Raw genomic sequence first — 71,787 nt, forward strand, 5'->3', positions numbered from 1 at the left:
GAACAACATTCTATTTCATGGTGGGAAAAAAAAAATCAGAGTCCTTTCTTCCAGCCAGAAGTATAAGGACTCTTGATGAGATACAGTGAAGCTTTAAAAGCTGGAAAAAATAGAAAAATATATGAAATTGGCTTCCTTCAACCTCTCTTAGGATAGTTAATTAGCCCTGGAAATAACTTTACCAAAATGAGAAGGAGGTTTCTTTTGGGTGGGTGAGATGTTTAAAGAAAAAGGTTTTGAGTATTACCGAATGGAATTTCTCCTTTGATCCAACCTAGAAGCAAGACATGTTGACTTTCTAGCTCCAAAATACGAGTCAAATCAGACCATCTGTCTCTCTGCTTCTGATCCTACCTTCTTAGTGCAGGCCTTTCCTCATGGGGCTTCCCTGCCCTGACCCCTGCCCGGCCCATCCAGCCTCACACAACAGCCAGTGTCCCCGTCTTACAGCGTAAGATCACCTCCTTCCCACATTGTCCCCCTGCTTACCGTCCTACAGTAAGAGACGTTTGGATTTAAGTCTCACTGTGTCCCCCAACTGCTCCACCCTCCCCGACCCCCTGTTGCTTCTTCTCCAGTACTCTGCTGTGTCTTTCATAAGACCTTACCACAACTCATAAATATTTTGTTTGCTTTTTTTTTCTTGTGCACCAGATTGTATGATTCATGAATTTGGGGATGTTACTGTTTCTGTCTCATATTTATCTTTGTTTCCTAGTGGCAATCTCAACGACTAGCACATGGTAGATTTTTCCTACAGCATTTTTTTTTTGTATAAAAACTTTCAAACACGCAGTAAAGTTAAGAGGATTTTACAACAGATAGGTGAATACCTACCACCTAGTTTCTACTATGCTCTCTTCATTGGATGTCTATCCACCTCTCCATTCCTCTATCAGTACCCAGTTGGCTTTTAATACTTTTGTTGAATAAGTGAATATACAGATGAATGAACATTCCTCTTTTGGTTGATAGATGGAAGCTTCATTCCGAGGTTGGCCCAATACAAATACTGAGCTTCCTTGTTTCTGTGTGGATACAGGGTATGGGGAACCATGTAATGTGTTCTAGAATGTGTATCTGCTAAACTCTGTCTTGTGTACCGGGCTTAATACTGGGGATTCAGAAATAAGAACAGATTTTCTGCCTTCCAGGGGGACATGTTCTCCTAGTGAGAGAATCTAAATATGGTAATGATGGAAGAAGAAAGAAGTAGAAAATGTGAACTAGTGATTTTTTTTTTTTTTTTGGTACACACACTTATTAACAACAACTGACCAGTGTTATCATGATGTTAAAACTGCCCAATTTCCCTGCATTTTGTATTTTTTGTTGTAAAAGCAGCTGTTGACTTGGCCAATATCAGTGACTTGGCCACATATTTTATGATTCCAAGTTTAGTGAGTGACAAACGCAAGCCCATTTTAACCATGAAACTTTTGGCTATTCTATTTTTAAAAGATCCGTGACCATCATTGAAATATACAAATAATAGAAGAAAAGAAAAAGCATATAAAACGTGTTTGTAATCTAGGCTAACTATGGTCATGGTAGAGAGCATTTCTGCGTCTAGAAAATTGACAGAGCAAGCACAGCAGGTAGGGCTTTCTTCCCTTCTGCATGCAGATGGGTTTTTTTTTCCCTGAACTATGTTTGATTATTTGTTGGGCCCTGTATTTATCACTTCGATTGCTCGGAGGAAATGCTTACCTTCAAAGTGACATCCTGGGGCGGTGCTTTGCAATATCTTTTATTAAGCTTTACTGTGTCTATTCACATTTATTTTAACTCTCAGTTTTGGAAGGAGGATTTTTAAGAAGGTCAATGCAGTACCTTTGTAATTGAATTCCAAGACTACTTAGCAGGGGTCCATGTCTATAGGGGTGTTGAATCATTGCGAGCTGGGAATGCGTCCAAGTTCATGCTTAGCTGAGAATCCTCTGTTAAATATTTAAAAGTGAAAGCAATCTTTCAAAATAGGCATATGGGCCTGGACAGCATAGAAATGGGTGAACACAGCACCTGGGTAAGCAGCAAAGGTGAAAGCTGGCAGCTGGGCTTCTCGGTCCTCTGACCTCAGATGTCTCCTCACGCCCTTGACCCTTTTAGTCAATGTGGTTCTGCTTTGAAACATGTCACTGACCCCATCCCATCATCTTTCATTTGCTCACGTTGTCCTCCCATGGGCTTGCATGTGGCCAATATTTCAGGGGCCAGTGAGGTCCTGCCCTGGATTTGCTTCCTGGCTTTGCCACTAGTGGCTAAAGGACTTTAAACAAGAAATGCCTCTGTTCCAGGTTCCACATTCCATACATATAACCGGGAGACCTTAATATCTACTCCAACATGTAAAATGTGTTCACCATGGAGAAGACCCTTGATAAGTGTTTGTTTTATCCTGCTGTTTTAAGATCAGCTGCCACATTGGATTAGTAAGAAAAAGATAAGTTTGGAGACAGATGTGGATGTAAGCACCTAGATATTTAGTGCAGTATGAAAAACCAAATCTAGAGGTGAATATTTTATTTACAAAATTAAACCTAATTTTATTTTGCAAAAATCAACAAGTACATGTTCAGATCTGGTTTGTCTTCAAAACACGTTTGTTGTGTTAAGAAACATGCATGTTAATTTGGCATGCCAAACATCTTTCTCTCTAGCTTTCCTTGGAAATTTTTTCCCCATAACACAAACATGGGTGCAAATATTATCCAAAAACTATTTACATTTTACCTTCTAGAATTATGAACCTTAATATTTATTGAAAGGGAAGACAAACTGTAAGGTTTGGTCTTTGGCATTCACATTTGATTCAGCAGTACAATTAAAAACTTGTATTTGTTTTAAGATAAACACTTTGAAGGAAATTTAATAAATCTTGTTTTTGCTCTGCAAAGGAGCCACTATATCAAAGCGTTTAACTGGAGCTGTCGAGTTCCTGCTGGTAGAGTATTACTTCCAGCCTATTTATTAGCTTTTCTTCCTGTAGCCTAATACGTGCTCCCCCACCCCCACCCCAGCTCCACTGAGTGAAACCACAGAAAGAAAGCAATTTCTTTTCTCTTCCCTCCACCCCCCAGCATCATGCAAGGCAAGGCAGCATTGCAAGTCACAATATCTGAATTTACTTTGATTATATTTTTTGTTCCTTACACTTAATATTTTTTGTATTATAATACTTACTGGGTTATCTAAAATCAACATTGTTGATTTTAAACTGTTATAAAGCCAGACTTTTAGAGGCATTTGAAATAATTCATGAACCATGTCTGAAAAGAGATAATTGCCTCCAGCCTATTCTTTTGCACTTGAAGTAAAAGAATTTTAGGTATCAGCAGTTTACTAGAAAATAAGACTTTAGGGGGCCCATATAATTTATTCACATCTTTTTATATGTTGTAAACAAGGATAGGATACTTTTGACAGGAGCTTATGAACAATTTCTTTTAAAAAATATACCCTTTAGTACAGAATAGGTATCAAGGGAACATTTTAAATATGATTCTGGTAGGTCTCTTATAAGCCTACCTTTCAGAAAAATTTTATATGAAGTTTCTTGATTAAAAACAAAATCTAAAGTCTAAGTTGAGAGAATATGGTTGGTATGTGAGGTAAAGTGTTTGTATGTATGGACTGATGCACAATGTAGCATGTATAAAAGAACCTAAAGAGACCTCTATCCCACGTTTCAGGCAAGATATAAGAGTGCATAGAGAAGAGAGCTTTTCAGATCAGTATTCACGTAAATTGTAAGTCATAAGCAACATATACATAGGCAATGCCGAGTCACAGAATGCAAACAAGATCAATTAGAAATTGTACTGTGATAGCCACATATTTTGGAGAAAAATTCCCAAGCCAGACGAATGTGGATTGGGATAAAAACATAGGCGGTGTATACCACCATAGCGAAAATAGTTAGTAAGATGGTATTGAACATGGATTGTTCCCAGGGCTCCAACACGGCACAGCAGCTGATGATTTGGTATTGATAGTAGAGCCAGGAGAAATAGTCCTTCACACGCTTGAAATCCATGGTTGGCTCCTTCAAGCTGCAATAAGTCTGTCCTGTTAACAGATTAGAAGAAAAATAAGGAGCCGAACACAGAATCTCCTTAGATTTTCATGATCTCAGAATGTTAATGATCATTGGATGGATCACTTTTAGGATTCCTACGTAGAAATAATTCACAGTATATTAATCATAGGAATTCATAACATTGTCACTATGAATAAGAATTACTACTAGGATTAAGGGCAACCATATTATTAATAACAGTAATATTTGGGGCACCTGGGTGGCTCAGCGCTTGAGCATCTGCCTTTGGCTCAGGTCATGACCCTGGGGTCCTGGGATCAGGTCCTGCATTGTGCCTCTTCTGCTTACTCCTGAGAAGCAGGAGCCTGCTTCTCCCTCTGCCTGTGTCTCTGCCTCTCTCTCTGCCTCTCATGAATAAATAAATAAAATCTTAAAAAGAAATAATAGTAACATTTATCTAAAAATGATAATTGCTAGTCTAGTGAAAATATCTAAAAATGAAGGATAACCACATTTTCCTTAGCCATGTATACAAAGAGTGAGGAGTGTGAATATTCTATTTCCTACAACATGTATTCTGAAAGATTTAAAGAACAATGTACAGAGAAGAGTTGATATAGCAAGCCTGAGGCTGCTATTTTTAGAAAGGTCTGCTTGCAAGTTTTTGGCCCTTGGCTGGCATCTGGGAACTTGGCTTTTGGAATGTTCTCTCTATTCCCTGATGGTTAAGGATGATTCACGATGCCTAAACTGTGCAAACACCGTAATTTATGGTGAACACCTACTTTATTCTGGAAGTCTGAAATTTTGGCAATTGTCAGGCAAAGAGTGTCCACAGAACCAGCCCCGATAAAAACCCTGGTGCTGAGTCTCTAATGAGCTTCTCTGGGCAGCAATATTGTGTATGTATCACTGCACTTTTTGCTAGTGGAGAAAGAAGCACACTTGGTCTGTCCAATCATGGGAGTGCCCAGATTCCTAAGCCACAGAAACCATGAGATGGTCAATGGTCACTGTTTTCAACTGTAAAAAGCAATCAATCAAACAGACAATAGATCTGAAGCACACCAACATGCGTTATACCAGCCAGTGGATGCTTGGTAAGACTTCGGTTGGATACTGCTAACAATTTAAAGAATCAAGATTTTTAAAAGTTTTTCTTTCCTTGCCAGTTTTCCCGGCCCCTGGTGTCACTTCCCAGCACTCTCAGTAGCCAGCTCGGACTCGTAAAAGTGCTGGTACTGTCACATCTCACATCAGTCTCCTGAAGTCCAACAGTCAATAAAAGCCATTGATTTCTCCCCTCACTTTGATTCTTTTTTCCCTTATTGATGACAAGCGCTTTTAAATATGGTTTATTAACTGTTTCTTAGGTAGCAAGGTAACTATATAAATTAGTCACAGGGATGAAAAGTACAGTATAAGAAATATAGTCAATAATAACTAATAACTTTGTATGGTGACTACACTTCTGAGCGCCGGTGAGTGTGTTGAATTACTGCATTGTACACCTGAAACTAATATAACATTATATGTCAACCATAGTTTAAAAAAATTACTGATGCAGTTGAAAAAAAAAAAGAAAATAGAATTATAGTATGTTCTAGAATCTACGTGCATTTTTGCAGAATAAAGTGGGATAAAATTTTATAAAACATTAAAAAAAAGAAAAGGTGAGAAGAGAGAGTTGGTTATTATTGGTAAACCATCTGCTGCAGTCTATTGTTAGAATAATACTATATTTAGGTTCTAGATTTGCTTAGGTAATATATTTCTACTTCCTTTTGAGCCCATTTTAAAATTTCCTTTGGGACTACATCCAAAATTAAAAAAAAGAAAAAAACACAAAAAACACTCTTTAAGATGAGTAATGTGGGTAGAAGAATTCACTCATTCATTAACAAATGCATTTTGAGTACTACTGTGTGATTTCTTCTGAACAGCAATGGCTTCAGAAGGAATCTGTCCCCAAAACTGCCGGCATTGTCTTGTTGGCATTGTCGACAGGAGGTGCTCTTATAGGCAGCACACTGGGCCAAGTAACAAACACACAGTGGATGAGGGGTCAGGAATGAGCAATACCTGGGGAAAGGATGCAGGAAGGTCCTAAGGAGGAAAGTAGGAGAAAAGGCTGAATTTGAGGAGATAGGATGGCAGAAATGCCATGAAATGAATTACCCACAGGTAACTTAGACCTGGATGACAGCAAACATCTTAAAGTCTTCATTTCTCACAATGAAATGTGCAATTAGGCTGCCCACTTCCTTAAAGACCTAATGCCCTATCCTGGCAAAGCTAAACAAAGGACTTGAAATGGTAACTTTACTCAAGCACACAACAAATCTCCTTGTTCTCAGTTACTTGCTTTTGTAAGATGATTTCCATATTTGGTAATGAGGGAGGCAGTAGTCTGTTGCCTTTAAAAAAAAATTCCCTCTAAGCTTGATGATTTTTAAAACTTTCCTACATCTTTAAGGAGGCTGTGCTTTCAGGGGTGGGATTGCTTCAGCAGATAGGATGACCGCTGAAGCTGAGTGATGGGTACACCACTGGGTGAATGGGAGGGCCAGGAGCCCCCATGGAACATGAAGCAATTGAAACTCCAGTAAGAAGTAGGGGGTGAAGCAAAGGGTCGAAGTGTTACCTGGAGGAATGGACTGTGAAGCCCAAGGAAAGGCTTTCTCTGGGCCATTATTTTAAAAACATGAGGACCAGTGTGGGACCATACGCTAAGGTGCCTAATGGATTTGATTTAAGAGAGTTTCTTTAATACTAATAGCAAAACAATTTATATTTTCAGAGAATCACTTATAGTTTGGAAAGTGCTTTGCATAATGCAGAGTATGGGTTTGGGAATAAAGATAAATGTTGGTTCAAGTCCTGACTACTCAACAGACTGGCTGTAAGATGTTGGCCCAGTTACTTAATTGTTCTGGGCCTCAATTTCCTCACCTGTAAAATGGAGATAATAATCCCTACTGTTTTAAGGTTGCTGGAAGGATTAGCAGAAATGCAAGTAAAGGATCAGTTCAAAAGATTTGCATAGGGAGGAAGCACATAGATAGGAAGACAGAATCTAACTGGAGAAAGCCTAGTCTCCTTCCCTCCCTCCTTCCCTTTTATTTACTGAAAATAATGATTGTCATGCTGGTATTTGCACTAGGAACTGGAGATGCCATGGTGACAGAAACAGTCATCATTGCCCCTGAGGATTATAATTCAGCTGAGTACATTCCACTGATATACATTAGAGGTAATATTTACCACATGTATTAGGTGGCTAAGGTGAAATTTAGAATGTTAATGACTGGATGGACTGTAGAGATCCCCTGGACCAAATCACTCATTTTAAAGCAAAGGACCAAGTCTATGCGGCTGACGTAAATTGATATTAAATTGGTTGACATTGAAATTGGTCTGTCCAACTGAATCCAAGTGACTAGACCAAGCAGGGAACATCCTGTATCTTGAGAACTGACATTAGATGGATGAAAATTCCAGTGAAGGTCTCTGTGATCTTAGAAGACTTAAAGTTGAGCAAGGACAGTGGAATCAGGTGTGTAGGATATCTGAAAGAGCTCAGCCCTACCCTCTGTTTCCCCAGAATCTACTCTTCCCTTACTCAAGACTCTTTCCTGAATTCCCACAGCTCAGATGCTCCTCTGACCAAGTGAGAATCTGAATACCTATTTATTATAAATGTTTCTGGGAACCGGCAAAAATTAAGGTTCTTAGCGACGTACTAATGGGTAAAACCATGCTAAGATGTCAAAATAATAAACTCTTCTATTATTAAAGAAATTCTGAAAAATATCTTCACCCAACTTGGTAAAGCAGAGTTTTACCCAGTTTAGGGGTGGAAGAGGAAAAAGGAACATTAGAGTCCTGGGAACCACAGGAAGAGACTGAATCCTAAAGGAACCAGTAAATGAATGGGTGGTGGAAAACAGTAAGGACCTGGGAGTCCCCTAAAAAGTTATCTTTAATTGATGAAGGAGTAAGTGACTAATTTTTATTTCTTTTTAAAAAATATTTTATTTATGGATTCATGAGAGACATACAGAGAGAGGCAGAGACATAGGCAGAGGGAGAAGCAGGCTCCCTGCAGGGACCCTGATGCAGGACTCAATCCCAGGACCCCAGGATCACGACTTGGGCCAAAGGCCGATGCCCAACCACTGAACCACCCAGCCCTCTATTTCTAAATGTCATTGCCCTTTTATCAACAGGTGATGATTTTTTCCTCTCACTAGATTTGTGTACAGTGAGGAAGGAGATGAAGTTACACCTCTTCTCCCAGAATGAATGGAGAGGACCTGGGACTTATGACCCACATTACTCAGGGGCAGGGCTTTGTTCTGGCCTGTATGGACAAGAAAGAATAAATAGAGCAATAAGAAAACCCCACGTGTTCCCATGAACCCACGTGTATGAGTCATGAAATGAGAGCATTGTACGGGAAACGTGCAGGGAAGGAACGAAAGGAGAGGCTGGGCTTGCTCAGGAAGTTCTGTGTTGTTGTTTTCTGTCCACGGGAACCGGAGTGGCGGGGATTAGGCAACTGCAAGGAGGGGAAAGCATCAGGTGGTTTTGGCAGGCTGGAATTGACCTTGCAGATAATGCAGAGGCCTGATCCTGCAGCCCTCTTCCACCTAAAGAAGGTACTCCAAATTACCAGATTTTCTCAGTGTGGGATCTCCCTTTCTAAACATTAGCTAAAAATGAATCTTCTCTCATGGGGGAATAAAAATCCTAACACATTTTAGGTTAAATTTATTTCTAAAACGTCAGAATCTGGGGCTGAGAAGAAAAGTCAGAAGGATCTGAAATTGATTTTGGGTTAATTCCTTTCCTACTTATTTTGGAACTTTGCGTCAATCACTCAGCTTTTGTGTGTGTGTGTGTGTGTGTGTGTGTGTGTGAGAGAGAGAGAGAGAGAGAGAGAGAGAGAGAGTGCTTCATATTTGGAACCTGAAAAATCTGAGATGTGAAGAAAGTGTCCTGCCTGCTGCAGAGATAGATGCTGTATCTAAAAAGAGACTGCGTCTGTACTCGGAAGCAGCTTTCTTTGGAAAGAACTCAATATGATTTACTCAGGTTTAAGCTTCCCTTTAATTAAGTAATTCATTTTTAAAAGGAGCAGAGTGATTTCCTCTCAAAGGGTACTATTTGACAAGGGGGTTACAAAAGTAAATTGACTGTGGAGAAGACTGATTAGCACTACCTCAGCCAGTGGACCAAGGCCAAGATCAATAGTGATAAATGATGTTGATGGTATCTATCCATGGTATCATGGCATGAAGATGGCACTTTACCTCTGTGGTCTTCCCCCAAATAACCCCCAGCCTCAGGGTAATCATGAGAAAAAAAACATCAGACAAAATTCCAACAGAGTAGCATCCTGCAAAATACCTGATCAGTACTCCTTGAAACTCTCAAGGTCATCAGAAGCAAGCAAAGTGTGAAAAACCGTCACAGCTCAAAGGAGCCTATGGAAACATGACAACTAGATGTAATGTGTTATCCTGGATGGAGTCCTGGAACAGAAAAGAAGGCTATTAGGTGAAAGCTAAGGAAATATGAGTCAAGTATTGCCTTTACTCAATAGCATATCAGCATTGGTTCATTAATTGTGACACGTGTCATACTAAAGTAAGATCTTCATAGGGGAAACTGGGTGCAGGGCATGTGGAAACTCTGTACTATCCTCTCAAGTTTTCTGTAAGCCTAAAGCTGTTCCAAACAATAAAGGCTATTAATTTTTTGAAGGCAAAATAGTAATTAGGAAAGTCTTGAAAATCCAGAGTTAGTCCTATTCTAAACTCCAGTGAACAAAACTCTGCTCTTCTGGGGATGTCTTGCTAATAACGCTGAACACAGTTAAATAATACCCTTTCATAAAGGAATGGCTTTCAAACATTTTTAAACAGACTAGAGAGGAAAAGCACATTTTACATTGTGATCCACAGTACACACACACACACACACACACACACACTCTCTCTCTCTCTCTCTCACACACACACAGCTCTATAACTGCAAGAAATATCCCTCACAGCATTACTCTAAGGTGCATGCTACTCAAATAGAACAAAAAAAGTTCTATTTGATTTGATTTAATTCTACTCCATTCTATGCTATTCTCTTAGGTCATTAAAAAATATCCCAATCGTGAGCTACAGCAATTTAAACCTGCAGTTGGAAACACCCTCCTTTAGGGCTTAACTCAAGTGCCAGCTTCTCTAAGATGCCTCTGCACTATCCACTACGGCAGCCACTAGTCACATGGGGCAGCTTAAATATTTAGTGCTCAGTAGCCACATGTAGCTCACGGTTACCATATTGGACAGCATGGATATAGAAGATTTCACTGCAGCAAATTTTATTGGGCAATGCTGTGGATTCTCTCCATGTCTTATTGGACTAATGAAATATCCTACCAATGTATCCCTATTCATCTTACAACCTTCTATTCTGATGCTGGAATTAACTTTCTAAAATCACAGATTAATTTCTCTGCTTGAAACCCTTCAGTGGCTCTCCATTTCCTATGATATGGAATATTCCTGTAAGGCCCTTCACGGTATGATTTTTCTACTTCTCTAGAAGCATCTCTGAACTCTCCTGCTGAATTCCATTCACTCTTAAGCTCCCATGCTTTTGTTCATCTTTTTTTTTTTTTTTTTTTTTTTCTTTTCTTAGAAATGTTCGTGTGCCCTTTCTCTTCTGGATAAAATCCTGTTTACTTTTGAGACCTAGCTTCTATATCCTCTCTTCTATGAAATATTCTCAGGAAACTACCCTTCCTGAGGAAAATATATTGCTTTCTTTTGTGTGTCATAATTGGAGCAACGTTTCAGCACTTATATTATAATTTCTCATGTACAGTCTGTTTCTGTAGTAGACTATGAGGTCTTTGGGGACTGGGGATACGCCCAGTCATCTCTTTCCCCCAGTGCCTGGAATGTGGGATACTTGTATGCTGGCTGGTGAGCTGGTTGGCTGGCTGGCCAGCTGACTGAATTGTAAATGGTATGAGGACAGGGACCACAATGACACTTGTACTTATATAATATTTCCACAGCACAATGTGGGGTACATAAAAGGTACTTATGAATTCTCATTGTCTGCTTTCAGGCAATGAGTTTTAGGCAGATTGTTTTTGCAAATTCAGTACAATCTGTCTTTTTATAGGAAGGAAAGAGGTTGGTACTAAATTTTTTTCAATCCAACCAATGCTTTTTCTTCTTCTTCTCATACTGTTAAAAGTTCATGGACTCTGTGGGGAATAATAAAAAAAAAAAAAAAAAAACACTTGTGAAGTGATTTTAAAGCCCATTAAAATGGCTTTTACAAGTGCTTACTCTAGGTGAGTAATAATATAAGATTAGCAGGTAGAAAAAATTGTTCTAATAGAGAAAAATCTCAGGATGGGAACATCTGGAGACCTGAATTCTATTATAGCTTTACTCTTTTCTATTCACACATTCATTCATTCATTTTTACTTCATGTCCTTAAACAAGTTCCAAAATTTTCTGGGTCACAGCCTGTCTATATAAAATGAAAATAATTCTTAATTGCCTCTAAGCCTGTCTCGGCGATGTGGTGGGGAATGTAGGGATAGGTTTGAGCTCTTTAGAAGTCATAGTCATGGTCATAGTAATGTTGTATCTTGTGGATTGGTACAACTTTAAACTATCTGCAAGATTTTCCTAAGTTATAGAGCCAAAGAGCCTTTGTGAAGCAATGGTTACCTATAACGGAGTGCTATGTATATTTTATAGAAAAAGAAACCAAAAAACCTCAACCCTTATTTGGGTTTGCTAGTTGAATCGCCTGGTAATATTTTTGAAAAAATAAAACAACACATGTACATAGCGATTACCACAAACCACTACCTGAAAGGCACTGCAGTCTCTGAGCACATTTTCAAATGAGTCTTAGGCAGGGCTACCACATACCATTGTGTGGGCTGTGCCCTGCACAACTTTATGTAATAGTTCTTGTCTTGGGGACCTAATTGCAAGCTGCTGCTTTATGTGAACACAATTTGATTCACAAAAGATACAAAGTTCCTATGATCAGTGGCAAAATCTCATATTGTGTCTATGTAAGAATCAGGCATAGTAGCAGTTTATTGGCCTCCCACTTTCCAGATATCTTCCAGATATCCAGCTCTAAGTTTTCCGTGGATGATGCCAATGTTTTCTGTGCCTCACAGAAAGTTTCATGCTTGCTTAACATTTTCCTATGAATTTCCTTTCCATCTTAGAATCCTCTCCAGCCATCCTTTGGCAACCAATTCCTCATGCTGATACCAGGGTTGATATTAGAAATCAGACCACAAGTGACAGATCTCAACAATTCTAGGTTCCTTGGAGAGGAAGAAACAAACCATTGTTAAATCAAAGCATATTACTGCTTTGGGCAATTAGGTTACACTAAGTTTTCTAATCTTTTACTTGAGGTGAGTTCCTGAAATAAATAATACTAAAAGGAAAAAGTCTCACCAAGAATTTAACCAGGTTGTTGTGGGTACAGTATTGGTTTGAATTAGAGGCAAGAGCAGTGTTTTTGTGACTGTCTGAACCAACCTTAAATTGTCTCCAATTTTCATTGACACTAACAAAAGCTGAACAATAGAAACCATGTATTTCTAGTCCCATCATCAACTAAGACCACTGGGCAACATGGCATGTGTTCAATAAGTGTAATTTCAAAGGAACTGTTGTTGTTTGGGATTTTCTGACAGATTCCAGAGGGGTTTATGAATTAAGGACTTCTGTCTGGGAAAGAAAATTTGGAACTTGACTTTAAAAGAAAATTTCATAATAGTTTAAGAAATACTAAGTTCACATTGGATCAGTCTCTATGTTGTGTCATCAAAAAGAAGATAAATATTTTGAAACCAAAAAAAAAGCAGTAAGTACATTAATGTTGAATAGGTTTATGAATAGGAAGAGACATTTGCAACAAGTGGGATGATATATCTTGTGTCGTTCCTGGTGTCTTTCATTTACTCCTACAGAAAAAGAACAAGTACCCCTGTTTATTTCTGCCAAAACTGGAGTAGAGAGTAGGGCTTCTGAGCCAAGCTTTAACTAGAATGTCATTTCTTAGGATGAACCTCTTCATTACTATTTTTATTAAAGAAAAAAACCCTATTATCCTATAATGAAGGAAAGAGTATAGCTCCTAGGTAGTCTTTTCCTTCTGAAGATACTATTCCCAGGGTCTGCCAGCTATGTTTAGAGGTAAAAATGTAAACAGAGTTGCAGCACTAACCATGGCTTTAAAGTCATTACAAATAATTTTTAAAAAAATCAGTGAATGTACACACATGTTAACCCAGCATCATTCACAGGAGCCAAAAGGTGGAAGGAACTCAGATGTCCACTGGCAGGTGAATGAATGGTGGAATAAAGTGTAGTTTATACCCATAAAGGAATGTTATTCATCCCTGAAAAGGAAGGAAGTTCTGACACCTGCTACAATGTGGATGAAACCTGAGGACATTATGACAAATGAAATAGGCCAGTCACAAAAAGACAAATGCTGTTGACTTCACTTACAGGAGATATCTAGAGTCGTTAAACTCCTAGAGAAAAAAGTAGAAAGGTGGTCTTACCAGGAGCTAGAAGAAGGGGCAAGTTGGGAGTTGTTGTTCAATGGGTATGGAGTTTTAGTTTTGCATGATGAAAACATTCCAGAAACTGGTTGCACAGCAATGTGAATATACCTGACACTTCTGAACTGTACATTTAAAAATGGTTAAGATAGTAAATTTTTATGTTACATCCAGTTTATCTTACCACAATTAAAATTTTTAAATGTCAATGAGTGCCTCTAAACATTATAAATAATCTGAACAGGGGCACCTGGGTGGCTCAGTCAGTTCAACATCTGCCTTTGGCTCAGGTCATGATCCCGGGGTCCTGGGATCCAGCCCTGTGTCAGGCTCCCTGCTCAGTGGAGAGTCTGCTTCTCCCTCTCCCTTGGCCCTCCCCCACATTTATGCTTGCGCTCTCTCTCTCAAATCAATAAGTAATATCTTAAAAAAAAAGTCTGAACAATACATATTTTTGGCATTAAAAGTTATTAAGATTCTCCATGACTAGCTGAGCAAAATCACATAGATGTACCATCCAAAGCTGAGTAAATGAATAACCCTAAAAGTCTTCAAATAATAATTCTGAGATCCCAGTGGAGTTCCCTTCTTCTCGACTTTTAGGATATAGTAGGAAAATCGGAGACTGCCAAACTATAAAGAGCCTTCTGAGAGGAGGGATGACATGTTACTGTGTATTCTTGGCTTCAGTGAAATTCAGTATATAGAATACAGTACTTGTGGGAATTGTAAATTCCATGATATGCTTATTCAAGGATGTGAAATATGGGGCTTCTAAAACCCCAGTATCCAGAGCACTTAACAAGAAGTAAGAGTGGAAAGGCAGTTAAATTGGCCAAAAGTTTTCTACTGTCATTACAAAGCCCTTTCTAGGCAACTGTGTTCCGTGCACATCCTAACAGTCCTACCTTTGTCTTTTCTTCCCCAGTTCGTGGCCCTCAAACCCACGATTTGGTAAAGGAACTATGTGCTTACTGTTTCTTTCTAAGGACTCAGTTCTCTTAGGAGCTGCAAGTCTGACCATGAAAAATTAAGCCTTTATCTCATCTCTATCATCAGTATATTTGATGTGTCTTTAGAAACAGGAAACTTCTTTCCAAGAACAATTTGATGCCAAAAAAGGTGAGTTACTGCAACACCGACTTGTCACAATCATACCTGCTGAGCACCTGCTCCTAGAATTCTGTCGATGGAAATCTGTTTGATAGGCAGCTGGTCAACTGACATATCCAACAGTATGTACTAACAGTGGTTTTATTTGCAAATTTATTTTTTTGATAACATTGAATATTTGCTTATAAAACTTTTTTTTTGTTTTTGTTTATTTTTCTATCCTTCCTCCTCTTTCTCATTCTTCTGGTTTATTGTTTACTTCTTATTACACTGTTTGGAATGCTTCTGGTGATGAGTTCAGTGTTTTTCTTATTTTGGTGACCAGCAACACTGAACTCCTATAGGCATGATTTTTGTGACAGTAGCAATATAGTCTTTGCTTTTTCACTGCCTTCAACTGAACTGCTCTGTATCTCAGTTATTACTGCTTTTAGGCAAATGAGTAGAAATGTAGGCTGACTCCGAGGGTCATGGAGATAAAGCATTGTTGAGGTGTTTTCTCTGCTAACCCACAGGTCAGGGGGCATTTCCCTACTGGGTTGGTTGGCATTCTAGGTCAGCTAGTTTCTGGGGAAGGGAATAGATGGGGCAAAGGAAGAAGGGGAAAAAGAAAGGCAGGTGTTAACAGAGATATGTCAAAACATGCTGCTGCTTTTGGGCAATTAAATTACTCTAAATCTTATGATCTTGTACTTAAAATTGGGTTACTTAAATGATAGACTAAAAGAAAAAAGTCTCATTGACAATTTAGCCAAGTGGATTTCTCGTTTTCCTGGCAAGAACAGTGTAGATATAGTATTGCCGGCTTCATTCTCTTTCACCTGCTCCCAAGTTCATGGCTACCTTGCATGATTCGAGTGAAAAGTGGACAAGTGCTGAGCTCCAGGCAAATTGAACTCCAATAAAAAAATTAAAAATAAATAAATTAATTAATTAATTAAATCTGCTGGCTGAAAATATTTTTCTTAATATACCCAGTTGCCACTAGCCTTCTCACATTTACCTGGAACTCAAACTTCTTTTAAGTGGGTAGCACTTGTTTGTTTCCTAAGAACTTTGTTGAGTTCCAGGTAAATGTGAGAAGGCTAGTGGCAACTGGGTATATTAAGAAAAATATTTTCAGCCAGCAGATTTAATTAATTATTTTTAATTTTTTTATTGGAGTTCAATTTGCCAACATATAGCATAACACCCAGTGCTCATCCCGCCAAGTGCCCCCCTCAGTGCCCATCACCCAGTCACCCCCACTCCCCACCCATCTCCCTTTCTACCACCCCTTGTTCATTTCCCAGTTAGGTGTCTCTCATGTTTTGTCACCCTCACTGATATTTTCACTCATTTTCTCTTCTTTCCCTTTATTCCCTTTCACTAATTTTTATATTCCCCAAATGAATGAGACCATATAATGTTTGTCCTTTTCCAATAGACTTATTTCACTCAGCATAATACCCTCCAGTTCCATCCATGTTGAAGCAAATGGTGGGTATTTGTCATTTCTTAATCAGCCAGCAGATTTTATAACCAATTTAACTATAGGCCTAAATTGGGTGAGATAAAATGTTCTTTTCCGTCTTTGAATAAATGTGGGTTTGTTGGTCAAGAATACCAGAGGGAGGGGCACCTGGGTGGCTCAGTGGTTGAGCATCTGTCTTAGGCTCAGGGTGTGATCCCAGGATTCAGTCCCGCATCAGGCTCCTTGCAGGGCACCTGCTTCTCCCTCTGCCTATGTCTCTGCCTAGCTCTCTGTGTCCCTCATAAATAAATAAATAAATAAAATTAAAAAAAAAAAAAAGAATACCAGAGGGAATCTCCCAAGACATAGTGTTTTTCAATTAAGATATCGTAATAGGGGGCAGCCTGGGTGGCTCTGCGGTTTAGCACCGCCTTCAGCCCAGGGTATGATCCTGGGGACCTGGGATGGAGTCCCATGTCAGGCGCCCTGCATGGAGCCTGCTTCTCCCTCTGCCTGTGTCTCTGCCTCTCTCTCACTCTATCTCTCATGAATAAATAAATAAAATCTTTAAAAAAGAAAAGATATCATAATAGGGTGAACGGTGGATCCCAAAGAGATATGTCCACATCTTGGAACTTGTGAATTTGACCTTATGTGGGAAAAGTCTTTGTAGCTATAATTAAGTTATGAATCCTGGCAAGGGAGGTGCAGAAGAAAAGTTTCTCCTAAAACTTTGGAGGGAGCGTGGTCCTGCTAACGTCAATTTCAGACTTCCAGCCTCCAGAGCTATCAGAGCATACATTTCTCTTGTTCTAAGCCACCAATGTTGTAGCGCTTTGTTATACCAGCCCTAGGAAACAAATTCAGATCTCTAAAAACACTAGAATTTTATAATGTGGAAGTCTCTTTAGGCAACAGAAATAACATTAAGCACATGGGGAGCTGGGTGAGAATCTTCCCAAGAGGTGGTGTGTGTGCTGAGTAGTGATGAGCTCTGGCCCTGGATCAGGTCTGGGTTTGGCCCTGGCTAAGTTACTCAACCACCTGACTCAGTTTCCTCAAATGGGAATTAGGCATAACAGAACTTCATTCATAAGATTTCTGGAAAGATTAAAATGTGTAAGGTATTTGCAATAATACATAGGAAGAGCTAAATGATATTAACTGTTATGGTTACTATACATTGTTTTACACACTACGTGACTACACGCTGCACACTCTATCAATACTACTAATCGTAGCCTGAGCTATGAATACCAGGTATAGGTTAACAGAATGAGCTCATTTTTTTTTTTTTTCAGAATGATCTCATCTTTAAGACAAGGCATCTGAACTTTATTCAATTAGAGGCCCTTTTAGAGATATTCTTCTTTAGTATGTTTATTCAATTCTGCTGTGGCTGTCCTAAAGGAGATAAAAAAATATCACTTCATTTTAAAGATGAGAAAACTGAAGTTCATTAACTTTTTGTACCTCGCCCATTGGCAAAAGCCAAAGACGAAACAACACGGGGACTCAGCCCCAGGATTCTCACTCCAGGTGATCTTTCTATCACTGCCATACTTGCCTCCCATGACGGTGCTTACAAACGCTAAGTATCCAATGCATGTTTTTGAATCCGTAAAATTCAGGCCTCATTATCAGTAACTTCAATGTAATACTGGAGCTTCCCAAACTATTTTGAAGTGAAGACATTTTTGCCAACCATTTCAGAACCATAAATCTCTTAAGACATTGTGACAAAGAGAAGGATTAAGAAACAATCAATTTGGAAGATAAGTCTGTTTCTTTTTGTCCCCACTCCTGCTCCTTTTCCCATTTACCACAGAGTTCATCAAAGTGGTCAGGCAATTAGTGGTATTCTAGGTTTTTTTCATTTTATTTACTTTTTCTTACTTTCTTCAAAATAAAAGAAACAGAAAGAAAATGAATGTCCTATTAAAAGCACGGATCAACCTCACTTTCGCTGCTAACGTTTTTGAAAGAGAACTGTTTTCATTTTATCATATTTCTCAGTATGTCCCATCTGGTTAATTAAATACTTATTAAAACATTTAGTGCTCTCTTGTATCAAAGGTCTTCTAGGATAAGATGCTGCTCCATTTAAATAAAAGATGAAGGATGCTGAAACAGAAGCAGCCTTTAACCAGCAGACCCATAAATAAGAAAGGAGCTGGCACTATGCAGTCCTGACCCTGGCACTTGTACTGGGCTTGGCCAGAGCTTCTTAACCTGGAGGCCAAGCACTTGGTGGTAGGTTGCATCTATAAACCTCTTGAGATGCTTGCAAATTGTGCATAAACATTTTTCTGCACACACTTCAAAGGAGCCTGTGATGTCTGTAAGCTAAGAACCGCTGGTTCAAGTAATTGCCACATTTTATTCCTTCATATCATCTTAAATGCCATTATAATATCAAGGGTATAACGTTTGTTGGTTGCTTAAGTGAGACCCAGAAGCTCCGTGTTGTTAAAGATGTCATCTTGCCATCAAAAGAGTCAGATTTCTAAAAGTGAGATTCTATGATATAATTAGAAGAATGTACCTGCCAAGGAGAGTCCAGATCTGGGTTCTTATCCTTGTGCCTCTGTGGAATGATCCTGTGGTGGGTTACTTCTCTTCTCTGGGTTGCTGTTTCTTCATCTGTGAAATAAAGATTTGAATTAACCCAAAGTTGCCTTCAAACTTTAAAACAAATCTGTTCCATGTAAAAGATTATTAAAACTCTTAAATGGATATCTCCCACAAAATTCTAGAATATATTATGAAAACAAGGTATGACAAGTTAGTCATATTTTTAAAATTGTTTTCAGAGAAGGGTACAGTTTGAAAACATGCCATTGGCTAGTGACTTCTGAATGTACGTGGAAGACTATGAGGTGCCAGTTACCATCTACAGTAGGGTTGAGGGGAGGCCTCAAGTGGGACAGAGATGGAGGCTGAGAGTCTTGCACCTCATTTCTATTAGAACAGCCAGCTTTTAATCTGTTTTATAGAGTGGGTTTTAAGTGAGATTTTGTTTGTAGAAAAATTTCTTTGATTTTAATTAGTCTTTGTTGATATCCATGGCAGGGGAGAAAAGGGAAAAAGATATTACGCTAGTCATTGTATTTAAAAATCTGTTTTGGGGACATCTGAATGGCTCTGTGGTTGAGCGGCATCTGCCTTTGGCTCAGGTCGTAATCCCAGGGTCCTGGGATCGAGTCCCACAACAGGCTCCTCATGGGGAGCCTGCTTCTCCCTCAGCTTGTGTCTCTGCCTCTCTCTGTGTGTCTCTCATGAATAAATAAATAAAATCTTTAAAAAAATATGAAAAATTGGGGGGGGGCAGGGCAAGATGGCAGAGGAGTAGGGGTCCTCAACTCACCTGTCCCCACCAACTTACCTAGATTACTTTCAAACCATCCTGAAAACCTACAAATTCGACCTGAGATTTAGAGACAACAGCTGGAACGCTACAGAGAGAAGGGTTTTCACTTCTAACAAGGTAGGAAGGTGGGGGAAAAAATGAAAAATCTGTTTTTGAAAAGGCACTGGAAACAGAAGCCCTAAGGCTTTTTCCTATTTTGTCATTTATTAGCTGTGTCACATTAGGCAAGTCAGATAGTCTTTCTGAATTCGTGTCCTCACATATAGAATGACAATAGTATCTGATTTACAGGGTACTTGTAAGAATTCAAGTGAAATGATTGCGAAAGTGCTTCATAATTGGTAAAGCATCGTAAAGTTGGGGAGTGGGTCTTTAGTGGTGAGGCTCACAGGCCTGCATTCTGTCCTGACCACCGTAGCATTTTTGTCCATCTGAATTAAGTCATAGAAATTATGCATGATCACATTTGCAGGTAAGCCCAAGTTATAGGGTGGAGTTATAAGAGACTTAGCAGATTACAGGGTTCCAGGTATGGTAAAACTTTAAGGGTTTTACCTAAATTGAAGTTTTACCTAAATTGAAGCCTTGCTTCTTCAATTCAAAAAGTTAATTGTTCAAGGGTCAGATGGGGGAAAATGTGGCCTATGATCAGTTCTAGTAAAAAAAAAAAAAAAAAAAAAAAAGACTAAAGAACTTAATTTGACTTCAAGTTCATTATGAGCCATTAATGTTGGGAAATGTTGGACAAATAAATAAGTGATCTAATTGTCTCAGTCAACTTGGGCTGTTGTAACAGAATACTACAAACTGGGTACTTATAAATAATAGTAATTTATTTCTTATAGTTCTGGAGACTAAGAAGTCCAAGACCAAGATGCCAGCCAGCATCACTATCATTCTGGTGAAGGCCCTCTTCCTGGTTAACAGCCAGCATGTTCTACTGTGTCCTCACATGGTGGAAGGGGCAAGAGATCTCTCTGGAGCCCCTCTAGAACACTAATCTCATTCATGAAGAGGCTCCATCCTCATCAACTATGTACCTCCTGAAGGCCCCCCACCTCCTAATACCATCACTTTGGGGGTTCAGATTCAACATGGTCTTGGGAGAAAACATTCAGACCACAGTGCCAGTATTCTTATATATTTATAGGAAGACTGTACCACAGACGACAGAAGGGGGCTATAGCCCTTGGCTTTGATTAGCATCCTTCTTCCAGCTGTTAAAGCAGTTTCTCCAATAGGTTAAGTATATCCAAAGGAAGCTAGAAGGAGAAAAGTCTGGAAGGTTTTCAAGGGCAATGTTAAGAGAAGATTTGAGGAGAGAAATGTACCTTGGAGGTCTTAAAAGATCTGAAAGTGGTGTTACAGGCAGTCACGCAAGTGAAGGGTTGGAATTGTTTTATTGTTTCCAGAGGCAAATCTCAGGAAAAACTTTAAATAATAAGAGCTATATAAAGGGAAAATGATTGCCTGGTTGAAGTAGTGAAATTTCCATTAGAGAAACTGTTCAAGCAGAGACTGGACCACACCTTCTCAGAGTTGCTATCAGTCAGCAGGAAGGTTTTAAGAAGAAATTACTAAGATTTCATCAAATCTGAGATCCTATTTCCACAACAGAATTCAATATCCCACTGGAGAATGATTTGCTTCATTATTATTATTATTTTTGGTTGTAATAAAAGTGTGGATTTTGAAATTGGCAAGCTGGAGCTGGCTACTCTGTGATATTCAGGATGTTGTTTAACCTCTGGGAACATCAGTTATGTTGTCAGTAACACAGTGATGATTATTTCTGTGTTGCTGTGAAGATGACACAGCACATTGGTAAAGGATTCTTAACCGTGCCTGGTCTTAGTAAGGGCTCAGAGTAACTTTTATCACAACTATTATTTGTTCCTTTTATTTTCCACATGCATTTTATTTCTTCTTAGAAGAGATTCCTTTCAGGTGATTCTACTGAATCCTTCGGAGACATATGATGTAAGTGGGTAAAATGGTGATTTCCATGAGTCTAGGAGAAAGAATCCACTCCAAAGGTCACAGGGGTACCATATCACCTCTCTTGTGTTTGCCTCAAATGTTTGTTTTCTACTAAATGGAGGAAACCTGTGCAACAACTCCTTTGTCCTAAATTATAACCTGATTTTCCTGCCTATCAAAACCAGAACTAGGCCAGCCCAATTGATTTTTTAAAATTTCGTTTAAAATTTTAGGCAATGAAACATCTTATAAAAAATTTAAGGACCAAGATCTCCCTTGTGGAGTAGAGAAAGTATCTTTTCCATAGGTTGGTCACAGGTAGGCATCTGGTCTCATTCAGAAGGTAATAAGGAACTACCTGTGAGGAGGTGCTATGATAATTCTGACCAAAGGTCTCTCACAAAAAGATTATTCAATTTGCAAGAGAAATGAAAAGGATACTAGAACACTCTTAGGTTTGGATAAGACTCAACTTCAAATAAATTCTTTTTCACTTTTCTTTCTTTTGCATCAGTGAACATTTATTAATACCTAAGGGGCATGACATTCTATGAGGCACGAGCATGTTCCAGAAGAGGGATGTCCTGGTACTTTGGCTCTCTGAAGGGGTGGTCTGGGTGTGACAGCAGAAGAGGTTATTACTGCTCCAGAAAAGTTGCTTTGGACATGCCATCCTGAACTTCTTTCTTTTTCTAGTCTGTTTAATTTTCTTGCTCAATATCCTACTTATATTAATTCCCAAATTCTCTTTTTAATCTTTTCTGAGATCTTGAACTCAAAATGATAATGTTAGCTAGGAATTCCTAATTGACACCCTTTGATCTTATAATGCAGCTGAAAGGGCAGGGATGCAATGTTTGAATAGCAAATTGTCCCCCAGATAACTGCCATTCTGTATGGGCAATAATAGCGTAGAGTACTCATCGAATGACTTATGTCCCAGAACTTTGCTAACTGCTTTATACGTATTACCTTATGTAGTTCATTTAACACTATAGTGGAGGCACTATTTCTTTTTTTTTTTTTAAAGATTGTATTTATTTATTCATGAGAAACACAGAGAGAGGCAGAGACACAGGCAGAGGGACAAGCAGGCTCCATGGAGGGAGCCCAGTGTGGGACCTGATCCCGGGTCTCTAGGATCAGGCCCTGGGCTGAAGGCGATGCTAAACTGCTGAGCCAGCCGGGCTGCCCAGGAGGCACTATTTCTATAACTGTTTTGTAAATAAGGAAGCTGAGACAATGGGAAATTTATTTATTTTTATTTTTTAAGGATTTATTTATTTGAGAGAGAGAGAGACGATGTGAGCAGGGGGAGGGCAGAGTAGGAGGGAGAGAAGTAGACTCTCCACTGAGTGTGGAGCCCAAGGCAGGGCTCGATCTCCAGACCCCATGATCATGATCTGAGCCAAAATCAAGAGCTGGACGCTCCACCAATGAAGCCACCCAGGAGCCCCTAACATGAGAAATTTAAAAGCTGACCCAAAGTCTCACAACTAATGTAGGGTACACAGCTCTTAACCACTCTGCCAGACTGCCTATCTATGCAAAGAACTTTGATCTTAACCTAACAAATCATTCATCTACCTGTCCGTCCGTCCGTCCGTCCATCCATCCATCCATCCATCCATCCATCCATCCATCCATCCAATCAAATATTCATCCAACATGTATAGAGAGGAGCACCTGGGTGGCTTAGTCAGTTAAGCGTCCACCTCGTGAGATCGAGCCCCGTGTGGGACTCCATGCTGAGCATGGAGTCTGCTTGAGATTCTCTCCCTCCCTCTGCCCCACCCTGTGCTACACACACACACACACACACACACACACACACACAAATAAATACATCTTTTAAAACAATGTACTAGAGATGTAAACTATGAATAAGACTGACATGTTCACTGGCCTCTAGCCACTTTCTAGGGAGGAGAAAGGACAGTTATGCTAGCATCCCCACACAGTGTGGTAAGGGCTATGACAGGGAAGCATAGGGTACTCTGGGGCATGGAAGGAGACTCTAACCCCATCTGTGTCAGGACAGGCAGGTCAAGAAGTTCTCACCCTCATCACTGTGTGCTTCAACTATTTTGTAGCAAAAGGCATATAATGTAACCTCTACAAAGGAAGGTCTTTGAAGCAAGGCCTTCCTCTCTACTGTTCCCCCAGTGCCTGGCACACAGTGAGCGCTCAATTAATATCTGTGGAATAAATCAATTAGAATTCTAATACTCCATAGTAACCCCATTATAACAGCGAGTCTTTTGCTTATTTCTTTTTTTTTTTTTGACTTATTTCTAACTTCACTCTGAACATGCTTAAATGCTTCTCTACTCTGTGCGTGAAATAAATGCTCTTTTTTGACTTAAAAAAAAATCAAGTCCCCAAGTCCCTGGGTGGCTCAATCGGTTAAGCACCTGCCTTCGTCTCAGGTCATGATCCAGGGTCCTGGGATCGAGCCCCGCATTGGGCCCCCCTGCTCAGCGGGGAGTCTGCTTCTCCCTCTCCCTCTGCTGCTCCCCCTTCTCATGCTCTCACTCTCTCTCTCTGTCAAATAAATAAATAAAATCTTAAAAACAAAATCAAGTCCCTTTTCCCTTTTAAGCCATTTTCTAAAAGCTCTATTCCAGGAAAGCTGCCACCCCCATTGCATTTTACTAGAACAATGTGTCTTCAGGTGTCTCTTAAAACAGGTGCCTTGAACAGAGGTTCTGGGACGGTCCAGGAAAAGTGGAGACTCTGCTCCCCCCCCCTTTTTCGAGTGCTCTGTGGGATTCCTTGCTCTGTTCTCCCTTCTCCTTTCCAAGACCTGGAAAGTCTTCTTCCTCTCAACCTCTCCCCCCTCCTCTCTCACTCTTCAAAAAGATGTTAACTTTGGGAAAGCAGTTCTTAATTATTTACCACACAGTCCTCTGGCAGACTATAGGAATCCAGGGCGAAGCAAGAGAGAGGGGCAAAAGAAAACCGAAACTCCAGGCTAATGATTTCCCTCAACAAGACTTTTTGTTATCATAAGGTGGTGTTTTATTTGGGTTATAGTTCTTTGGAGCAGGTATTAAGCTATCTCTTCCACAAGGCTAATATTTTCCTTAGCAAAACAGCAGCAAATCCGAGGTAGCAAAATACTGCTGAGGGGTAGAGGAAACCACGACTCCCAAGGGGCCAGTACTCCTCATGGTCTAGCTCAGAGACACATGGCCAGGTTTGCACACCATCTTCACATTATCTAATTACATAATTTTACTTCCTCGCTTGGTGCCACAGTTTAAAACTGTACCTCATTCCCTTCCCTGCTTGATTTTTCTCTAGAGCCCTCATCTCCTACCATACACTGTAATTCACTTATTACAATAATTTTTTTTTCAATCATTCTTTAAATGGTCGATGTCCCCCTAGAGTTTAAGCTCCTCAAGGGAGCTTATTTTATCACTCATTCAGGGCGTAGAGTTGTTCCGGCACAGGATACTTGCACGATAAATATCTCTTGGATAAATGAATTATTAATCCTGACCAAAGCAATATTAATAAATAATAACTGTGATCAAGCTTTTCTTTACATGTATTTAATTTATAATCAACTGGTTGGACATTAAACATTATTTTGTATAAATCTTCTAATTGGATAAAATAGGACAGTGAGAACTTTACAAAAGTCTTGCTGGTCAAAAGCCACCTGGAACCCATGTTCGTCAGCATGGTAAGCTCTTGTAAACATGTACATAGAAGGATAAGCCTGTGTTGATGAGCAGAGAAAATTCTGAGTTTTCCTGATGCAGGCAGGCTTACTTGAATCCCTAAAGCAAAGGGTATGGTTTGGCTCAGTGCACTCATGACCATTTCTAGCAGCAAGTTTAGGCGTTGCTTACCAGCCCCATTAAACTCAGAGACTCACTAATCTTATATTCTTATTTCTAGACAAAGCACTATCATCCAATTCTTGGTTCTTACTACAGGATTGGCAGTTTTTGGGAACACAAAACACAAAAGATGAATAGAAGAGCATATTAATTATTGGAGATCTTCTCCTGTATTTGAGACTGTCATAATCACAGGAGATGCTTTCCAGCCGTGACATATCAGTGTACCCTGAGGACCATAGTGGCTAGTCCAGCTCTTCCTTTCCCCTGACACTCCTACATATGGGGCCGATCTAGTGTAAGTGAAACTGGGCTCATCTGAGTGGCAAATTTCACTTTTGGGTGAGATTTAGGTAGCCTCCTTCTCTCACTTATTGTGGCCTCTTTCAACAACTGACCTGAAGAACTGATAAAGGACTAGAGTTATCTAGAAGTCAAAGGAACAGCTGGCCTCACTGAGCTTAAATTAACATAGTAAATTGGTGAGTCCTAAAAGATAATAAGGCACTTACAAGCCAGTTCTCCAGAAGACTACATTAATGACATTTGACTTCTTTCCTTTTTTTTTTTTTTTTTTTTTTTTTGAGAGGGAGAGAGAGCAAGTGCACATGCAGAGGGAGAGGGAGAGAGAGAATTTTAAGCAGGCTCCACACCCAGCATGAGCTGGACTTGGGGCTGGATCCTGAGATCATAACGTGAGTCGAAATCAAGAGGCTGACGCCCAACTGACTGAGCCACCCAGACGCCCCTACATTTGATTCATTTCTCAACAGAGGAAAGCCTGGGTGGGCGTGTAAACACGAGCAAATCACATAGCTGTGTGACACCTGTGCCGCTCTTAATTATTTCATATATTTCAGTGTGGCCCTTGGGGAAAAGCTTCATGTGAACCATCGGTCTGGTGGTGTATGGGGATTCATGAACTCCAAGTTCTAAATCCGTCTGTTCTTTTAATATCTTGGCTAATTTATTCTTAAGAACCAGCTTTATTGAGATATAATCCACCCATTTAAAGTACATAATTCAATGGTCTTTAGTTTACTCACAGTGATATAAACATCACCCCAACAAGACACCTCTACCCTTAACAGTCGCTCGCCTTTCCTACACAACTCCATCCTTTTTTTCTGTCCCTATAGGTTTGCCTATTTTTGATGTGTTACAAACATGGAATCATACAATATATGGTCTTCTTCCACTTGGCATGTTTTCAATGTTCATCGATGCTGCAGCAAGTACCAGTCCTTCATTCCTTTTCATTGCTGAATAATATTCCACTGTGCCATTCCATATCACATTTTATCTCTCCATTTATCAGTCAATGAGCACCTAGATTGTTTTCACTTTTTGGCTATTGTGAGTAATGCTGCTGTGAACATTTGTATACAAGTTCTTACATGGACATACGTTCTCATTCTCTCGGATGTACAGCTAGGAGTGGGATGGCTCGGTTATATGGTAACTCTATGTTCAACTTTTTGAGGAACTACTAAACTATCTCCTACAGCAACTCACTGTTTTGTATTCCCACCACCAATGTATGATGATCCCAATCTCTCTACCTCTTTTCCAACGAGTGTTATTATCTGTCTTTTTATTATGCCATTTTGGTTGGTGTGAAATGATATCTTATGCTTTTGATCTTCATTTCCTTAGTGACTACTGATAGTAAGCACTTTTTCATGTGTTGATTGACCATTTGTATGTCTTCTTTGGAGAAATGTCTCTTTGATTCCCTTGCTAACTTTTGAATGGCTTATATTTTAGTTGTAGAATTTTTCTTCATATGCCTTAAGAATGGGGGATAGTTGGAGGAAAAGCCTGAGACCTCTTGCCTGCTCCTGATTAGAAGAGAGCTTCTACATAAGATGATGGTAGCCTGCTTTTTCCAGGGTTATGCCATAGGCCCTAGGCTAGGTTCTAAGTTGAGAGGGAGCCCTGTGCTCTTGGCTGCACCCACTGGGAGTGGAGCACTATCCCCTAGCTGGAGAGGGGTGGGTATGCAGAGAGAAGTGGGTTGTGGCTCAAATGCCTCACACTCTTGCTATTCCTACTGAATTGTAGCACTGTCTTGAGTAAAGTTTTCATCATTTGTTGTATTTTGTCAGGACAATTTCCAGAGACTAACTAGTTGTTTATCTATAATTTTCACCAGTTGTTTTGCTACGGAGTGGGTTCACGGAACTCCTTATTCAACTATTCTGGAAGTTGAGTTCTATTTGGATAGTTTTTAATGAAAATGTTGTATCTTTTAAAAAACGATTTTATTTATTTATTAGAGAGAGAGAGAGAGAGAGCATGTGGGAGAGAGCATGAGCAGGTGAGGGCAGAGAGAGAAGCAGACTCCCCAGGATCATGACCTGAGCTGAAGGCAGGTGCTTAACCGCCTGAGCCACCCAGGCACCCCCCCTTTTTTGTTTTTGAAAATGTTGCATTTTGTATACGTAGTGGTAAAATAATTTATGCTGACATAGTAGATATAGAATTATGAAATGCAATTTTTATCAAAGTAAATTTTGCAAATTTATAAACAGTGGATTAAGAAAACTGATTGTAGTTGAGGTCTGTTGACTTTTAACTTTATATCCAGTCAAATTCTAGAATGCTCACACATTTGGTTTGACAAACTATTCTTAATTTATCGTTATTAAATGGTTGACTAGAAATATTTGAATAATGAGGGTGGCAGTGCATGTCATGTGAGAGCTTATTATTGCTCTAGTCATCTATGTACGAAGCCATCACAGCCATTGAAAGTTATCAAAATCATGCCTGTCTTTAAAAACACAGGAAAAATTAAACTGTGAAAATTAAGTTATTAAAACCTCATCAGTTTTATGCATTAATCTAAAAGGTTCACAGGCAAAAATGACCATATATTTTGTAATTAATTCAAAGGAACGACCACACCCACTACATCTTTTAGAAAGACAACTTTCCCAATTTCCCTGATCAATTTATCTGTAGTTTTCGGGCCAAGATTTACATTTAACAATTCTTCAAATTCTATTGAATCACGGGCTCTACTCATATATGTTAATTGCCAACCAGTTGAGTGTCACTTTAGTTGAAACAGCCCTAGAACTTCTGCTCATATCTAAAACCTTCTTCTTCCCATTCCTCATATCCCACCTCCCACCCCCATGGCAAAGTTAACTAGTCCTTTCTCCCGGGGTTAAGAAGTCTGGTGATCCCATAAGCATCTTTGGGAAAATACACACTGCTTAACAATCTCGAGAAAATGTTACAATATATTTAACTCCTTGTTGGAAATTCTTCGCTTTTGGGGCAGCTGACTTGTGTGTCCTACGGCCTCAAACAGTCGCTTCGGGGGCAAAAAGTATTATATAAGGCCCTACAACTAGGATGAACTACGAATGGAACCAAGCGCCTCCCCAAAGATGTTTCCCTGAATAGTTGCTGAACTACACAAAAGACAAATAATGAAAGTAATTCACAGAGTAATTCTCTCTCCTTTGGGCTGGGAAAGTGGCGGTAATAAAGTTTGGCTTCTGTTGAGTGGAACCTTAGTTTCTCAGACACTCAAAGGCAAATGGAAAAACCCATCCAATTCTTAAAATGTCAAAAATGCAGTTAAATAATAGGCTGATAAATTGCACTGAGGCGAGGATTAATCCACCCCCCCCACCACCACCCCCACCCCCGGCGGAGACAGGGACCGTAGCCTCCCGAAGCCGCTGGAGGTGCCAGCACAGGTTCGGGAAGATGCTTACCTCCCGCGGGCGGACGGCGCTGCGGCTTAGGTGAGGACCGAGCTTGGCTCCTCCCCGGCGGCGCGAGCTTCCCACTGCGCCGGGCGCCCCGCAGCCCCGGAGTTAGGTGTTCGGCCCCGCCCTCCGCACTGTTGCTAAAACTCCCTTCCGCCGGGCCCAGTCGGGGATTAATGATCGACCAGAGCAGAGCACTCCCACGCCAACTTGCGCGCCCCGCGCTCGCCCGGCGATTGCGCCCCGAGCCCTGCGGCCGCGCCGCTCCCCCCCTCCCGGGCCCGGCTCTACGGTCCCAACTTCCCACACGCTGCCTCGCTCAGTCCTGGGCGGCCGCGCTCGTCCTCCGAGGAAGGCAGCCCAGCGGCTCCAACATCTTCTCCGGCTTTCCTGCGGCTCGTTAGCGCGTCTGCGGGGACCGGCCTCGCGGGAGGGGGCGCTTTCCCGAGGCCGGGGGGCGGGGGGCGGGGGGCCGGGGCTCCGGGAGCCACGGAGGAGGCTCCGGCGCCGCTGTCACCTCCGGCTGCTGCAGCAAAACCCCGAGCCGCGGCGGGGACGGGGGAGGGGAGGGAGGTGTCCTCCCCCTCGCTCGGGCTGGGCGCCCCGGCTCCAGCACGGGGGCGCGTCCTCGGGCGGCGCGGGGCGCGGGGGGCGCGGGGGGCGCGGGGCGCGCGGGGGCCTCGGGGCTCCAGCCGGGGCCTGCGCCGCCGGGCGGGGGGAGCCTGCGCCCCGCATCCGTCCGTCTGCGGACTCGGGCGAGGGGGCGAAGCGGCGGCCGCGGCGCGGGACCGCGGGGTCCACCCGGCAGCGGGCTCCGGGCATCCCACTGCCTGTGGTCGTCCAGAAAAAGAAAAAAAAAAAAAAATCAAAGAAAGTGAACCCTTGTAGCGTCGGCAGCGAATTCGGGTGCCTTTGAACGTGCGGAACGCCGCCCCCCCGCCCCCCCCCCCGCCGTCCCCCCGCCCCTCCGCTGCGAGGTTCGTCGCGGAAACCCTGGGCTCCCCCGGGCGAGCACACGGAAGGACCGTGCCGGGAACTCGTGTGTGCTCCGTCACGAGAAGGGGGTTCATTCGGGCCCCGACTGCGGCAGGAGAGCCAACCCGGGAGAGAGGGCCGGGCGGCGGCCGGCGGCGCAGGCTCGCTCCGCTCCGCTCCCCGGGATCTTCCCGCGGGGGGACCCCAGGCCCGCCCCCGAGCGCCGCGGGCCCCTCCCCACCGCGGGACCATCCCCCCCGGACCCCTCCGCACCGCGGGGAGCATCCCCCCCCGGACCCCTCCCCTACCGCGGGGAGCAACCCCCCCGGACCCCTCCCCACCGCGGGGAGCATCCCCCCGGACCCCTCCCCTACCGCGGGGAGCATCCCCCCGGACCCCTCCCCTACCGCGGGGAGCATCCCCCCGGACCCCTCCCCACCGCGGGGGGCATCCCCCCGGACCCCTCCCCTACCGCGGGGAGCATCCCCCCGGACCCCTCCCCTACCGCGGGGAGCATCCCCCCCGGACCCCTCCCCTACCGCGGGGAGCATCCCCCCGGACCCCTCCCCTACCGCGGGGAGCATCCCCCCGGACCCCTCCCCTACCGCGGGGAGCATCCCCCCCGGACCCCTCCCCACCGCGGGGAGCATCCCCCCGGACCCCTCCCCTACCGCGGGGGGCATCCCCCCGGACCCCTCCCCACCGCGGGGGGCATCCCCCCGGACCCCTCCCCTACCGCGGGGAGCATCCCCCCGGACCCCTCCCCACCGCGGGGGGCATCCCCCCGGACCCCTCCCCTACCGCGGGGAGCATCCCCCCGGACCCCTCCCCACCGCGGGGAGCATCCCCCCCGGACCCCTCCCCACCGCGGGGAGCATCCCCCCGGACCCCTCCCTTACCGCGGGGAGCATCCCCCCGGACCCCTCCCCACCGCGGGGAGCATCCCCCCCGGACCCCTCCCCACCGCGGGGAGCATCCCCCCAGGCCCGCCCCCGAACGCCGCAGGCCCCTCCCCACCGCGGGGAGCATCCCCCCGCACCCCTCCCCAGGACCCCTCCGCACCGCGGGGAGCACCCAGCCCCCCCGAGGCCCGCCTCCCGAGCGCCGCGGACCCCTCCCCACCGCGGACGCGGGGCTCGATGCACCCCGCGGCTGCCGGCCGGGCGCGAGCAGGCCCCGGAGGACCCCAGCCCTGATTGCTCCGCGACTGGCGCCGCCTGCCCACGACCAGGGGGCGTCCCGCGCCCAGCGCCTCTTTGATTAATGAGCGTTTGGGCAACACCTGCCAGTCAGCACCCCCTCATCCCCCCACCCCCCATCCCCCCACCCCCCCCCCCACCCCCCCCACTTAAGGAGGAAGCACTGCACATGCTCGACCAGGGCTGACGGTGCTGAAGCGCCAATTTGAGCTGCTGGCAGGTTTCTGCTCATTTTCACAACACTTCCAGCAGGTTCCAAGCTGCGGGCGCCAGGAAGAAGAGGGCGACTTACGTTACTGGGAGGGATTTTCCCGACGCAGGAGGGAGTGAGTCCCCAAAGGAAGCTGACGGCGGTGGGGGCCAGGGCAGGGGGCACCGGGAGCCCAGCGCCCCCAGCCCAGCGCCCCGGTGGCCGGTGTCACCCGGTTGTCTTTCCCTTCTCCTGTACCGTATCTACATGTCAGCAACCACTGCTAGGATTTTCTTTTTTTAATTATTTCGTTATCACTTGGTGGTGTTCACATTCCTTATCTCGCCGCTTCTGGCAAACCTTGTAATTTTGGCACAAGGAAGACCACATCATTGAGGTGTGGCAATAGACAAGGAAATGGAAAACTCGAGAAGTGACTTGCCCAGGGTCACCAGGCCCGCTGTGAGGTAGGACCAGAACTATCGCACTAGGTTTTAGGTCTCATTCTTCATTGTCTAGTTTCCTTACTAGATCTCGACTCCCTCTCCCCCATGTGATTGTGCATTCGTGGAAGTACAGACACAGGTCTCACTTCGGCCTGCCAAGCTTGCAAAAATGGATGTGAGACTTTGCAATTGCTTCAACTGGAGGTTGGGAGAAACTAGTACATTTGGCAGAAGCATCCGGACCATTAAAAAGAATCTTAAATGACATATGTGTAATATAACCACACACATAAAAGATATGTATATCTTTTTACCTCCGAATGGAAAATATATGGTTTTTTTTCTATCTAAACATAGAACATTCTCAAAACTTAACTAGACCATGAAATAAAGATCAGCACATTTTTAAAGGCAGAATCATACAGACCATCTATCGAAGCACAATGAGGATAAAATGAACAAGAAAATTTAACAAGAAAAATTCCTTCTCATTGATACGCAACTGGAAATTTAAAAATGCCTTAAATAAAAAAAAATGCCTTAAATCTAGATTAAAGAGAAGAACAAATGAGAAACTGCAAAATCTTTAGAAACAGAAGGAAAAAAATCCCACCTAACAAAGTCAGGATAGTATATTAGAGTGGAAATCATAAATCTGAAATGTGTTTATTGAGAAGTGATATGCAAACCAAGAAACTTTGAAAAAATTACAAAAGAATTGTATAAACTAGTACAGATCACAGCAGAAATTAATGAAACGGGAAAGTAAAAATCCAGGAGAATTGATTAATGAAAGAAAAACCTTATTCATTGAAAAAAATCAAGAAACTGGCACACCTGGGTGGCTCAGCGGTTGAGCATCTGCCTTTGGCTCAGGGTATGATCCTGGGTCTGGAGATCGAGTCCCACATCGGGCTCCCTGCAAGGAGCCTGCTTCTCTCCCTCTGCCTGTGTCTCTGCCTCTCTCTCTTTCTGCGTCTCTCATGAATAAATAAATAAATAAATAAATAAATAAATAAATAAATAAATAAATAAATAAATTTTTAAAAAAATAAAAAATCAAGAAACAAAGACACAAGTAACATTAGGAAGGAAAAACGATATATAACCACAGATAAGGAGAATATTAAAAAAGAAAAAGCCTCAAATGCTGTTCATGCCCCATGAAGACGATTTTCCCCTTATGCTGATAACTACAAACTGTGAGATAAGAAATGGTTAAGACACACCACAGCTTGTGGAAAGGGGGATGAGATTTAAAGAACCAGGTGGAATTGTTTAGAATAAGATAGTATGAGAATTTGAAGTAATGCTAATTGCATCGACTGGACATTTTGAACCAGGCCTTTTGTCGTCATTGTCATGAAGCAGCTGTCGAATACCTCAAGAACACATGCTTCCTGGGGTCGAAATCTTGTAGACATGGTAAAAGTTAACAGTAACAAAAGAGCATATTCCCTTAGGTCATCTGGGAGGTTTGGGGACAAATATTACAGGGGAGGGCATGGGATCACTTTGCAAAAGCTGTACCTAATGACGCAGAAAGGTTGTTTGGAATGTAGCTGGAGTTGAGCATACCGGGAGGGAGAAGGGACGTGAGGACTCCACTTAAAATAACCAGCTGTCTTCTCCCTCTGCCTGTGTCTCTGCCTCTCTCTCTCTCTCTCTGTGTGTGACTATCATAAATAAATAAAAATTAAAAAAAAAAAAATAGGGATCCCTGGGTGGCGCAGCGGTTTAGCGCCTGCCTCTGGCCCAGGGCACGATCCTGGAGACCCGGGATCGAATCCCACATCAGGCTCCCGGTGCATGGAGCCTGCTTCTCCCTCTGCCTGTGTCTCTGCCTCTCTCTCTCTCTCTCTCTGTGTGACTATCATAAATAAATAAAAATTAAAAAAAAAAAAATAACCAGCTGTCAGTTACCAGAGCTGGTAGGCATCTGCTGAGAATGCTCTTACTCCTAGGGGAGCAAAATTCACTGTTTGAAATGTGAGTTTTCTCAAGCTCCCAGACTTAACCAGGGTGGCATGGGAGAAAGAGTTACGGACTTTGGGATAAACTAGCCCTGGGTTCAAATCCCAGCTTTTCTACTAACAGACTGTAGTCTGAGACCATTATCTAGTGCCTCTATACCTTAGTTTTCCCATCTGCGAAGTGGGAATAATACTATTGGGTTCTTCTGAAGAATGGAACGAACCACCATTTACAAAGTTCTCATATGATTCTGTCCCCCTCCTCTCTCACTTCTCCTCTTCCCTTCTTCCTCCATTCTGCCTTCTCTAAATTCCCCTCTTTCAGGAACTTCTCTTCTGTACTCTGACATTTCTTCTGTTTTGTTAGTGGGACTCTGTGTTCCTCCCCTTTCTTTCAGTGACTCAGCTACCTTCTCCGTGACTCTTTAGCAGCCAGAAATCCAAGTGTCATGACTGAGCACCTTTGGAATACTTTAGAAAGTATTTAGAAAGGCAATTGAAAATTAACTCAGCCCCTCTCTTCCAAGGTGCTCGGTAAAAGCAAAATTGCCCACCTGCCAGTTGGCCCTTCCTACCTCCCTCCCTTCCTTTCTTCCTCCCTCCCTTCCTCCCTCCCCTTCTTATCTTTTAAGTTCCTATGGGGCTATGCTCTAGCAACATGAGTGACATTCCTCCAACTCAATTTCGCAGATATGCATATGCTTAGGCTGAAGTCTTTCATTGTGGGAAGATCCTAACTAACACTTAAACATTCTCAGTTTTAATATTAGAATAAAGGTCATATTAATAATGAGAGTCCGAGTTCTAAAACCTGGAAAAGCAGTGTTTCATTAAGGAACTAACGTAACCATCCCATTAATTGTCAACAGGCATCAGATGTATCATAATTGGCACAATTCTTTCCCTTAAAAGGTACTTGTTAGCAATAAAGAGACTCCCAGAGAACAATACAGAAACCCCCAGAGCTGCTGTAAGACCAGTCACAAGAGATTTTCTGCAGCAGTTATTCTAGAGCGGCCACAAACACTGTCTTTACATACACCACCCAATGTGTATCTACAGCTATTTGGATAAAGAAGACAAGACAATGGAAAGCCAGTGAAATCAAGAGAAAAGAATAAAGTCCCAAATAACTGTATCAGCAACATCTCCCTTTATCTATCAACCTTTATTCTCTTATGTTCATTTTATTACCAGGAGGAGAAAAAGTAAGAAACCCAGTAACAGATGTGAGTATTTAAAAGCAAAAATAGAAATTTGAGACAAATTGTGTTGACTTCTTTTTGGTTTGCTTTCACAATGTGCAGATTGACTCTTATTTTTATTTTTTAAAATTGTTTTCAAAGGTTTGTTTATTTATTTGAGAGAGAGAGACAGCTTGAGCAGGGGGCGTGGTGAGGAGGAGGGACAGAGGGAGAGGGATAAGCAGATTCCCTGTGGAGCATGGAGCCAGATGGAGGGCTTGAGGTGGGGCTCAATCCCAGAACCCTGACATGAGGACCTGAGCCAAAGTCAGATTCTTAACTGACTCAGCCACACAGGCACACGCTTAAGTCTTATTTTTAAAAAACACTGATAGGTTAGTATGACTTATTTTTATGATGGCGTAAAATACTGTTGGTCTCCCAGAGTAGAACTCTTTTATAACACTCAGAATTCTAAAGGTTTGTGAGGCTGACATGTACTAGTCTTTACTGAGTCACCATCTAGCTTTGCAGCAACTCTGTACCTTTGGTTGAACCAGCTAATGTCTCCAGAACCATATCCTGTTTAAACCCAGGTACTTGGATAAATTACCGGAATATATAAATCAATTAAAGAAACCCATCTCAATTTCCTTCTGGTTAGTATAAGGAACCTCATTAGTAATTTTAGATTTATCCTTGTTTTCTCTGAATAAGTGAGTAATTCTGGTTTTGTTGTTTGTTTGTTTGTTCTGTTAAATGGAAAACATTTTTTCCCCTCCTAGTTATGTTGTTATAAAGATGAACCTGATATCCTCCATTACTATCAATTGTTGTGTTTCAGTTTTCCACTATCAACATAGAATTTTATTTTTTTCACTAATTAGAACTGTTAGGTTGAAAACCAACCAACCAACCAACCAACCAACCAGAAAAGTCATATGGCTTGGGGTCTTTGAGCTCTGGGTCAAGCTTCAAAAGAATAATAACAATGATAAAGATAATAATAATGGTGACATAACTATAATTTATTAAACTATTACTACCAAGATTTCCATCCTCATCTCTCTGTCTTGCCACAAGTTTGCAGGGTAAGAACTTTTATCTCATTTTTATAGACAGGAAACCAAGAATCAGAAAGGTTGTAACTTTTCTAAAGTGACACAACTTTAAGACTTGGATATCAAAACCTATCATTTACCCTATACTCTGTTGGCTCGCTGTAAACAACCTTTCCATGACTTCTCATATATCACATTTCTCAAAAAAAGGTGGCTGTGTTGTGCTGGTTAAGAGAAGAGATATTGGTGCGAGACCTCCCATATTTAAATCCATGATCACTTAACTTGTGAATGAGGACAACTTAAACTTCTCCAAAGCCTCAATTTCCTCATCTGCCACAAAGGATAATAAATGTATTGAGTTACTTAAATTAGTATTAAAAAAAGCACTCAGAAGTATGCCTGGCACTGAGTAAATGTCTCATAAGTGTTCTCTACTGTTGTTTTGAGAGTTCAATGAGGTTATAATGCATATAAAGCAGTTAACTAAGTCTCTGACCCTTAGAAAATGCTTAATACATCTATTTTACTTACTAAAACCTTTTATAACATATACAGTTTTAAACCAGTTTTATAGGAATGTGATTGGTCACTCCTTCCTCTCTGCTTCCCTCCATCCTTCCCAATCTCCTTTCCTATCTTCTTCCCTTTCTCCCCTTTTGTGCGAACTATGACTTACTCAACTGTGTCTTCTATGAACCACGTTTTCAGGGAAACCCATTGTTTACCCTAATGCTCCAGACCAACATAGAACATACTTTAATTAGGTGTCACATATTCAGACATAGAACCCTTCATTTCCTCATCTGTTTAAAAGACTTTTACTAAAACAGTAGTTGACAAAAAATAAGATAAAATAATTCAGGTTTTAAAAGTAGAAATTAAAAAAAATAATAATAAATAAATAAATAAAAGTAGAAATTAGCTTAAAGATAACAGCTTCCTATGTTATGGGAGAAATTGATTTGTCAGTTAAGGGTAATAATGATAGAACCCTCAATGTCTGAAATACAGATTGGTCTAAAGTGGCTGTATTAGGGGTGCCTGGGTGGCTCAGTCAGTTAAATGGCTGCCTTCGGCTCAGGTCATGATCAGTCATGATCCCAGATCCCGGAGCCCCACATGGGGAATCCTTGCTCAGTGGGGACCCTGCTTCTCCCTCTCCCACTCTCTCTGTGGTCTCTCTTTCAAATAAATAAATAAAATCTTTAAAAAGAAATACAGTGACTGTTTTAGGGTTCTCCAGAGAAACAACCAATTATGGAGAGATAGACAGGAAAAGAGAAAGAGCAGGTGGGGCAGGAGGGAGGAAGAGAGTTTGTAAGGAATTGGACCGCGTTAGTATGAAGGTCGACAAGTCTCAGATCTACAGTTAGCAAGCTGGAGACCAGGAGAGCCAATGGTGTAAATTCCAGTCCAAAAGATGATAGACTCCAGGGCAGCCCGGGTGGCTCAGCGGTTTAGCGCCGCCTTCAGCCCAGGGCGTGATCCTGGAGGCCTGGGATGGAGTCCCACGTTGGGCTCCCTGCATGGAGCCTGCTTCTCCCCTCTGCCTGTGTCTCTGCCTCTATGTCTCTCATGCATAAATAAATAAAATCTTTAAAAAAAAAAAAAGTTGATAGACTCCAGACTCAAAAAGCATTGATTTAGAGGGGTGCCTGGCTGGTTCAGTCCGTAGAGTGTGGGGTTCGTGATCTCAGGGTCATGAGGTCAAGCTCCATGTTGAGCATGCAGTCTACTTAAAATTAAAAAAAAAAAAACTATTTAAAAAATGGTTGATTTTATGATGAAAATCGTAAATGAAAATGAAATGATTCTGGAATTAGGTGAAAATATTCTGGAATTAGACAGTGGTGATGGTTGCACAACTCTGTGAATATACTAAAAACCACTGAACTGCATTTTATAAATGAGCAAGTTGCACGGTATGTGAATTATATCTCAATAATGCTGTTTTTTAAAAATGATAGGTTAAAGAGTATGACAGCCATTTTAAAAATAAAATGATGGAGATCAATATAAACTTTTGGTTGCTATTTACGGTAAGATTCTGTTTTGATTTACACGGGCAATGGCATGCTGTGACCAGCCTGATCTTAAAAAGTCTAGTCTTTCTGGAAAGAATTTCTCAGGTGATTATTATGTGGTTTGTGAGATGCTTCACCAAATTCCCCCGATGCCTCCCATAAAGCTATCATATAAATTTAAAATATAGGTCACTAGGTCACTAGATCAAATATTGAAGGCTGGGACAGACTGCCCAAAAAACGGACCCTGGATTCTTTCTAGTTGCCATTATGTTTCCATGAGCTTCTTTTCCCGTTGTTGTTTACGCTTGACATATGATTTTTCTTGTTGCCTTTTTCTTATTTTCACTATGGGTTGGTTTGTTCTTGTTATCCTTAACAGCAACCCTGACCCCAAAGTTAAATATGATGGTGACTAAAATAATACCTTTACAACGAATGCCAAATTCACAGAAAAATGTCACAATGCTAGAGTGGCTATGAATTTTCATAGTATATAAAAGTCAGGGGAAGATGTTTTGTTGAAGAAAGGTGACAATTAACTCAGTGAGGAATGGGCAATGATGGGCTGGAGTTCTCCCTTTCTCATTACACAGGTATTAATTATAGCCGAAGAATCTTACTCCAACTAATTAAGGATAAGAAAAGGAGTCAGAGAAGGCTGTTGCTAAATCAAAAGCCAAAAAAAAAAAAAAATAGCAGTCAATCCCTTAGCAAAAGACAGGTAAAGTAAATTTGTTCTAGGCAGAGATTTAGTTACATGTCAAAATCCAAAGTAAAATGGTTGGATCATTAAAAAACGTTGGCCACTGCGATGATGAATTGTATGTGTCAATTTGATTGGGCCATAGGGTCCCCAGAAATTTGTTCAAACATTATGAATGTGTCTAGGAGAGTGTTTCTACATGAGATTAATATTAGAATCTGTAGACTGAGTAAAGCAGATTGTCCTCCCCAGTGGGGGTAGGCCTCATCCAGTCAGTTGAAGACCCAAATAGAGCAAAATGGCTAAATAAGACATAACTCCTCCCAACTGACCTAAATGTGAAAGTTAACTAATGGTGGTATTTGGGTGGCTCAGTCGGTTAAGCATCTGCCTTTGGCTCAGGTCATGATCTCAGGGTCCTAGGATGGAGCCCTGCATCTGGCTCCTGCTCAGTGGAGAGTCTGCTTCTCCTTCTCCCTCTGCTTGCCGCTCCCCCTGCTTGTGCTCTCTCTCAATCTGTCAAATAAATAAATACAATCATTAAAAAAGAGAGAGAAAAGTTTAGAAAGTTAACTAATGGATAACATATGAAGGCCAAGAAGGTTAACTGGCAAGGCCAAAGATACTCAGTCCACATCAAATATAAAATGAGAGCACAATTCAACAATTCCCTTACTGTTATATTAGTTCTGAAAGCTTATAAGCCAACATGGAGAAGATCAGAGGGAAAGGAGGATGGCACATTGTGATTTTTATTGAATTACATTAACGTATATTGTCATATTACCAGCTCTTTTAGGGCTAAAAGAAGGGTTTCACTCGGAAGATGAATTTCGTTTTTGAGCTTCTAAATTAGAAAAGTGAGAAAAGACTTATGGTTATCTCCATGTCACATTTCAGTGACTCATTGATGTGAATGTGCAAGACTCTTGACTTAATAAAAGTTAAAGTTTGACTACTAGAGATGGAGTTAAACATATAGCAAATCTTCTAGACTGTCTCTTCTACTTGTGTTTCAGAGGTAGGGGGAAGACATTGTCAAGGTGAGGCAAACAGATGAACCAAGAGGAGAGTGCTGGACCTGGCTAGATACTACTAATTACAGAACTCTCATTAGAAAGGGGAGGGGTATCTGTGTGGCTCCTCAGTTAGGCATCTGCCCTGGGCTGGGCTAATGATCCCAGGGTCCTGGGGAGTGGGGAGTCTGCTTCTCCTTCTCCCACTTCCCCTGCTCATGCTCTCTCTCTCAAATTAAAAAAAGAAAGAAAGAGAAAAAGAAAGGAAGGAAGGAAGCCAACAAGCAAGCAAGCAAGCAAGCCAGCTGAGAGTTTTGATGATGGAAAGAGGAGGTGTATTAAGGGAATGCCTGTCAGGGGCCCCTGGGTGGCTCAGTTGGTTAAACATCCCACTCTTGATCCTGGCTCAGGTCTTGATTTCACGGTCATGAGTTTGAGCCCTGCATTGGGCTCCATGTTGAGTGTGGAGCCTACTTTTTTTTTTTTTTTTTTTGAAGCCTACTTAAAATAAGTAAAAGCAATGCCTGTCATCAAAGGTAACAGACATTGTGGCCTGTGGAACTGCCATGATTGACTGATGCCTTTCAGGTCTGACCTTGATGAATGATGATGGCTGCCTGGATGCAAGAGGAAGAAATTTTCAATTGCAAATGGTTAAGAAAGAAATGATCTAGTCTCCAGGAAGTATTCCCCAAGGAAGCCAGGCTAAAATCTATGATTTCTTCTCTGTAGGAAAACATAAGTAGAAGGACATGGGAGTGAAACACAAAAGAACTTGCGGAGGAAGATGCATGCTGACCTGCTCTTGGCCACATAGTTATTATCTCATCAATTGTTTGAGAGTCTAACCAATGGAATAAAGGAGAGGGAAACATTTTAATGAATGCCACAAAATAGACCCTGGGCATATGTGGGTATAACATTGGTTTTTTTTTTTTTTTTTTTTAAAGATTTTATTTATTTGAGAGTGAGAATGAGAGAGATCATAGAGGGAGAGGAAGAGGGAGAAGAAGACTCGCTGCTAAGCGTGGAGCTTGATGAGGGGCTTGATTCTAGGACCCTGGGATCATGACCTGAGCTGAAGGCAGATGCTTAACTAATGAGTCCCCCAGATGTCCCTGGGTGTACTTTTTTTCTTTTTTAAAGATTTTATTTATTTATTCATGAGAGACACACAGAAAGAGAAGCAGAGACACAGGCAGAGGGAGAAGCAGGCTCCCTGTGGGGATCCCCATGTGGGACTCCATCCCAGGACCTGGGATGCCCTGAGCCAAAGGCAGATGCTCAATCACTGAGCCACCCAGGTGCCCTTGGGTGTGATAACATTTTTAAGCCACTCTATTCAAATTATCTTAGAGGTCCATAAAATTTGTGTGTTTGCTGAGCCACACAGGCTTGAATCCTGAATTTGCAGTTGGAATGAGAGAGCATGTTCCTAAGTTAGGAAGTAACCTACCTCGTGAGTGGGATGTAATCTTTAAGAAGTTATTTTATTTTGCTTTCGCTATTAATTTGCCATAAGCTCTGGTAAAAACCACTAGGAGGTAACATGAATATTTGCAGTAAAATATTTGCATTCTTTGCATTTTATTTCACATTATCCCTGTCTTTTATTAACCTAGATAATAGAGTTTATTCGGAGGAGATAGAGCAGTTCCACATTTCTAGTTAGGAATCTCTTAGATATGGCAAATATCTAAGTAAATATCCAGGTTTACTGGAGGAGAATATTAAAGGAAAACTGGAAGAGTTTATTTTTTCATCTTAGTTTCAAGGGGGCTTACGGGTTTCTTAAAAAGAGAAGAACTGGATTACGGTTGTTGCTAAGGAAAATTGAGAGACAGTTTTGAATAATAGGTTACCGAGGCATTCCCCTCCAAGTGTTGTGTGAATGAATAATATGGGATCAATCCCAGGTTATAAGGGTGAAGTTATTTCTACTGCAGTCGCTGTTGGGATGCAGCACAATTTCACGGAGGGTTGACTCCCAAATCTCTTTGACGGGTCTTTGGAAACGACAAACTCAAACTTAAGTCCTTCTAAGAACTAAGGATATTTTGAGTCCCAGGAGAAGAGAGCCAGACTTAGGCTCATGGCACTGAGCAACCAGAGACCTGATTTGGGAGAAGCACATGCAGAACTGTGAGTTCAGGGTCGGACCTGACAGTAGTAACTCGGAAGCTGCAAGGACTCTTGGAGCACAGATCGTTGTTCCTTGATGTTTATAGGCTGGACAAGTTATTTCAGTTTGGCAATATATCAACATTTGTGTCCTCCCTTTTGAGGCATTTGGCTCAGAGGCTGTCCCTTAAGTTTAGGGCAAGAAGATATTATCCTTTCTGCCAAGCAGCCTTTTCTCCTCCCAGGCATTTGAGGGATTAAACAAATGAATAATGCTAAAACCCTCCTTCTGATTTTGAAATCAATAGTAGCCAAGGACAGAGCAATTAAGAGGTGGATCAATAGCTGAAACGGAATGAACACTAGGAATTTCCCTGGACTGTAAAAAAATGTCTTATATTAAGACAAACTCTTTTTCTCTTTTAAAATGTTTTTTCTTTTCTTTCTGCTTCAGGTTTTCATTCTTTACACTGAAACAACACAATGGTTTGAGTCACTGTATCTCAGCTATGGTATGTTTTATTTGTCCCAAATCTTCTTTACTGGAATTTCCTCCCCTTTTTTGGTGACTTTTATTTTTATTTCTAAAGCAATGATGAGCTTTTACAAGAGGTCAGGGATTCCTAGATACATATCCTCCTGCGGTGTGTACTCCTTCTCCAGATCGGCAGAAATCATGCTTTTCCTGATTTCGTCTTAACATGATCTTTCAGGGAGGCATAGAAAGTGGTTTTCTGGATTTAGCAGATTTCAAGACGATTTTAGTAATTATGAACCTTGACGTTTTAAATAAGACTGGAGCTCATTTAAAAAAAAACTGAGGCATTCTTAAGGGAGCACTATAAAAATTTCCAATCAAGGACTATGTAATTGGAGACTCCAATTCTGTACATGGCCACTAAGGGAGAGAGGGAGGGAGGACAATGAGGATGGGGTGTCGCAGAGATGGGGGGGGGGGGAGGCGCACACCACAGATGTCCCCTAGAATGAAAAGAGAAGGAAGGTGGCTCAGGTTTTTAACCTGTACCCCTTGCAAAGGACGGAATCCACACCTTCCCAGTATCCTTTTAAAAATATCACTTTTGCAGCCCTAAAAGATTGACTTGCTGTTGTTGTTGTTGTTCATGAGGAAATTATCAATGTCCCTGGAAATGCATGTCCTCTCCGGTGATATCAAATAGTATTCTTGGGGATCCCTGGATGGCTCAGCGGTTAAGCATCTGCCTTTGGCCCAGGGTGTAGTCCTGGAGTCCCAGGATTGAGTTCCACATCCGGCTCCCTGCATGGAGCTTGCTTCTCTCCCTGCCTGTGTCTCTGCCTCTCTCTGTCTGTGTCTCTCCTGAATAAATAAATAAAAACTTTAAAAAAAAATTCTTAAAAAAATAGTATTCCCGACTTGACTGGGAAATATCTCTCCTACTCTTATTTACTAAAGCTAATGTTTCTTTTCACCAAGGCTAATCATTTGACACATCTAAGGTGTTAGAAATTTACTTTTCAACTTAGCTGTTGGATCACTTAATTTAAATTTGACACAGAAGTTGCCTGAGTGGCTTACTGTCGGTGGCTATCTGGATATCTAGATTACCTGGCAAGCTGAAAGTTAGAGCCTATTGATATGATGAGTAAGATGACGTTTGTAAAAGGATTTCCCATTGCCTTGCACACAGCAGGTACTCAGTGGTTATTAGTTTTCTTCCTTAATAGTGAAGTTTAGGAAAGATTTTTTTTTTAAGGTTTTATTTATCTACTTGAGAGAATGAAAAAGTAAGCAGGGGGAGGGACAGAGTGAGAGGGAGAGAGAGAATCTCAAGCAGATGCCCTGCTGAGCTCAGAGCCCAATGCAGGGCTCCATCTCAATACCCTAAGATCATGACCTGAGCCAAAATCAAGAGTCGGGTGCTTAACTGACTGAGCCACCCAGGAGTCCCTATGAAAGATCTTTTTTTAAGTATCAAAATTACAACTTAGGACTAAATGAGTTAATAAAAGCTCCAGTTTTCTTTCTGAGTAGGTTTCATGTTCATAGGTACAGAAAGCCTTGCTAGGATCCAGTTAAAATGAAAAAAAAATTTAAATTTCACAACACTAATATTTAATTTGTTTCATATTTGCATTTATGGCTTAACACACTCTAAGTTTCCTCTGACTATATTAGCTCGTCTCTTTGGTATCACTAGCTGGTATTTTAGGTATGAAATACAATTTCTTCTGATATGAAGCCAAAACTTGTCTTTGCAGCCTTGTGGGAACAAGTCATTTAGGGTTATTCTGGAAAGTTACAAATATCATTACAGCTATGAATGCCTATGATGGTCTCATTCATTCATTAATTTATCCAGTGAACATTTAGGGAGCACCTAAGTCCGGCAGTGCCCACTCTGGCCTACTACGATGGTAACAAACACAGGGTGACTTCCTCCCTTCGTGGAGCTTTTAATTTTTGTGCTGGGAAATTAGTTGAGCAGTCTGGCCTCCCTCCCAAGGGTCGTTTAGATACCATAGTTTTGAAGGATTTATTTTATAAACAGCAATCATATTGTGTGACTAGGTCAGGGATCCAGGTAAAGTTACTCTGCAAATTACTCTGGTAGATCTGTCTTCATCTTTTTGAAGACTATGGTATTTACATCTCCTAAGAATATTGCAGGAAAGTTTCTTGCAATATAGGCTGATGGGAAGTGAAGCCCAAAGATTTCTAAGGCCTCTTCCCTATCTAGGATTTGGTGACATGGACAAACCAAGGGAGGGATCTCTCCAAAATGACCACAGAAAAACACAGAAACCCCCTTAAAAGGTTTTCTGCTTGACTCTGTGTAACCATAGTGAGATCTAATGATCCGGCGGGGGTGGGTTATATCTATTGCATTATTGACCCTTACTCATCTTTTATCATTCTGTGCAAAGAAAGTCCAGAGACTAACAGAAAAGCATTATGGAGCTTTATTGATCTCTGCTTCTGACTGTGAACTGGAGCTAGAGACTTGTTAAGCTAAATGAGCTCAGCTGAGACTCAGGTTGCCGGGTTGCCGGTGTTTATGCAGAACCTTAACATTAGCTTCTGTGTCTGCAGGGCTTTTTTTTTTTTTTTTTTCATCTTCCTGACCAGGTATAAACATTGTTCTTTGACAGTTTTAGGCTGAGTATTTTTGTTGTTCAGGAAAAAAAAAAATTAAGTATACCCTCTTATTTTTTAGTGAAATATAAAAATTTCTTTTGCTTTTGATTCAGAAGTATGTATGTTTAGAATGTATTAGTTACAAAATGTTTTTCAGGGTGACATTTTGGTAGCCCTTCCTCATTGTTGGTAAGTAAAATTGTGACTTCCTGCTTTGCTGAGTGGGCAGTGTTAATGTCACTTGCGTGTCCCCTAGGGTTGGAGATAGTTAAACAGAGTCTCCTTAGCAATGGATATTATAGGACAGTGGTTCTCCAAGTGGTCTTCAGGCCAGCAGAGTAGCCTCACCTGGGGACTTGTTCGAACCTCCCCTTGCTCCAGGTGGTTGTGATGCAGGCTAACATTTGGGAACCCTGTGATAGGAATGAGCCTGAGATCCCTATTTCTAGACGAGGAGGAGGGTGGAGAGTGTCAGAAACTCTGGAGTTTCTTGTCCAGCTCACAATCTCTCCTCCCCTTCTGATACTCTTCCTTCTACTCCCCTTACTGCACAGTGAGCCATTACTCTGAGAGTCTGAACACACCTTTTGGAGGAGTAGGGGTGAATCATTAGATGGATAAATGAAATTTTCCAAGAGATGGTCAGTTTTGATAAGCTTTTGAGGATACTTGTTAATAAAGATTTGTAAAATTCTGTTGTCATTGCATCTACTATAGAAATACTGATAGCGCCAACTACTCTTACGAGTTGGACAGAAATAGGAGATGTCCAATTGTTTCACAATCTAGGACTAGCATCTGGTTGCAGATTGTTCCTAGGGACCTTGAAAAATTATCTACTCTTCTCCAAAAAAAGTTTTAATTTCACTGTATTATGCCTTGCACTTTGGGTTTCTCAGAGGTAAGCCACCCTTTACCTGGCATTGGAAAAAGATCATTCGGTGACTGGGATGATCATGTGGCCTTTGTCAGGCTGCCTGGGCACAAATCCTGGCTTTGCTACTTGCTACATATATGACCTTGGGGAAATTCCTTTTTTTCTCATGGCCATTTTTTTTCAATTTGTAAAACCAAGCTGCTAATAATATGTACCTCTTACTAAGTTTTAAGCATTTAGTGAGTTAATACATGTTAAATTCCTGACGCGTAATAAATGTTCAATAAATATTAGTGATCACTATTATGACTGTTCTGTAATGATATAAAATTACCGACAACTGTGAAGGTAACGAATTAGAACAGTAGGTGAGACTGGACTAAACCTATAATCTGTCACAATAGAACCAATGAGTTAGACACACATTAGTTTGACTTCTTGTTATGTATCATTCGGCCAGTAACTTAGCTGCTCCTGAGCCTCTATTTTTCTAGCTGTGAAATGGAGATAATGCTGTTCACTGTGCAGAGCTGTTGTGAGCAGAAACAACATTTTGAAAGAGGCTGGTGTACTCAATACAAATGGCTATTATTATTATTATTTTTAAAGATTTTATTTATTTATTCATGAGAGACACAGACTGAGAGAGAGAGGCAGATACAGGCAGAGGGAGAGGCAGGCTCCATGCAGGGAGCCCAATGCAGGACTCAATCCCAGATCCCGGGATCACGACCTGATCGAAAGGTAAGCACTCAACCACTGAGCCACCCAGGGATCCCCCAAATGGCTATTATTCTTTTTATTGCTGCTTGCTATCTTGGCTAGTTTGTTTGTTTGTTTATTTATTTATTTATCTATCTATTTATCTATTTTTAAAGATTTTATTTATTTATTCATGAGAGATACACAGAGAGAGAAAGAGAGAGAGAGGCAGAGGGAAAAGCAGGCTCCATGCAGGGAGCCCGACGTGGGACTCGATCCCAGGACTCCAGGATCATGACCTGAGCCAAAGGCAGGCGCTCAACTGCTGAGCCACCCAGGCGTCCCTTAGCTAAATTTTAAATAGCAACTTCCCCTTCCTATGGAAATCTAGGAGTCTGATTTAGAGGAAATGTGTGTATGCTGTGGAATGGCCCATATGCCACTTTGCTATTAGAATATGAATCATTATTTCTAAACTTAGTGTTCCTTTCCTTGTCTGCTATTTGCTTCTCTCAGAAATCCCTATGTTCAGATCCAATCATAAACTTTGGATATTAAAAGAAGGCAACCTCAGTGAAGTGCATTTTTGGTGGGAGCTATCACATTTGCCATATCTCACTTGTATGAGGGATGAGGTTGTCTGACCAAGAAGTGACAGGAGGACCATGCCACTTTTTAAATGTTATTATCCTTTTTATTGAGGCACAACTGACATATGGTGAAATGCATAGGTCTTAAGTGTGCGTTCTGGGAGTCTTAACAAACATATGCGCTTCCTTCAAGGCATAGAACATTTCCATCACCCCAGAAAGTCTCCTCATGCCCCTTCTCAGTCACTTCCTCCCACCCCAGCCCCATGCAACCACTATCCTGATTTCTATCATCACTGCTTAGCTTTCCTTGCTAGAAAACTTCATATAAATTGGCTCTGTCTCTTTTCCCTTAGTGTAATGCTTTTGAGAGTCATCTGTGTTGTTGCACGTATCAGTAATTTGTTCCTTTTTGTTAATGAGTAATGTTCTATCGTGTGGCTGCACCACAGAGTGTTTACAACTTTCTTATTGAGGGACCCCTGTGCTATCTCCATTGCTTGTTCTGATTCCCAGGATATTGATGTTGGGTAAGCAGAAGGTTTACCATCTCCATTTTCCAGATTAGGAAGTTGGGGCTCAGAGATGTGAGGCACATGTTTTCACTGCTGGCAAGTGATGATTCCAGGCAGAAAGCCTGGTCTTCTGGTGCCAGGGCCTCTACTTCCATTTATTTATTTATTTATTTATTTATTTATTTATTTATTTATTTATGTATGTATGTATGTATTTATTTATGCTTCAGCAAAATTCTTTTTCATTTTCTTTTTATTTTTTATTGGAGTTCAATTTGCCAACATATAGCATAACACCTAGTGCTCCTCCCTCCAAGTGCCCCCCTCAGTGCCCATCACCCAGTCACCTCAACCACCTGCCCACCTCCCCTTCCACTACCCCTTATTCATTTCCCAGAGTTAGGTGTCTCTCATGTTTTGTCACCCTCACTGATATTTTCATTCATTTTCTCTCCTTTCCCTTTATTCCCTTTCACTAATTTTTATATCCCCCAAATGAATGAGACCATATAATGTTTGTCCTTTTCCAATTGACTTATTTCACTCAGCACAATACCCTCCATGTCCCCCACGTCGAAGCAAATAGTGGGTATTTGTCATTTCTAATGGCTGAGGAATATTCCATTGTATACATAGACCACATCTTCTTTATCCATTCTTCTTTCAATGGACACCGAGGCTCCTTGCACAGTTTGGCTATTGTGGACATTGCTGCTAGAAACATCGGGGTGCAGGTGTCCCGGCGTTTCACTGCATCTGTATCTTTGGGGTAAATCCCCAGCAGTGCAATTGCTGGGTCGTAGGGCAGGTCTATTTTTAACTCTTCGAGGAATCTCCACACAGTTTTCCAGAGTGGCTGCACCAGTTCACATTCCCACCAACAGTGCAAGAGGGTTCCCCTTTCTCCACATCCTCTCCAACATTTGTGGTTCCCTGTCGTGTTAATTTTCCCCATTTTCACTGGTGTGAGGTGGTATCTCATTGTGTTTTTGATCTGTATTTCCCTGATGGCAAGTGATGCGGAGCATTTCCTCATGTGCGTGTTGGCCATGTCTATGTCTTCCTCTGTGAGATTTCTGTTCATGTCTTTTGCCCATTTCGTGATTGGATTGTTTGTTTCTTTGCTGTTGAGTTTAATAAGTTCTTTATAGATCTTGGATACTAGGCCTTTATCTGATACATCATTTGCAAATATCTTCTCCCATTCTGTAGGTTTGTTGACTGTTTTCTTTTGCTGTGCAAAAGCTTCTTATCTTGATGAAGTCCCAATTCATTTTTGCTTTTGTTTCTCTTGCCTTCATGGATGTATCTTGCAAGAAGTTACTGTGGCCAAGTTCAAAAAGGGTAGTTCAAAAAGGGTGTTGCCTGTGTTCTCCTCTAGGATTTTGATGGAATCTTGTCTCACATTTAGATCTTTCATCCATTTTGAGTTTATCTTTGTGTATTCCTTCCCATTTTCTAAGGCCAGTTTGCTTTGATCTGACCCTGACTCATATTTGATGGAGAAAGACTCAAACATCAAAATTCAGGAATTTAGCCCAGTCCGGGGTAGTCCTTGGCCAAGCTTTAGTTTCTCAGGTGCAGTGGATGGATTTCTGAGGCTGGCCCAAGACATGACCCAGAGCAGGGGGTCTGGATGAGTTAGCCTATAGATCCACAGATGTCCTGAAGATGCTCCAGGAGAGCAGCTTTGCCATCCACGGTACAAAGGGGAAGAAGGATGGATGCAGAGTAGAACAGGCCTCTGTTCTCTTCTCGCTCGGCTGCATGCTAGCTGGGGGTGCTTGGGCAACTCAACATCTGAGTCTGTTTCTGTCTATAAGAGACATAATTTAATGCTTTTTTTCCTAGTCCTGATGAAGAGGTTTCTGACATGGGACCTGCCCTTCCTGTACCCCATCCGGGGTGGGCTTGGGAGAGCATTACAATGTGCTATTGACCTTGCTGTGGGGTTCCCACTGTGTGGAAGAGCTAACCCTCCCTTTTATCTTGAAGACAGTAATTCATTATTTATAGACTCTGAACAGAGATGGGACGTTTACTTGTTGTTAGTAAAGTCCTCACAAAAATAAATCAAAGGAGGGGAGTGTGTGGGTGGCTCAGTGGTTGAGCATCTGCCTTCAGCTCAGAGTGTGATCCTGGGGTCCTGGGATCGAGTCCCACATCGGGCTCCCTGTAGGAAGCCTGCTTCTCCCTCTGCCTGTGTCTCTGCCTCTCTCTCTGTGTGTCTCATGAATAAATAAATAAAATCTTAAGAAAAAAAATAAATCAAAGGAGGCAAAAGAGGGACTCATTCGCTAAGAGGGCTGGGAAAAGGAAGAAAGCTAAATGTGTCCTTTGAAGACATCCTTGTCATCCCTTCTCAAGAAAAATGCGAACATCTTCAGAAGGAAGCCCCCTTTGTTAGGGATGCTGATAAGGCCTTATGGTAAAGGAGGCCTGTAGGAAAAACAGGAGAAAACGTTTTTTTTAATTTTTTTAAATTATTTTTTGAGAAAACGCTTTAGATCAGGCTTCCATCACCCCATTCCCACCGCATTATGGATTTAGTAATGTCTCTGAAACATTTAGTAATGTTTCAGTTTCTCTACCAGAAAAAACCAACAACACCACCACCATTCTTTATCACACACTTCAGGATTTTTTTTTTAATATTTTATTTATTTATGACAGATACAGAGAGAGAGAGAGAGGCAGAGACACAGGCAGAGGGAGAAGCAGGCTCCATGCACCAGGAGCCCGATGTGGGATTCGATCCCGGGTCTCCAGGATCACACCCTGGGCCAAAGGCAGGCACCAAACCGCTGCGCCACCCAGGGATCCCCACACTTCAGGATTTGATTTGAAATCTGGATTTTGAGGAGCTCAGGTTGTTTTTTTTTTTTTTTTTTTTAAGATTTTTATTTATTCATGAGAGACAGAGAGAGAGGCAGAGACACAGGCAGAGGGAGAAGCAGGCTCCATGCAGGGAGCCAGATGTGGGACTCGATCCCAGGTCTCCAGGATCATGCCCTGGGCTGAAGGCGGCACTAAACCACTGAGCCACCCGGGCTGCCCCGAGGAGCTCAGTTTTCTAATAATTTACATGCATGCAAAGATTTTGGTAAAAAAAAAAAAAAAAAAGTACTTCTGTAGATACTATGTAATATAAGGTTAAGTAGGCTTCCAAGAAAACCTTACAATCTATAAAATTGCTATGTGGATGACCTAATAGTGGGATACATTAAACTAGCGAAAATGGGGACAAGTCTTAGAAGAATCTGCAGTTGGATGATTAGCTTAGTAAGAGCTTTTTTTTAATTTAGATTTTTATTTATTTGAGGGAGAAGTAGGCTCCCCTGCTGAGCGGGAAGCCTGATGTAGGGGTCAATCCCAGGACCCTAGAATTGTGATCTGTGCCAAAAGCAATCGCTCAACCATCTGAGCCACCCACGCACCTGGTTAGTAAGGGCTTCTAAGGCAATTTTCAACCAGTGCATGACATTAGTGAGCTTTTTCTCAAGCAGGGTTGAAAACAGCTGATGTCAAGTGATTCAACAGTACTTGCAGCCCTGCAGAACAGCCCTGCTTTGCAGCTTTTCCCTTTCCTGGGTCCCCCGGTATTTCCAAGGGAAGGAGAGACTTTTTAAGGACTCTGTGCTTGTGTTTGGGGAGGAAAAACAATCCTAAAGTCTGGAAATCGGAGTGCTTGCCAAGTATTTATGCAGGAAATGAAACGATAGGCTTCATTTATGGCTTTCCATAATTGGCATTGAAACACCATCGCTCTGCTGGCTCAGCTTTTTAATGTAGCAGATCCCTCGAGTGTAGGAGGAAGAAAGAGTGGATATGCCTCTAACCATGGAGTGTCTTTGTTAATGAAGGATACTTGAGGGGGAAGAGATGACCAGAAGACAAAGATGAATAAAATAAAAGGAATAAGCCTAAACTAGAGAAAAAGATGTCCTATGCACAGCGGATGTTTATGTAGCAATTGTTTCGTTTGGGCACTTTGTTGGAGAATATTTTCTTTTAGGACTTACACTAATTTATGTATTACTCTCAAGTGCATTGCATAATTTCCATATTTATTTATATGCCTGTCTCTCTTAGAAGCATAGAGAGAACGACGCTTTGAATTTCAGGAGACAACAGGACATGTGATTTTAGCCACTTATTTAAAAATTAACATTTATTGAGTGGTTTTATGTGTCAGGCACTGGAATAATCACTTTTATATATAATACTTTATTTGATTCACATAACTATCATATGAGATATATGGTATCTCATTCATATATTATGAGTATAATTATTATTTGTATTATGTTACAGATAAGGAAACCCAAGGGAAGACGCTGCCAAGTTTAGACAACTGTAAGTAGCAATGGCTATATATTATATGGAGTTTCTTGACTGTGGAGGTCCTGACTCATCCCTCTTGGATCTTCCGCCCTCAGCTCGGCGTCCATAATATAATATTTATTGAATGATTTACAGAACCCACATGTTTTTAAAGTGACTTTTGCAAAACTACCAGTGTCCTTAGATCTTTTTTCCCCTCCATGCACATAATCAAGAGATGGGGCTTATAAAGGAAACATGTGGAATCTCTTTTGGAAATGTTAGCTTTGAGATGCCAATCAGACACCCAAATGTGGATGTTAATTACATAATTGTATTTATGGAAACCAACAAAGGAAAAAAGAGACACATAAAAAAACCAGACTCTTAAATACAGAGAACTGGTGGTTGCCTGAGGGGAGGTGGCGATGGGGGATGTGGGAAATAGGTGAAGGGGATTAAGAGTACTATTACTGTAAGGAGCACTGAGAAATGTATAGACTTGTTGAATCATTATGTTGTACACCTGAAACCAATATAACACTATGTTAATTATGCTTGAATTTTTAAAAATATATTTATGGGAACAGAGCTTAGAGGAGAAGTCAGGGCTGGAGATAAAAATAAGATTGTCATGAATAGATAGCATTTAAAAGCATGGGGTAGAAGAGATCTACGGTGGGTGTGGGGGCGGGTGGGAGCAGAACGTTGGAAAAAAAGAAGGCTGAGGACCTAGCCCTGGGCTTCCATGGTTGGCAACTGGATGAGAAGAAGGAAAAGGGGGTTGGAATAGGAAAATAAGGAGTAAGGAGCCTCAGATGCCAAGAGAAAAAAGTGAATTCTAAAGATAAGTCTAGACATATGAGTCTAGACAGACAGTCCCAAGTCAAGTTGGATGGAGACAAAGAATGGCCATTGGGTTTGGTGTGGCTGAAGGTCCTTGACAAGACTTGTTCTTTTTTTTTTTTTTTTTTTAAGATTTTACGTATTTATTCATGAGAGACAACAAGAGAGAGAGGCAGATGCAGGACTCGATCTTGGGACTCCAGGATCACACCCTGGGCTGAAGGCAGGCACCAAACTGCCAAGCCACCCAGGGATCCCCGACAAGACTTGTTTCTCAAGTGAAGTGGGGATGAAAGATGATTAGAGGGGTGGGCGAGAGAGTAGAAAGTGAAAACGTTAGAGTTTTGCTGTAAAGAGAGTCTTGAGGAATGAGGCAGGAGCTGAATGGGGTCATAGGGTCAGGGGAGAGTTGGGTTCTTTAAGTAGATGATAGTATTTGTATTTTATACTCAAGGGAATGATCCAGTGAGGGAGAAACCGAAGATGCTGGGGAGAGAAGGGAGAATGGCTGGGTGGTGTCCTTGAGGAGGCAGAGGAGAGGGAAGCTGAGCTCACCCTTCCATGGTGGAGCAGGGTGGACACTTCTCCCACCTTCTAGCAGGGGAGGTAGGGGGTGGGGTGCTGATGATAAATATTCCTCCTTTATTTTGTTTTTGAAAGATTTTATTTATTTATTCATGAGAGACACAGAGAGAGAGGCAGAGACACAGGCAGAGGGAGAAGCTGTCTCCCTGCAGGGAGCCCGACACAGGACTCGATCCCAGGACCCTGAGCCAAAGGCAGGTGCTCAACCACTGAGCCACCCAGGGATCCCAAATATTCCTCCTTTACATCCATCCTTTAAACTCCCAAGAGCTGACGGATTCTGTGTGCAGAACCCTGTAGAAGTTTATTCTTATGGATAAATATGTACAAAGAAAATATTCAGGCAGGAGCTAGCATAAGAATAAAGTAAAATTTAATAGTCAAAGTCGATTTCATTACCAGACCAACATTTAATATTGAACTTTAAACTGCTTGCTATTCTCTATAGCTGCTATCTCAGACTAAGAGGAGGAGTTAATCAAAATAAAGCAACAAAACCTTTAATAAAAGGGTGAAATGTAAAAGCTTGAAAATCAAGGATTATGTCTTCTGTGGCAAAGAATTCATTTCTTTGTAGAAATAATATGAATAACAGGGTCTATAATCAATTGTTGTAAATTCTGTGGGCTAAGAACCTATCACATTCCTGGCACTTCTCAAACATTCTTGATGATCCTCACAACAAAGCACACAAAGTGGTTTTATTACTGTTTGACAAGTGAGAAAACTGCCAGGGAGGTGCTGCAAGGTTTAATGATTTGCTCAAGGTCGCCCAGCTGGTAAGGTGAGATTTAAATTAGAGCTCATTCTGGATTCAGAGCTGCTTTCTTTCATACACTGCCTTGATATAGTAAATGTTTTGAAATAGGTAATACCTCTATTTAATGTGTGGAAAGCATTTGGCTCAAAAGATTAAGTTCCTCACATATCTGAAAATGTTGCATTTATTTGCACGAACTTACTCCTATTTTTCTTTTCTTCTTCTTCTTTTTTTTTTTTTTTTTTTCTTAAGATTTTTGTCCATTCGTTTGACAGAGCACAAACAGGGGGAGAGTTAGAGGGAGAAGCAGGCTCCCTGCCAACCAAGGAGTTCGATGCAGGGCTTGATGCTGGGATCATGACCTGAGCCAAAGGCAGACACTTAACCCACTGAGCCACCCAGGCACCTCACTCCTATTTCTCTTTTAGTCTGGTGTATAGACATGGCTGGAGGGAAGGAAGGAAGGAGGGAGGGAAGAAGAGAAATCTATGTAAAACTAGAGAGAATAGTATCAGGAACCCTCATATCTGATGTTCCAGGTTCACCAGGGGTCTATTCCTGGCCATTCTTAACTCATCTCTGTCCCCCCACTCCTCTCCCTGCCACTAGAGGATTTGGAGCAAATTCTGGACGTTATATCATGTCATCCATTCATATTTCAGTATATATTTCTAAAAAGACAATTTTAAAAAGTGTAGCCTTAATATCACTACCACATATTTTAAAAATTGACAGTTATTCCTTGGATTTGCCAAATATCCAATCAGTATTAAATTCACTGGAATGTCTCATGAATGACTGTTCCATTCAGCTCATTCCATTCCAAGTAAGGGCTACACCATATATATAGCTGGTTGAATAGGTTCTCACATCTCTTTTAATCTATAGTTTCTACAGCCTTTTACCCCTTCCTTCTTTGCAATTTATTTGTCCCATAGAGGTTCCATATTCTGAATTTTTGCTGCTTGCCCCACTGGGCTTTGGTTAATGTGTTTTCCTGACTTGGAGTTTCTTAGAAATTGATTATTGACACTTGTCTACGGCCATACCACCCTGAACGTGCCCGATCTCGTCTGATTATTGACACTTGCTCAGATTCAGCAATATGAAAGCAGACCATATATCATATATCTTAATATTTTAAAATTATAAGCTAAGCCATGTCCACAGTCAGCCAGCCATTTCCACCCATGGTCCCTTTTTTCCTGGAGTAGAAGGAGCTTTGTACTCCTGGAGACAAACCTTGCCCAAATGGCTGCCAAGATCTGTCAGGGCAAGGCAGGGTGGAGTCGGGGACAGGGCCTGGGACTCCTGGCTAAGACTAGATCTGCCTGCACCAACTGAGTGGGACTAGATCAAACTCCCCAGGGAGCCAAGGGCTCAGCTTGACCTGCCCCTCACCTTGCTTCTCTAAGTTATCATTTCCAGGCAGTTAAAACACCTCCTAAAATTTGGCCTTCTAGTACAGGTGGGAGGGGGCACAGTCCTCTGGGTAAACCAGTCTGCTGAGACCCTACTCCTCCCTGCAGATGTTTCTAAATGGGACTGAGGCTTGCTCTGCTCTGGACCTCACTAGGAGGGCCTTTCTAAGCTGTGTGATGTTTCAGCTGTTGCCTGCTGAAGGCACCCCTGCTGCGCACCCAAGCACTGCCAGCAGCAAAGAAGTCCCAGCAATCAGTCACAAGAGCTACTCAACTCTGGGAAAATCATATGTCCACTTTATTCAAATGCCACAGAGGACAGATTTAAATAACTTTATCTTTTGAATCCATCATCTTTAGCACCAAAAGTCAGTTTGAACCAGATCTTCTCATTTCTGTGTAAGTGATAAAAAGCCACTCTTACCTCTAGATTGATCAATGGTTACCATGGAGACAACTGTCTTTGTGTCAAGACTTTATATAAACAACCCAGAGGGCAAAGAATCTGGGCTCCTGGGACGCCTGGGTGGCTCAGCGGTTGGGTGGCTGCCTTTGGCTTGGGTTGTGATCCTGGGGTTCCAGGATCAAGTCCCACATCGGGCTCCCTGCATGGAGCCTGCTTCTCCCTCTGCCTGTGTCTCTGCCTTTCTCTGTGTGTCTCTCATGAATAAATAAATAACATCTTTAAAAAAAAAAAAAAGAATCTGGGCTCCTGAGTTCTTTAAAAGCTTTGAGAGGTGGAGGAGACCAAAAGCAAAGCATGTGTACAAACCTTGCATTTGACATTTTGGTTGGGACATGCCAGTGAACCCTCCTCACTGGTTCATGAGGAAGCTGGCTAGGTTCTGACCTCAGACATGCCAGTGTCAGCTCTGATGGCTATTCTGTTCACAGCTTGCTCTTTCATTTCAGTTACTGAGTTTCTAACTCATAGCCAATAGGCTCAGAAGTATAAAGCATATAAGTTCCACTGAAAGTAAGTATAGGGGAAAAGGAAGGAAATTTTATTGTTTTATTTTTTAAAAAACAATTTTATTTATTTATTTATTTGTTTGTTTGTTTGTTTATTTATCTGAGAGAGAGACAGCAAGAAAGCATGCACAAGTCTGGGGCAAGGGGAGAGGCCGAGGGAGAAGCTCCACTGAGCAAGGAGCCAGATGTGGGGCTGGATCCCAGGACCCTGAGATTATGACCCAAGCTGAAGACAGATGCTTAACTGACTGAGCCACCCAGGTGCCTCAGGAAGGAAATTTTAATAATGTGCTGAGTTTTGGGTCTCATTGAGCAGTCCTGGATTGTTTTGTTTTTTACCCTAAGGCATGTGAGCCAGGATTCCCAAACTTTACCCTGGAATGCATCCAAAAGTCCATTTATTTGCCCTCCTCTCCCTTCCCCTAGGTCTCTTTCACATGCTCCCAACGACCCAGCATTTAACTTAAGTCTTTTTTAAAATGAAAAATCGGTGCAAAACTTATATTGAACTGCATAATGCTCTTTTTAATATAAGCTACTTCAAGTCAATAAAATTACCCCAAATCTTTAAGTAACATAGATGCTCCAGAATAATGTGTCCTGCTACCTGTGGCTGCGAGTACAGCCTAGCGTACTGCCCACACTCCGGGTGGCGCACAAAATTCCATCTGAGAAATAACAGAAAAGGCAACGTTTTGCTAAAAGCTATGCGGAACCATTGCCTCTGGGCCTCTGTGATGTTTGAAATTCCATTTGAAATGCTGTTCTTTAAGCTCTGTGTTCTCCTTGACAATGCAACTAGAAAGGGGAGCTAATCAATGATTCACACCTTAGCAGTGGCTTAGTGATACCTCCAAGAGAGCACGCACTGAAGTAATGACAGCTGCATCATAATCGGTTGGGGGGGGGGGGGGGGGACGGGGATTGGGAATGAAAACCGAGTGGCAGTTCCATATCTAAGGGCTGAGGAAACCAAAATGATTACCTGTAAGTCATGGAACTGGTTGGTGAGCATCTACAGGGACCTCATTTAATGATTTCTGACTTTTTAATGCCTAGTACACAAGAAGCACTAAATCAACGCTTGTTGAATGAACAACTGGATAAAGTAGGGTTCACAGCTCAGGCCACAATGATTTCTATTTGGGGAAACCAGAGGATCTCAGCGCCTTAGGAACAGATTTTACATTAACTCAAAAAGGGTTTCTGCTCCCGGTACCCCTCCTCTCCCTGGAACTGGGGGTTGAAGTCTCCTCTTCACCGCATCTGATCATTCTGTGTTCTGTTCCTGGGGCTTCTTCCCTTGCGAGGTCTTTTCTGAATTCCCTCTGCCCTTCTCAGGTTCAGGCTCTGGTGTTCTCCCTGCAGGAGAATTACACTAGGTTTCCAGCTGGTTTTTCTGCTTTTAGACACTTGCCCTCCAGATATTCTGATAGACTGTCTGTGGGGTAGTATTACAACTCACACATCACTTGTGCTTACCTCCGGCCCCCAAACCTTTATCGATGGCCTGTGACCCATCAAATCCAGTTGAACTTCTTTCTTTGGTTTTGAAAATCTTCCTGCTCTCACCTAACCCAACTTTTGGGACTTATCTACCAAGCTACTGACATAAAACCTACATTCTTGCCAACCTAGTTTGTTTTACAACATTTCCTCATGCCTGTGGAAATGTTATGAGAACCTTCTATTGAATTGTGAGGTTACTTTTGATACTTGATGGTAATCAGTTTGAGGATGGGGTTGTGTGTCTTATACATCTTTGAATTCACCTTCCAACACAGCAGATACCCCTGTGGCAGTGCCCACCAGAGATGCCGATTTCTTTCTTTTCTTTTTTTTTTAAGTTTTTATTTTTTTATTCAGGAGAGACACAGAGAGGCAGAGACATAGACAAAGGGTTCTGAAGCAGGCTCCCTGTGAGGAGCCTGATGTGGGACTCGATCCCAGGACCTGGGAATCACGACCGGAGCCTAAGGCAGACATTCAGCCACTGAGCCACCCAGGTGCCCTAATTTCAGCTTCTCCACGGGGTCCGATGGCAGGAAAGGTGCAGCATACAGGCCTGGGATGCAGAGGGCCTGTCCCTGATGCTGGGGCACAGGTTCGAGGACATTAGAGAATATGGGAATAACTCAAGTCGGGGGGTAAGATGGGAGAGCTGGTGCTGGAGGCACAGTTTACCTTTTCAAACTCCCTGGAAGTGTCAGATCATTGGAGGCGATCCTGATGTTCGCTGGTATGGTGAAGCAGCAGACTTACAGACTGGCGTGTGATGAGAAAGAAACGTACAGAAAAGGACTCAAACTAACATCAGGAGGAGAGATCGGTGGGTAGAAACCCTATGAAACTAGCACACAGGTCGCTAGGTTGAGAGCTGGGACGCATGAACCAGGCTGATGACCGGCTTTTCCGGATTGGGGACAAGTATGCCTTTTTAGGGCAAACACTGGTTAAGCAGGGATTGCAGGCAGCTAAGCCCTATCTATGTGCAAAACCGGTTTGAATATTTTGGTATGCATTAAGTTCAGATGCTCCTGTGTGTGTGTGTGTGCGTGTGCGTGTGTGTGTGTGCACACAGGCTAAGCAAAGAAAGCTCTAAGTGACACTAGGACTTCCTGTGGCCATGCACCAAAGGGCCTTGTGAAAGGAAGGGTCTGTTGAGTCCTGGGTTAGCAGAACGTGGGTCCAGGACAATTCAGATTTCCTACGTTCTGCTAACTCTTCCTAGAATAGCATGCATATTTATCCTACTCTATGTCTTTATTTCCGGTGCCCAAACATGGCACTTTTCTATCTCAACACCACTGTCATGGGATTTTCTTTAAATACAAGGAGAACAGGGAGATCCCTGGGTGGCTCAGCAGTTTAGTGCCTGCCTTTGGCCCAGGGTGTGATCCTGGAGACCCGGGATCAAGTCCCACATCGGGCTCCCTGCATGGAGCCTGCTTCTCCCTCTGCCAGTGTCTCTGCCTCTCTCTCTGTGTCTCTCATGAATAAATAAATAAAATCTTAAAAAAATACAAATAGAACATTTTCCTTTCTTTGCCTTTCCTTACTTTCCCTCTGCCACTTTGCCTTCTTCCATTGTTTCTTCAGGACTTTCTTTTGTACTTTGCAAGAGGCTCAGCCCTCAGAATCGAGTCTCCAGTGAAGCTTTGTGGAGGAGTGGGGGACCCAGAGACGTGAGAATTCTTTTGTTTCTAACTATGGGTTTTCCAGCACCATAGAAGAACACTTAGGGTGGTAAGAAATAAGATTTCTCTTGAGACATCTTCATGTATGGTAGAACAGAAGTCAGGAGATGTCAAATGGTTGTCACTAAGAGTAGATTTTCTGGCTTCAAAAATTCTTTTCAAAACAAATATGTATATTTGGTACCTGCAAATTTGGAATGTGCAAATGTGGGCACCATCGGTGGATGAACCCCTGTATTTTTCCCCAAGGGTTGGGCCTCTTATGACTCTGACTGAAGGTTATATTTTTCCTCCCCAGCTGATGGATTTCCCAAAACAGGATCGTTTCCCACCCAGAATATATAACATCTATGGAAAATGCTAAATAGATTTTGAAAATTCGGATTCAAATGGAATTTCAATTCATTGAGAATTCATTTTATGGTTTATGCTAAATACCTAGTCTCACTCCATCCCTTCCTTAGTGACCCCTGCTGGTGACCTATGTCAGGTCACTAGGAAATTTGATGGAAATTGCTGAGTCGTTTTATTCATTTGATTTTTAGTATTCTCATTTTGAGACTGGTGAAAAATCTGCCCTCTTATAAGCAAAGAAACTTGAAGGATGGAATTTCAAAATGTTCAGGATTAGTTTTGGAGATAAACATGTAGTAAGATCCTAAACTGTGAAATACTGTATTTGCATCAAATCTAAACTGTCAGGCAGTAGACATAGTTGTTCCTAAATATGAACAAAGCAAAGCAAGGTACGTATAGTTGAATCATTAACAACCACCGGTATCCTCAGGGAGTGCAATGACTTAAAAATACCTAAAGTTTCTTTAAAGTGAAGATCAGACAAGTCATTAGGCAACCTATTGGCACAACATCGTTTTCATAAAAGCCTGTACAGTCATTTTTGCAAAATTATAGCAAGAGGCATTTAAAAATGCTGATAATTAATGGATGTGCCTACAGCTACGGGCCCTAGGGATGGAGACAGGCTACTGGTTTCTTGAGACCCACTGGAAACTCCCCCATCCTTGCTGGAGCTCACCCAGCCAGGCCCCACTGGTTTTGAGTAATGTCACCATTTGGTGCCTAATCGTTGCTAGAGGTGGCTGCAGTTGAGGAAGGGTTTTTACCCGAGGCCCTGATTTCCTTCTACACCAAGGTCTTAGGGATTCAGGTTGCGGGAGGTTATCCCCCACTTTATGCTCCTGGGCATATGTTGTCTTCAGGATCTTGGCTCCAAACAGGTAACTCAACAATCTGTTGGAATTAACTGTGTTTTCAATCAAATCTTACCTGTGCGGGCACAGCGTTTCACTGGAAATTAGCGTCTGCCCTCCGTGGTAGGCAGTGGAGGTGATTTTAGCCCTGCTTAGCAAAATGAAGTTGGAGACCCAAAGTGGGCAGGGAACCACCCAGGGTCTAACTTCAGTTCTTATACTCCCAAATTCTGATATTTAACTCTCATTGCCTTTGGAGGGTGTCACAGAGCTTCTAATTCCTGGCAGTAATTCTTAAAATCAATTCTTAGCATATTATTTTTGGAGTAAGCTTGGGCTGTGGAAAGTGTTTGAGGTTAAAGAGGCAAATCAGGTTTTTTTTTTTTTTTTTGGTGAAGTAATGCCTCACCTATCTGATGGCCCCATGTTGCCCCCTAATGGAACTTTCGATATTTGCAAAATTCTTTACTGACTAGTCTTTCGTGAAATGGAGACAAATAAAACAAGGTTTATGAGCATTAACTTCTCTCAGGATAACATGTTATCTTATCATTTTCGTATTTAAATAAACTGCTACTGAAATTTTGCCAAATTCAAGGAACATGTGGTTGGGATAAGTACAGAAAATTCTACAAATTTGTAACTATATGTCTCACCCCCCTTCACCTGTATCCTCAGGGCTGATCGTTTTGCACACACCTCTTTTTTATTTTTATTTTATTTTATTTTATTTTATTTTATTTTATTTTATTTTATTTTATTTTATTTATTTTATTTTATTTTATTTTATTATTTTATTTTATTTATTTTATTTTATTTTACTTTATTTTATTTTATTTATTTTTTATTTTAAATTAATTTCACTCCTCTTTTTTGAAAAGTGCATCTAACAAGGACACCTGGGTGGCTCAGTGGTTGAACATCTGCCTTCCCCTCAGGGCATGATCCCAGAGTCCTGGGGATGGAGTCCCACATAGGGTTCCCCACAGGGAGCCTGCTTCTCCCTCTGCCTCTATCTCTGCCTCTGTGTCTCTCACGAATAAGTAAATCAAATCTTTTAAAAAAAAGTGCATCTAACAAAGTGGGATAGTAGTCTTATTTTACTAAATTTGGAGAATACGAGAGTGGCTAATTTTAAGTTTTGTATTTGTGACACATTTGGAAAAAAAATTTCTTTTAAAGCGAGTTTGAATTCTAGCCCTGCCCCTTTTATTGGCATCATAAACTCAGGTAAGGCTTCATTTTCTCAAGCCTCAGTGTGTTTCTCTTCCAAAGTGGGGAGAAGGATGCAATTTGTGAAACACACAAAACAATTCCTGCTGCAGAGTGTGCACACAAAAATCAAGTAGTAGGGCAGACCTGGTGGCTCAGTGGTTTAGTGCCGCCTTCAGCCCAGGGCCTGATCCTGGAGTCCCGGGATCGAGTCCCACATCTGGCTCCCTGCATGGAGCCTGCTTCTCCCTCTGCCTGTGTCTCTGCCAATCTCTCTGTGTCTCTCATGAATAAATAAATAAAAATCTTTTTAAAAAATCAAGTAGTAGTGGTGGTTGGATAGTAGTAACCACTGGGTCTTATTCGCCTCTATTTTACGTGGGAAGATTGTAGCAGAGGAGCTCTGTAGAATTTTAATGTCTCTGTTCCTACCCCTAGATGCAGGATGAGAGGGAAAGGAGGAAGTGTGAGCAGCAGTGTTCATTTCTGCCCACCTGGGAAAGCCCTTCCCTCCCACCACACCTGGGAGAAGCAGGAATTTCAGTTCATTTGTCAGGAGGGGCTCCTGGTGTGGGCCACAGTTTTGGAGTACTCTGTGGAGTTGGATGCAGTGAAGGGCCACTTCAGACACTAGCCTCCCTCTAGGGGAATAGAGTCAGTCTGCCCAGGGCCGCAGTCCCCACATGGTGTCACGGGTTGGGGAAAGATGAAACTGGTAAATGGGAGCTGGTGGTGGGTGGCAAGGATGGTTGAAGCCAGGTGGGAATGTGGGGCACCATCCATGTCCCTGAAGTGGGCTAGAAGAAGGCCCCAGGAGAGGTCAATAGGAGGGTGGGCGGGGAGGGGGGGTTGGAGACTCTGCTTATTGTCCTAGTCTCAACTTCAAAGGGGGGCATTCGTTAAAGCAGTGCAAACAGGTTTTCCTGGGTAACTACTGACAGTAGGGGAGTGCGCTGAGCTCCATGCTGATCTGGGGAGCGGTGAGGGGGGTGTGGTTCAGAGGGAGGAAGGATGGAGGAAGAGAGTGGTGCTCACGTGCAGAAGGACAAAGAGCTGGTCAGTATAAATGCTTCGAGGCCAGTCCTGTGTGCTAGCTGGGGGTGGATGGAAGTGAGGATCTATCCTCTCACTGGGAGGCAGAGGCTCTGTTCTTTCTGTTGGTTTCCTTCCTTCCTTGTCTGTCTTTCTTTCCTTCTTTCCTTTAGATTTTATCCACTTATTTATGAGAGACAGAGACAAAGGCAGGAAGAGAAGCAGGCTCCCTGCAGGGAGCCCAGTGTGGAACTCGATCCCAGGACCCCAGGATCACGCCCTGAGCTGAAGGCAGCTGCCTAACCGCTGAGCCACCCAGGTGCCCCCTGAAGGTTACATTTCAAAGGCTCTCAGGTCCTTAAGAAGGACCCTCCTGAGTTGTAGGAGATACATCTCCAAGGGAAGGAGGGAGGATTCACAGCTGTAAATTCTTTTTAGTAAATGCTCTAAGAAAGAGAGGTTGAAAAAAAAAAAAAAACAGAAAGGGAGGTTGGGCCTATCCTCAGGTGTTAGCTAGAAAAGCAGTCAACTTTTCAGGCAGTTGTGAGCTTCCTCAGGTAGGTGCTTTTATGGTGGGGGTGGGTGGGTAGTGCTGCAGTCATCTAGGGACACAGCCTTGCGCTGCTAAAAGCCATCCTAGGCTCTTAGTGCAGAGGTGGGCTAGATTTCTGCAGTTCTCACCATGAAGGCTTCTCTGACCAATATAATTCTTTGTCAACTTTGATGGCATTTGGAAACCGGAGAATTGGTTGTTCATCCACTCACTCCACGAAGATTAGTTGGGAGTCTTCTACGTGCAGGTCATAGTTCAGGAGTCAGGGATAGAATTGTTTGTATTGTTCACTAGTCTATGTGTGTGTGTTAGTCTTACCTTAATTAAATAGTTAACTTCTTTGAGATAAGAAATACTGTCTTTTTTTTTTTTTGTCTTCCCTACATTTTGTACTTTAGAAGAGCCCAATAAATATACAATTGAATTTATTCAATATAATTGAACAACACAGAATAAATAACGAAGGTAAAGGAAACTATTTTGAACCAGGATTTGAGCAATTTGGGAGTTAAGTGGAGAAGAGAGCATCAACATTGAAATGATGAGAGAGGTGATTTTACTGGTGTTTTTGACAGGAGAGAAAACTAGAATTCACCCGAAAGGCCATGCTAACTTCTCCTATGTTTCTTAAACAGTCTAGGAAATAGTTACTATTTGCTTCCTTAAATGCAAGGAAGGACTGAATCTCCGAGATGCATTGTATAGATGATATTAAAACTACACTTTTATTGTGTCTGAAATAGTGAATATTCCTACTAGTTTAACATTTATCTAAACCCTAAAAATAGGTCCAAGGGATTTTATTTCTTCTCAATGCTAGGCATATTCTCAGATCTTGCCAGCTCTGCAGCGAATGGAGGGGGTGGTTCTTGGATGGCAGGTTTCCCTGGAGGGAGGCCAGGCTGCAGTTGGCCGAGTTGTAATGTTTTCATCTGAGGTGTTGGCATGAAGGCTTCCACCACTGTTTCCTCCCCTGTCATTTCTAAAGGAAGGCCAAGGTTGGCTAAGGGTCAGGGCTGGCAAAGAACTGAAATACAGGGCTGCTTTTACAAAAATGGGTGCATTTTACCTAGCAGCCTTTTCCCTGTGACAGCCCCTACATGTCATTGACTTCAGTGGATCTTGGCTAGGGTGATTTGCCGCCCAGTGGACAGTTAGCAGTATCTGGTGGCATTTTTGGTTGCCATAACTGGGGAATTTGCTACTGGCATCTAGTCAGTGGAGGACAGGGATGCTGCTAAACATCCTACAGTGCAGGACATTGAACTGTCTACAGGATGGCACCTCACAACAAGGAATCCTCTGGCCCTAAATGGCAAAAATGCCGAGGTTGAGAATCTGCGTTCTGTATTTTAAGACGAGAAACCAGTTTCTTGCTTCTTGTGCCAGCTGACACCTTACTGGTCAAAGGCTGGTCCCAGATGACAGCAGCATCACCTGGTTGTTTGTGAGAAATACAGACTCTTAGGACCCACTCCAGACACATGGTTAGAATCTCCATCAATTTTGATGACTAACATTCTCTGAGAACTACAGAGGGCTTGGTAGTGTGACTTAAGTGCTTGGGGTAACCAAGTCAAGAAGACACGCTGTCTGGGCCCTGCCTAAGGAGTGTTTTTAAATTCACAACAACTCACCTCTCCGTCTATTTTTGTTATTCATTTTCATTGGAGTGTCTTTCACTTCTTTGCTCCCTTTCTTTCCCTTCTTCACTCCCTCTCTCCTTCCTTCCTTCTCTTCAGAGGCAGTTACTCTTCTTCATCAAAGCTGTATTTGCCTTTATCCCATGGGTGTGCATTGCTGGTCCTAGCACTTTAATCTTGAGCCACTCTTGATACAAAAAAAAAAAAAAAAAGAGAAAAAAAAGGGGTGGGGAGCAGACACTTATTTCTTTAATTAAAGGAAATTGTCCTAGAGGGAAAAGTGGGTAGAATCTGGAAAAACAGTCATACTTTCTGAAACCTGATTTAACAATTAAATTCTACCCTCCTGCACTGAGTCTTCAGTGGTGAGATATTAAGAAGGTGGGCGATAAAGCTCATCCAGCACTAATTTAATCAGAAGCCAGTACACTCAGTCCTTATGATATACCTTTCGTCAACACAGCTTTCTTTTTTTTTTTTTTTTTAATGGAAGTAGAAATTTTAGCTTTCGGTTTTGAATTGACAATCTAAAACCCTGGAGATTTACCATATTGACTTATCAGCAAAATTTCTGCTGAACCCAAATAAAATAGAACTGATGAAAAAAAATATGTTAGTCTGTACGCCATGCCAGTGTACCATAAAATAATGGAGTTTTCAAAATATCTTATTTAGAAATTCTTTTTCTTTTTTTAAAGCTTTAGACTGTCAGGTTCAGCATCTATTAGCTCCGTGTTTCTCTACAGAAAACATGGGCCACAGTTTTAAACCATTAACGCAAACTCCAGTTCAATTCGATAAACCTTTACTAAGTCCCCACTTCTGCAAGAACTAAAATAAGAATTGTGGGAGATTAAAGAAGATTAGGACATAATCCTTGCTCTCGTTTATAATCTGGGGTGTGTATGTGGGGAAGTGGAGAAACATTTGCAGAAGTTTGTTGATGAGCAGTATGTTAACATGTACACCAACAATGAGCTGCGGGAGTTTGTAAATATTCCTTTTTTGTTGTTGTTGCTGTTATAGAAAAGTGGATTTTGAAATTAGGAAAAAAACAAAAGAACTGAAGAGGGTCCAGTTCCTAAAGCTGTGGTTTTCTTAGTGACATTCTCTATTCCGGTTATCGATTATATTCCATTTCAGGCAAGTTTAGGGAGCTTAAGCAGACTTGACATTTCCTTTTATCACCCTATTTATGCCTGTTTTTCCAAGAGTTTCTTCATATATACATTTTCCAACAGCTCTCATCACGTTTCCCTGACTTTTTCTGTTTTTCCCTTTAAAATGACAGTGGCACCAAAGCAGAGACAGTCTTTTTTTTTTTTTAATTTAATTAATTTTTTAATTAATCTTTTTTGTTTGTTTTAAAGACTTTATTTATTTGAGAGAGAATGAATGAGTGAGAGAGAGAACACAAGCTGGGGGAGCTACAGAGAGAGAAGGAGAAGCAGACTCCCCCTCCCTGAGCAGGGAGCCTGGTACGGGGCTCTATCCCAGGACCCCGGGATCATGACCTGAGCAGAAGGTGATGCTTAACAGACTGAGCCACCCCGGTGGCCCTCCTCTCTTTGACTGGGGATCTAAGTCACACATGAAAGACAATGAAACTGCTATGTAAATATTGAAGAGAACCTACTAAAAACAATAGGCAATGGGTATTTTATCCATTTAATTGAATAAAATTGATCTTGCTTAGGAATGCCTTTTTAAAATAATGCCTGTATTAGTCACTATGTAAATTTCTTTACTTGGCATCTACTGGAGACTTTAATAATAAGACTCTAAAAATGATCTTCAACTTTCCCCTGAGATCCATTCGATATTCAAAGAGACATACACTATCTGGAAATGACAAGTAATAAGAAATTTAGTCTTTTTGATCGAACCCCCCTGACCTTGTAAGTGACTGTGTGTGCCAACAATTACATCAGTATTTGGACTGAATTCCTAAAAAAACTCCAATATGATTGAGTCATACCAAAGCTTTATTCAATTAGGCAATCACATTAGAAGATTAATTTTTAAAAGAAGCTAGATAAAATTGGTTTTATATGATGAGTTTCATAGGGCAGTGCTCACCTTTTCAATCTGGCAGGTATGTCCTCCCTATGTGATGCTGAGGATCATTAAGGTAATTATGGGTGTGTGTTCACCACCATATGAAACAAGGTCTGCTTCATTAATAATGCTGGCCTTGATTTAACAAACATACTTTTACGTGCCCCAAATTCTGTGAGTCACTTTCTTTCTCAATTGAATATTGTCCTATGTTCTCACACTTGGCTTTTCTGCAGCTACAGCCCTTGCTGCTCACTGCTTTGACTTGACATCAAAGCTCAGAACTGGTTGTGTGGATTTGTTTCGTTTTGTTTAAATGAGATAATAACTTGTCTTTGGAATGTCCTGGTAACTTCGGGAGCCAAAGGCTGGCGAAGAACTCTAGAAAGGAGTTGAAAAATGCTGCTTCTGAGAAGATAGAGGTTGAGGGAATCACATTTTGGGAAATGTTGAAGTATTTGGAATTGCTTTTGTTTTGTCCTACAATAATTTTTCCCCTCCTTTTCCTTCATCTTTAAGCTTGAGCCATGAACTCAAAAGCTTCAGAGAAGGGTAGGGAAGGTTCCATCTGGGGACTCTTTGGATTGAGTGCATGACCCACATTCTGTCAGGTATGTCCTGGTCAGAACAGAAGAGAAAGAAGGGAGCCCATCCTTATGGGAGGAAGGAGGTAACAGAGGCAGAGGGAGTGGATGGTGAGACAAAGCGTGTCCAAGTGACTCTGTCTAGGCCAAGGTGTTGAATATGGAGACATTTTAGGGAGCATGAGGGCGGAGGTGAAAGGTCTTTGCCCTATTTCCTTCTTGAGAGGAGAAAATCTCACAGAACGATTCTTCCCAAAACAATGTGGGCAACTGCAGGTCAGGTAGGTGGAGTGCAGATGGCCGGTGACCTTAAGGGGAGGGATATAAACATGGTTTGGGCAAAGTGACTCGAATCAAGGGTAGGGTGGTCCAGCTGGGCTGGAGGTTGAATGGAAATTGAAGATCAGACCTCATCAGACCCAGCTGAGAAACATCTCATGGTTTCTCAGGCCCAGATTTGAAGACTAGATGGCAGGTGGGGGCTCTGGTGACCAGGAATAGGAGATAGAAGGCAGAGAATGGTGTATTTGTATCCAGGGCTCACCCCCACTCCTGAGCTGCCATCTTGGAGAAGAGCAAGGGAAGTGGAGGAAACCAACAGAGCTCGGCCTTCTCCTCAGAAAGCCCACATTACTCAAAGACACTGTATGTTTAATGGAGTTTACCAATTTGATTGTGTTTGCATTTTTCTCCCTTTGTCCACAAGGAATATCAAGTATTACAGGAAGTAAATAAACAGAGGGTACAAATATATGCAGAATGATAAAATTTGCAAGGCTTCCATACAGTCTGGCCCACACACCCTGGGGCCGATGAATGTGATTCATAAACTGATGGGCTGGTTGGGCCCAGTGATCCCAGAACAAGGACCTCTCAGATGAACCTTCAAATGCTCCAATAACGTCAACCACCACTACAGAGAGCATGAGGCCGTTTCCTGTGATGAGGGAACATCTTTTATTTTATTTTTTTAAAAAGACTTTATTTATTTGAGAAAGAGAGTGAGTGAGCATGAAGCTGGGGTGGGTAAGGGGTAGAGGGAGAGGGAGAAGCAGACTCACTGCTGAGTAGGAAGCCTGATGTGGGGCTCAATCCTCGGACTTGGAGATCATGATCCCAGAGATCAGATCCTTTCTGAGAGGAAGGCAGACACCTAACCCACTGAGCCACCCAGGTGCCCCAGGACATCCTTTTATAATTACCTGCCCTGATAGTCAAGACAACAGGACAAAATCTGACCAAACAATGTTGTTTTGTTCATTTCAATTTGTTCTTCAAAGCTGCACAGGAGAGCAACATTCCTAATTTGTTGTGGTGGTTGTTGTTTTCAGGAAACTGTTGGGTCACCTGGGTGGCTCAGTGGTTGAGTGTCTGCCTTTGGTTCAGGTCATGCTCCTGGGGACCTGGGATCGAGTCCCACATCGGGCTCCCCATAGGGAGCCTGCTGCTTCTCCCTCTGCCTCTCTGCCTGGGTCTCTGCTTCTCTCTGTCTCTCATGAATAAATCAATAAAATCTAAAAAAAAAAAAAAAAAAAAAAAAAAAAGAAACCATCATTTCTCCTTTCTCTTAAGTGTTTTTTTTTTTTTTTTAAAGAATCTTATCATCTTCACTGTAAAGTCTGAGAGCAAAAGTATGGTCATTCACTAACAGATTTCAGACTCTATTAATCTCGTGGGTGATCACTAATGAATTTATGCTACTCAAACATGGCACCCTCTTATTTCCCCCATGAAGACACAGGGCCTGGAGTAGACAGTTTGGTAGGGCCTGAAGTAATCCAATGTTAATAAAATGCTGCTAATCGAACAGATAAAAAAGACTCAGATAAGAAAGAAAAAGCAGCCATGTTGAAAAACTCAAGGCAGAAAGAATCACTAATATTTGCCTAGGGAACTGGTGGCAATGGGAATATATATATATATATATATATATATATAAATATAAATCACAAAGTATGTTGCTGATGAAGATAATAGAATATATAGTAAATTCCACAAGTTCATGAGCTTGTGATCTTATTTTTTTTAAAGATTTTATTTATTTATTAATGAGAGACACAAAGAGAGAGAGAGAGGCAGAGACACAGGCAGAGGGAGAAGCAGGCTCCATGCAGGGAGCCCAATGCAGGACTCGATCCCAGGACCAAGGGATTATGCCCTAAGCCAAGGGCAGACACTCAACTGCTGAGCCACTCAGGTGCCCCGAGCTTGTGATCTTAAATTAGAGTGAGGTGGTTATGAAAAAGGTGAAGAAACGTCCTTCCGGTACAGCTGGACTGAAAGACTCATTTTGCCTGTGAGTAAATCCTGTCCATAGAATCATGTATCCTGGGGCGCCTGGGTGGCTCAGTAGGTTGAGCATCTGCCTTTGGTTCAGGTCATAATCCTGGGGTCCTGGGACTGAGCCCCGAGTCAGGGTCCCTGCTCAGTGGGGAGCCTGCTCCTCCCTCTTCTTCTGCCCCTCCCCCTGCTGTGCTCTCTCTCTCTCTCTCTCTCAAATAAATAAATAAAATCTTTTTTTTTTTTTTTTTTTTTTTTTTTTTAAGAATCATGTATTCGTCAGAAGAAAAACAAGAACTGACTTCTTTCATGGTTCTGGGCAAGGATGAGTGGATAGAATTTTTGAGAAGGTAATTACTTTGCAGGATGTTGTCAATAAAGTAAAAGGACCAAGTGAGATGTAGGAAATTTGGCTCATCATGGAATGACTTTTATGTGCTAGTCCAGTGCCTGGCACCGTAGTATTTATTGAGCAAATAATTCAAGAAGATTTGTTTCTAGCTACAGGAAAGTAACTTTTCTAAAACCAACATGTAACAGCGTCCTGATTTCAGAACAGTGAGGCCCTGCTGTTCTCCCTCTGCCTGTGTCTCTCATGAATAAATAAATAAAATCGTAAAAAAAAAAAAAAAAAAATCACAAGCTCATGAACTTGTAGAATTTACTATATATTTATTATCTTCATCAGGCCCTAACTGACCCAAATTTCACTCTAACTCCTTCCCACCATACCGTGCCACCTCCTGATTACGCTGAGGAAGCACCTACATTGGATGTATCAAAATTGGGTGAGGCCCCGCTGTTCTTGTGGAGGATTTTTCCTGAGAAAGCCCCCACTGGATGACAGCAGTGCCTTCTGAAGCAGGCTTCATCAACCCATATTGTCACAACGCCCCCCTTGTGACACCTAAGCCCAGGCAGCTCTGGGATGGACCACTCTGAACGATGGAGGGATGAATAATCAGGCTGCTGTGTAAACTCAATTCGTTAGATTTGGTATGGACAGCTTTATTTCCCGATAAAGATGCAGAGTAACGGGCCATGGAAACAAAATTCTTATTCAAAACTGCTCCCACCTCCTGGTGTCTGGGCCCATATACTTGGCCACATATTTAAAGTGCCTCGTACCCACCTTTTGCATTAGATCCCATCCCCTTCGTCTACTCAAGGACATTTCTGTGGAAAGTGTCCTGTCCTCTCTTTCTTGCAACCACCAGGTTTCCCTCTCTTGAATAACCTAGAAT

General features: G+C 42.0%; 2 protein-coding genes across 6 annotated transcripts; one reads left to right on the forward strand and one right to left on the reverse strand.

Annotated features, from left to right (window-relative positions):
• Positions 1–2,508: 2,508 nt before the first annotated feature.
• Positions 2,509–31,794, reverse strand: SPTSSB (serine palmitoyltransferase small subunit B). 5 transcript variants are annotated; one of them, XM_025425454.3, is made up of 4 exons: positions 31,633–31,791; positions 18,780–18,877; positions 9,452–9,576; positions 2,509–4,068 (listed from the first exon to the last, which is right to left on the reverse strand). In XM_025425454.3, exon 4 carries the CDS (start codon positions 4,034–4,036, stop codon positions 3,806–3,808), a length of 231 nt encoding a protein of 76 aa, XP_025281239.1. In that variant the 5' UTR covers positions 4,037–4,068; positions 9,452–9,576; positions 18,780–18,877; positions 31,633–31,791; the 3' UTR covers positions 2,509–3,805. The 5 variants fall into 5 exon arrangements, with proteins under 5 accessions (XP_025281239.1, XP_035566180.1, XP_025281238.1 ...); XM_035710287.2 differs by lacking the exon at positions 31,633–31,791 and adding an exon at positions 29,173–29,623 and having other exon boundaries at positions 9,452–9,528; XM_025425453.3 differs by lacking the exon at positions 31,633–31,791 and adding an exon at positions 29,173–29,621.
• On the forward strand, positions 29,027–31,337 carry LOC125754324 (basic proline-rich protein-like). The gene is made up of 3 exons (XM_049105784.1): positions 29,027–29,202; positions 29,333–29,565; positions 30,055–31,337. Exons 1-3 carry the CDS (start codon positions 29,027–29,029, stop codon positions 31,335–31,337), a joined length of 1,692 nt encoding a protein of 563 aa, XP_048961741.1.
• Positions 31,795–71,787: the final 39,993 nt, after the last annotated feature.

The sequence above is a fragment of the Canis lupus genome, chromosome 34 (assembly GCF_003254725.2).
Source record: "Canis lupus dingo isolate Sandy chromosome 34, ASM325472v2, whole genome shotgun sequence".
NCBI lineage: Eukaryota > Metazoa > Chordata > Mammalia > Carnivora > Canidae > Canis > Canis lupus.

What these genes read in the sequence shown, in the direction of transcription:
- SPTSSB (XM_025425456.3), bottom strand. Translation starts at nt 4,036, where the DNA reads ATGGATTTCAAGCGTGTGAAGGACTATTTCTCCTGGCTCTACTATCAA.
- LOC125754324 (XM_049105784.1), top strand. Translation starts at nt 29,027, where the DNA reads ATGCAGTTAAATAATAGGCTGATAAATTGCACTGAGGCGAGGATTAAT. An exon ending in CGGACGGCGCTGCGGCTTAG is followed by an intron (nt 29,203 to 29,332) that starts GTGAGGACCGAG and finishes CGCCGGGCCCAG; the next exon opens with TCGGGGATTAATGATCGACC. An exon ending in CTCCGGCTTTCCTGCGGCTC is followed by an intron (nt 29,566 to 30,054) that starts GTTAGCGCGTCT and finishes GAACCCTTGTAG; the next exon opens with CGTCGGCAGCGAATTCGGGT.